Raw genomic sequence first — 60948 nt, 5'->3', positions numbered from 1 at the left:
TCTGACCTTGGGCTGAACCGTCATTCTCCCAATAAAAAGAAGACCGACAACAGAAATAGTCTTGAAGGATTGGAGGAACATCTCATTATAATGGGACAACCCCCTAATAACATGAGTACGATATCCTAAAAGCAAAAATCATAATCGTGTAAAGATCCTAAGAGCATGGCATTCAACATTCAGCCTTACATTGGAAAGGGTTCAACTATGATATGGAAAATATAAGATATCTGAAAAACAACTGACCAATAAACTGGAATCGTATATATGGTAAGGAATCAAGTGTTATTTATCAAAAATGATGGATGGATTTTGATTGGTCAAAACTCTTTCCATATCATATCTTTTCCGTATCATAGATTTTTCCCATTGGCGAAATGATCAAAATAACGATAATTTTGAAGATGTGAGTGAAACATAATTTTGAAATGATCAAAATAACGATATTTAAATCCCTTTTCATTATGATTTGGCACCATTGTTCTCTTAATGCCTTGACCTTTATGTCGGAGAAGCTACATAGAAAAACGTCAACTGAGAAGACAAGGACTTAGATTGTTGTTGTTGTTATCGTTTTTTCAGTTATTCAATTAAATCGCATATGTTATGATATGGTACAAATAATTGATGAATAGCTAACAATGGATATTAGATTTGCAATTTTTAATTTTTGTTTCAGAGTTCAAGTACTATAGTGTTATTTTAAAGCTTGGGTACTAAAATGAGGCTAGCCCCAAAGTGTAGATAATAGATTGCAATTTACCCTTAATAAAAATAACATGGAAAATCTAATTTAAAATAAGGATAAACCAATGGATAGGTTTTAGTTAGAATCCAATGGAACTGACTTTCAATTAACCCTATCCAATGTGTTATTGGATATTACAAATCATAAATTATAATAATAACTTTTAAATTATTTATAATATATTATGATAATTCATAAATTAAATTATTCAATTTAATCAATAAAAATAATATTAACTCTGTATCATATTATTATTGTTATTATTGTTATTAAAAATCGTTTTTTCAAAACAGACTGAACAAGATTAACTTCTACAAAATAAACCCTAGAACCAACCAAATAGGTTAGACGTTTCATCAACCAAATCGAACCGACTCGACCCATGCTAACCCCTCTATCGGAAACTACATTCGCTATCATGCGTGAAGCGTCGCGTCCTTTGCTCGTTCTAATAATCTAACTTGAGTTTTAACTCCAACTGACAATGGGAAACGCACGTGCCGTTTGACCCAAACTAAGAAAGTCCGGAAGCTCGTCTCGTCGTCGTCGTCTCTCTCTCTCCCCCCTCTCACCTGTCAGCGCACATCGGCGTTAACATACGCTAAGACAAACAACGATCGAAAGCCGAAATACCGGAAATAAGAAGGTGAAGACAAGCCAATCACGCACTCCGTCTGAACCAGGTCCGTCCTGCTTTCCCTCTTACTTAATCTTCTCTCTTCGTTAAAAGTCGGATTTAGCTTTGTGGGGTTAACTCTTTCTTCATATCTCAATAGGGTTTCCTTGCAATCCGAATTAATCTTCAAGACCCGGGGAAATTGCTCCTTCTCCATTGTTATTGTAAGTTCTTAACAGTTGGTTTGTGAATTGGAAATAGGGAAGGGAAATTTTATGTAGTGCTTCTACTTCTTTTTCATAGTTTAAGAAATTTAGGATTTTATGAGTTCAACGAACTTGATACACTGCGTTTTGAGATCAATTCTTATATGGGTTTTGTTCCTTTTCTTTCCAGAATTCGTTACCACAGCTAAATTCGTGAAGTATCGTTTACTTCCTCAATGCAATTTCCATACACGTTTGCGATAGAGATGGATTCCAGCGACTAGGGTTTCGCGTTCGGAATTAAGAGCGTAGCCTTTTTTTTTTTTTTTTTTTTAATTTGGATTGTTTCTAGGTTTTCTGCTTGTGCTCGAGGTCCGATATTGATGATTGTGCGGAACTCGGAGATGGAAATGTCGACATGTCGACATTCCCCCCGAATTGACACTCTAGAGTTGAAAGCTCAGATCGTCAAGAAGTTGGGGCATCAGAAGGCAGAGAAATATTTTAGTTACCTCAGCAGGTTATTAAGTTTCAAGCTTAGCAAAACCGAGTTTGATAAGCTCTGCATTAATACCATTGGGAGGAAGAATGTCTCTCTCCACAACCGGCTTATTAGAACAATTCTCAGAAATGCTTGTGTTGCCAAGTCTCCCCCATTGAGAAGAAGGGTAGAAAGTTCCCTTAATGTTAAAAATGGGTTCGGCTATCAAAGAAATAATCTTCAGATGCTCTCTGGAGAAGTCTTTACTACATCCCCACGCAAGGAGAAGTCTTCAGGCCTTCAAGATCGCAAGTCTGGGGATGGTCCAAGTCCACTTGGGCCTCATGGGAAGATACTGGGTACGGTATGTGATGAACGAGCTCCTGCCCAAGAGCAGCAAAGTGCTACGGAACTGTTTTCTCTTGGTAGCAGACCCCCTGCGGAAGTTGTCTCTGTAGAAGATGGGGAAGAGGTTGAACAAGTGGCTGCCAGCCCAAGCGTTCAAAGTAGAAGCCCTGTCAGAGCTCCTCTTGGTATCCCCATTAATATGAGTGGATCACGTAAAGCTCTTCGTAATGGACTCCTATCTGCTTTTCACCTTAAGACCTGTCATAACAGCTATGAGCTACCTGACACTAGGTCTTTGAGGAAACGGCTGGAGCAGAAGCTGGAGATGGAGGGCCTCGGAATTTCGGTGGACTGTGTTAATCTGTTAAACAATGGACTGGATGTGTATTTAAAGAGGTTGATTAAGCCCTGTATAGAACTTGCTGGGTTAAGATGTGGGCATCAATACCTAAGGGAAGTTAACAGGATTGCCAAACCTGGTTTGAACAAAATGCGGCCAGAGAGATCCATGCAAAGATCCACTAACTCTGTTTCTGCATCTTTATTGGACTTTCGGGTTGCAATGGAGTTAAATCCTCAGATGCTTGGAGAAGATTGGCCTATGGAACTTGAGAAGATTTGCTTCCGTGCATCCGAGGAATGAAGAAGAGACTACTAATTGGTACATACATCAGTATTTAACAGAATAGCAAATTCAAGTTCATCAAGCAGATTATGCAGACTAGATTAAGATACATTTTAATGTGTATCTAGACCTTCATCTGTCATGCAATTTTTAGAATCCACAGCAGGAAATAAGTTGTGTGCTACAAATAATTGAAGAATTGGGTCAGAATGAGTCTGTCGCATACAAGTATAATCACCAGTGTTTCCTGGGTTTGTGGGGCATGGTATACAGTATAATGTAAACATCCAGATACTACAAAGAACCTCAGAATTTAGAAAGTTCAATGACCTTCTTCAACTGATCTATTATTTTTTTTTATTAATCTCAACTGATATCTATTATTCTATATTGTATTAACTTGTTCTTGTAAATAAAGCTTTATTTTCCTAAAGAATCTGCATTTATTAGTAGAGAATTCGTTTGCAAATTGAAGCAGTGATATTGAATAAACTATTTTTTGTTACACATTTTTTCAATTATTCTTCTACTGCAATTGGCAAACTTACCTTGTTTCTGCCCTCTAAGCTATATGGGCTATGAATCAAATTGAACTCAATGTTTAAATGAATATAAGTCATACAAGACTTAACACCAAAATTCCTTTCTGTACTATCGGTGATAAGGGAAGATACAATTTAAACAATTCTTTTGCCTGACGTTTTTGTTCTTTTTGGTGTATTCCAACCAGTTACTGGTAGGACTTAGAATTCCTTTCAAGTATTTTACTCATACAGGACTTGAGCACCAAAATTCCTTTGTGTAGTATGAGTGACAAGGAAAGATACAGTCTATACTATTCTTTAGCTTGAGTTTTTCACTCTTTTTATTGTACTCTAACCAGTTTCTGGTTGGAATCAGAATTCCTTTGAACTATCTTACTCATATCAAGGATCTAAACCATTTTCTTTTCTCATGGTACTATTGGTCGGATACATTCTCTATTGAACTTATTTATCATATTGCTCTTCCAATTCTGAAACGTGTTCACAGTTTACTATAAGCTACAATGACACTTCTATGCCAATCGTTTTTTGTTACATACATCTATTGAAATCTTGTCTAATTTTACAGTTGTGCTTGCTTACAATTCTTTTTTTTTTTTTTAATTATGTACTCACACTAGCAGAGTAGTAGATCTAAGATGGATTAAATGAACTACATTGGAATCAGAACCCGATATATGTCTAGTAATCTGACTTGGAATGGCAAAAAAATGTATTGTTTACACATCTCTAGAGAAAAGTATATACTACTAAAACAGTAAGCAGTCTTTAGTCCTAACATTACCTACATAAAAAGTTCTAGAAGTTTATTTGTTATGTAGTTAAAATTCCATAGGAAAAATGGCAAGCATCATGCACACTCTCTATTAATTTATTAAAATAAGCAAGGATTAAAAGGAAAAAAAGGTTATCTAAAAGTGCCCCTCAATAATTCGTTGAGTGTTTGGAATCTGACCAATGTATCATGAGTCTTCTATTAAAGAATCTATGATCTGGTAGATATTATGTCTACTTCTCCCCCTTTTTTGATTATCTTTTCGTTGTCGGTGAAACATAAGACTTTCCAAGTATCGCCAGATCCTTGTAAATTCATGCTATCTATTTAACTTCATCCAATTGATCAAAAAAAAATATACATATTAGCTTTCATCCAATTGTTCCATTCTTCCAGATGGTCATGAGAAAACTTGTGATATGGACAGAAAGTGTCCTAATGGGATCTTCATCATTATCATTGGTGGATATATTAGAGGCCTCCTGGCCCCCATGTCTTTACTTATCAACAGTTGTTTGCACAACTACAGGTCAATCAGCATGAGATAATCTCTTCTCGGTGATCATCAACATGGATGCTACAAGAATTGCGACCAATGTCTTTGACATAGAGCTGGCCTTGCATTCTCATACAGTGAATGATCCTTCTCTGCAACAATTGCAGTAACAGATAAGGTGAACAAGTACCATATTGTTTTAGTTGCTAAATTTCAGATTCAAGAATACACAACAAAAAAAAAAATTGATTGACAAAAGAAAAAGTTCCATGTCCTTGACATAGAGCAGGAGAAATGACCTGTGTCTGGCTGTGTGAACTGTAGTACCTTAGATCCTGGTGAGGACAGCAGGAGGTGTTGTCCCTAGTACACTCTTCATTGTTTTCTGTTCTGTTTGTCAGTGCACTCACCCATTTGGGGATCAGTTTAACAATAGGGTTCATGTTGCAGGGGGATCTGCAGAGGATGCAGATCTTAAATCACAGCTCAGGAGGTTGTTTAATAGAGATCCAGATGGTTGCCAGATCATCAACATCATCATCTTCATCATCTAAGCCTTATCCCAACCATATGGGGTCAGCTAGAATCCTGTTTCTCCATTCCACCAGATGATTGCCAGATCATCCTCCCATATTATAAAGATTTACCACGATAAAGGTGCCTCGGTAAAGATTGCAATTGTCTGGATGTAAGAGGGATGAAAATAAAATTTTACAGCATTCTGCACTTACCAAAAAAAGGTCTAATATTTTGCCCTTCTACATACAAACATACTCGGCCCTTTTTGAAAATTATTTTCTTTTCTTAGTTGCTTAAACTTTGTACAAGAATCAGCAGCACAGCTCAGCCTCCCCGATCACCGCCTAATTAACAATTCCAATACTACTGAAAATGTTGGGGATCATCCCTCTACTCTCTGCTACTCTGGTGTCTGTCCTAGGTAATGGCAGAGCTAATAGTATAGATAGGCAAATTGTACTTAGAGACCTAAACCTAGCAATTGCACCATAAAAAATGCCATGAGTATTAATTGATTACCAAATACTTTGATGCTGTTTAACCATAGAGAAAATGGGGGTGTTGGTGGTAGTGACGATAATCATAATAGTGAGAAATTGTATGGGTGATCTCCATGACAACGGCAATGTGTGCTAATATAGCCAACTACTGTGATAACCAGTAAGAAAGAAGGATAAAGCCACAGGCCACAGCCGGTGCTTGGATTAAGGGCATTGCATCCCTGACCCTTTCAGATTTCAGCAGCTATTTCTTGTATACCTTGGTCTAACCAACTCTTTGATCAGGTAGGCCGCTCTCGGTTATCTGAAACGAAATAACCCACTTTCTCATGGAGTCGGACCTAGGGAAACAATATTACTGCAAATTCTGATGGTATATTCAACCATCAAGCAACTTCAAAATATCGATACATCCCCTGAACCGGTCAAACCTCCGATACACCCACTGTAGAGGTGTATCGGAAGGGTTCCGAAATGATAGTATCGACCGATAACAATACTTTAAACATCAAAGTTGTGAAAACATGTCTCTCAATCCTGTATTGCAGTGCCATCGAAGTTGATAAAATATGAATTGCGTTTGCTCTAATTAGCGACCCCGTACCGAGTATGGGAAACTATATGTATTTATTTTGTTTGAGAATCACCCACCATACGGGAGGCAAGTCTTCAGATCAAGTTTATTTATTTTATTTTATTCGGGACACTAAATTAGGCTTCTTTTGTGATTAATTAACCCACTTTATCAGTTTATCTAGAAGAACTAAGACCATACCAATATAACATTTTGAAGCTTTTATGGTATTTATTTTCCTTTTTCGATTAGGAAATTCAAATCAAATTTAATTTGTTAATAAATGATATGATCTGATTTTCTGATTTGAATCAGAAAACAACTTAAAAGCTAGTGAGAAGCCCAGCACATGGTAAAATTTATTTACCACCTTTTCTGGCCTACACCATCTCGTAGCTATGTTCTGTAATCTGTTGCATTGAATGCTTAGGTGGCATTCTGTAAATATCAAGTTTCCTCTAATAGCAAATTTTCTTTTTTAATTACAATTTTTGGTGGAGTCCGCTGTTACAATTGACAGTATGACCAAAGAGAGACCGAGAAAGTTCAAGTCCAGAGAGAGATGGGTTGTGGGATTTGGTGGATTAGAAAAACAGAGAATTGAGGGTATTGCCGAACCCACTGTCCCTAAATCCTAAGGTCTCGCAATGCCACCATCACAATCACTCTGCCACTGAAAGTGCCATTAGCCTCGTTGCCGTTTTCGATATTTTCGATCACCTACCTGAAGGAGGAGCCATATCTACATTCATTGTTGATCTTTCTGCACAAAAACTTCTATTCTCTGATTCACATCCAATAACCAACTTCGATTTGGAGCGTTTCTTCGCCGCTGGTGTTCAATCATCGAGTAAATAGACTTTCACTGACCTTTTAACACAACCACTGTCGATTTCGATTCACAAAGGAAGTGGTGGTGACTGGTGACGTTCCAATTCACAGGGTAATGGAAATGGTGTGAATTTCGATTCAGAAAGGCAAAGGCGGTGACTAGTGACGTTCCGATTCAGAGGATAATAGAGATGGTGCTGTCTTCTGTGAAAGATTTCAACGGCCATTAATTGATGCTACAAAAATTTATGTTGCAACTAGTTCAACAGGGAAGGGAGGACGAGACACGGGATACTCCGAGGGAGGGCAAAGAAGAAGAGGCGATGGGGGAGTTTCAGGTTTTTAAGGGACGTGGCCGAAAAAGTGAAAAACAATTTTTGTCTATTACCTCCTGCTGCTACCGCGTTTGGAGGTAGGCCGACTAACTACTATGAATCTTTCGGCATTCGGAGGTGCAAGGAACGACCGTAGTAGTATTCGGAGGCCGATTCAACACTATCAAACGGCCTCTTAGTGCATGCAAAATGTCATCAAACGACTGCTGCAGATTTATATTTACAAACGACTGACATACATATATTATATATATATATATATATATATATATAAATATAAAGAGAGAGAGAGAGAGAGAGAGTATCTGTGATGTGAAGAACTTTGACCAATGAACTGATACCGCCGGCTGGTTCCGGTATCATGCCTTTCCGACATCATGAAAGTCATCTGTTGTACTATTTACCACAAATGGATGGATACGGTCTGATTGATTGATAACAAACATATCTTTTTGTTTAGGGGTTTTTACTATACTAGATAGACTGGACTATATTGACGGGAAACTATTAGTAACATGTAATGTAAAAACCACACAACACAGATGACACAGAGTCAGAAGCCGCGGCACATGCAAGGAGCATGGCGGGCCCAGGCGACGATCTTCCAAAGGGGTCTCTTTCTTCGCTTCTTGGATGGGGAGCGACTAATCTCCGACGACTCGTTCCTATTCAGCATTTCCCACATCACTCTCACGTCCTCGTACTCGCACCTTCTCACATCGTGCCGCAGCTTCAATAGCCCTGCTTATTAAAAATAAATAAAATACAAAATCGTGTTAAAGCTACGGGATTTAAGCTGTGTTTGGTTCGGAAGAAAAGAAAACAAGAGTGAAACAGAAAGATGAGGAAAACATATTTTTCTTAACCAATTTCACAAAATCTCTTAAAAACTTTTCCTCAACTTCTGTTTTTCTCTTAGATTTTCAATCAAACCAAACTGAAATGTAAATTTTTGACTAAAATATAAAATCATAAATCATAAATCATATATGTATATATATATATATATATATATATATATATATATACTTCAGGGGGGTTTATTTGGAGGAAAAATCCTACTGTGACCGTCAGCAGATACCCAATTAGTTTGGAGAAGTTTCCAACTCCAATTCCTTTGCTTACTCTCATTTACAACCGATGAAACAACAAGGAATTAAAACATGACTGCGTAAAGCAACAAGGTAGGAAAATTTTGGACTAGAAATTGACAGCGAGGAGTGAACCTTATCGGCCATGCAACATTTCATGACTCAGGGTTCATACCAACCAGTTCCGGCCGGAAATCTCCGGTCAGATATCTTTTTCTTTCGAGTGGGTTAGGCCCTTAAGGGAACCGAACAATCAATCAATCAAATGAAACGTACCGCTTTTACGAATGCCGAGACGCGTAGCAACGCTGATCCAGACCTTGCGCAGGGGAAATGTGACCTTGTCCCACCACTCCATATACTCCTACTACAATCGGAATTAGGAAGGGAAAACCGACTTCTGCTTCAGCTCCGTCGAGAGGAGAGAGGTCGGAGGAGGATTTCAGATGTCGTTCTCGTTCCTGACCAAAATAAGAAATTCGATTTCTTCAAACAAAAAGAAATTCATAAAAAAATAACAGCTCAGCTCAACAGATTGATTAAGAGGAAACGAACAGGCCCCATGTGTGAAAAGGAACCATTCAACCCTAACAAAATAAACCCATATAGGTTGCAGAAACTAACTCTTTATGCCTCTTCCCTCTCTCCCTCCCTCCTTCGCTCCAGAAGAACAACTTCTCAAAGCTTCTCTCACCCGTCTTCAGTTGAATCAATTCTCCGATAAGACCCACTCTGACTCGATCGCATATCAAATATCTGCCACGCGTCCTTTTACCGTTGCAAACTTGTCCGAATCCTAAGCTGATGTCGCGTCAATTGTCACGGGATTATGGGAAATGGACATGTTAAGTCATTTCTACCGTACACGTGTGGGAGAGTGGATATCACTATGCTATAGGCGCGTGGAGATATTATGAAGAAGATTTATGATCGTTGTCAACCAGCCATGCCACGTCATCGATCTCTATGTGATTACTATTAATAATAGACGTGTTCTGCTATTAGTGGCCGAACGTAGACATCACCGTCCACAAGGATTGATACATAAACTCACGTGGTCATGCCACCCATGTCTTTTTTTTTTTTTTTTTCTTTTCTTTCCTTTTGTTTTTTTCGTTTTAATTTGGTGGAGGAATGTCATTCAAATTTTTTTATCTTCTCCGTATTTTTATTATTATGCAAATGCAGATTTTAGTTTAATTTTGCATTGAAATATTGATCATTTTGAATGTAAATGTTTAGATTTTTTTTAGGTAAATAAATTATATAAACATGCTAAAGATTGTAATGGAAGTATCTTCATCTCTCTCTATCTCCACCTGGACATGAGTGATGGAGATTGTACTCAAGCATCTTCATCTCTCTCCAACACCACCCAATTAGGGCCACTGTTCTTTCTTGCAACCAAAACAGAGCACCCAAGAGAGTTGTAATTTCGTCTCCTTTTACACTCTTCACTGCCGAGTAAAATGGGGGCATTGTGTATGTGTCTAGCTGAACCGATTTGTATTTTCGTGTGAACCGGTTTCTTTTGCATTCTCTACAAATATGCAGTTACATCGTTTTCAATAGGTTGTCCAAATTCGGTTAATAAATAAAAAATTGAACCGAATAAGTTAATTCAGCTATCGGTTCGGTAAGGTTTTTATATTTTTTTAAATCAGTTTTTGGTTTCGGTTTGGTTTGATTGAAAATTTCAATCGAGTCGAACCAAAAACTGAATTAATGATGTTATTTAATTGAGTATATTAAATATTAATGTTTTATTTAATATTTTATGCTAATTAATTATTATATTTTCCAATGAACGATTAATAATAGTTAATCAAAACTAGACCCATTACTAATTGTTTATTAGTCATTAATTATTCATTAATCATTAATTACTTTTGAAAATGCCCAATTCACCAATTCCCCATTAACATAGGGTTTTGGGTCTATTTTAGCTTCTAATTAAAATCATTGGGCTTTGAGGTCATTCTAATTTTTAATTAATTATAGTTAATAATTAAAACCATTAGGTTTTGGGGCCATTTTAACTGTTCATTAATAACACTTTTTAAATGCTTGTCATTTATGTGGAACCAGGGTCTAACTAAACCGAATTCAGTAAGGGTCGGTTTGGATCTAAGATATAATTCAGTTTGATTCGGTTAGAGGAAATGGTAAAACCGAATAGTCGGTTAGGCCCTTGGTTTGAACCAAACTAAACTGAATCAACCAATTGTAAACCCCTAGTCTTCAAACACAATGATTTTTCCTTCCTTTTAGTTTGGCAAGGAACTTGAAAATTATAAATTTTTTAAATTATTTTTTGTTTAGGCTGTGATTGTATTGAAAGAAAAAGATAGAAAAACCCAGACAAAACCAAATACAACATTAAAGATTGGAAAACCTATACAAAACCAGAACTTGTATAGATTTCCTTACCTTCCTTTCAAAACAAATATAGACTTAAAAGCCGTTAAAAAAGTAAAAAAAGAATAAAAATTAGGGCAAATTTCTTAAACTACCCATAAAGCTTAGGAAATTGACTAGCACTACCCCTACTGTTTCAGTATTGTCTTAAAGTACCCCTACTATTCTTGACAATTACCATAGTCATTAAATCGTAATGAAGGTGTACAAAAAATCCATTTTGCCCTTACATTACGGATGGATGCCAAATAGTAAATTACTATTTTTCCCATATACTTAAAAGAATATGCGTGGAGGAAAACCCCAAGCAGAGAACATTATCGTCACTAGTTGCAGTAGAGAAGTTCATCGTCGCTTGCAACGAACACCGCTGCAACTTCCGTTTGGTGGTTCGACCATGAGAAACCCTAAAACTAGTTTCCGTGATGTTATTTTCACCCTAAAACGAGCCTTTGTGAGGTTATTTAAACCCTAAAATGAGTTTCAATGACACTAAACCCTAAAACCAACTTAGTTAAATATGAGTTTTGTCTCTTTTTCTTTATCTTACATGGATTTTTATTTATATTTTTCTTGCATCGGAATCAACAGAAGTTAAAAATTGTATATATTTCTTTTCGTAATCCTCAAACAGTAAGGTATGTATAGAGATTCTTGTACATCCTTTTTCTAATATGTCTGGTTCTATCATTTAGTGTTAGGGGGACCACTTCATAGACATGGGGACCGACCAGTTCATCAATCTTTCATAGGGTTATTACATGTGGCAACCCATGTGTTTGCTACAATGGACATGTGGGTTCCACACGTGTGTAGCTTAAAGAAACACATGGGTTCATAGTGTTACACAGTACCAGGTGTTTGGTTTAATGCCTTAACCACCAAGGTTGCAATGATAATTTAGCTTTCAAACGACTGATTTTTCTGATATGTGAATGGGTTTTGATGTGTTTAAGTGATAATTTAGCTTTCAAATGGATGAATTTTCTGATACTTCTCTTTAATGGGTTTTGATGTGTTTTAAGTGTTAAATTAACTTTCAAATGGCTGAATTTTTTGATATGTGAATACTTCTTTTTAATGGGTTTTGATATGTAAATACTTCTATATATACATGGATGAATTTTCTGTTTCCCTGATGTAGAAAATGGATAGAGTACTTTTTCATTGTCAACTATGGTGGTTAGTGGAAGACCATTAATGGGAAAGTTGTTATATGTGAATGGTGAGGTGGGATATGTAGAAAACATTGATAGTTACCGGATATGCTTCCTAGACATTATTGATAACTTTTGCAAATTGGGTGGGGTACCTAATGGAAGTGTGGTGACTATTAATTATAAGATACCATGGTGTGAGTTAGAAGAACAACTCAGGTTATTGGGTTGTGAAAATGACATGTTGAAGATGTTTGTTGCTCATGGTGAGCTGCATGAGATATTGTTCTATGTTACACATCTTGAAGCAAAAAGTCTAAGTGTGGATGACAGGGGTAGTATGCAAAATGTAAATGCTGGTATCAGTGGAAAGGGAAAGGGAAAATTTGAAGGTGATGATGACTGTTGTGTTGTTTAGTCTCCTTCAGATGATGGTTCACATGGTGATGAATATGGGGAGGAGTGGCATGGTGATGTTGATGACTTGGAAGTTAAGGTGATGTAGATGTTGAGGGAGATGATGAGAGGTTTGAAAGTAAGTGTGATGAGTTGGGTGCTGAAGGGGATTTACCTGATGATGATGGTGGGAGTGTACATGGTGAAGGTGTATAATGTGGTACATCTATGGATGGAGAAGGAAACAAAGGTGGGAATGGAGATATAACTAACCTATCAGACTATGAACTAGCAACTGACTATGATAGTCCATGTGATGATGAATTTGGTTTCAAAAGGGGCAAGGACAACACACAAAGTCTGCATGAATTTGACTTCTTTAAGCCAAAATTCTTAGTCGGCATGGTATTTGCAAATGCCAATGAGTTTAGGGAGGCTTTGCGGCAATACTATGTGGTGTAGGACATTGAAATCCAAAGAAAGAAGAATGAGAAATGCAAGTTTACCGGTGTTTGTGCCAACAGTTCATGTAACTAGAGGATACATGCTTCCTTGAGTCATGATGGGGGTAGTTTCATAGTGAAAACAATAAATGACACACATACCTATTGAGGGTGACCACAAACAAGGAGGCAACAAATACTTGGCTGTCCACCAAGATAGAGGGTCTTTTAAGGGTTGACCCTAGAGACAATGTATTTAGGTATGAGATCAGATGGCTATATGGGATAAAATCTTCATGAAGGTTCATAGAGCCTGATGCAAGACTATTGACAAGATTAGGGGATCTTTGGCCGAATCATATGCAAAGCTGCCCAATATTGCATAGCATTATTCAACAGAAACCCTAGGTCAACTATTAAGTTGCATGCTTCAATGGATACAACAGATGATAGTTTTGGAACATTCAATAGAGTGTTCATATTCCTTGGAGGATCAAAACTTGGTTTCCTAGAGGGTTGTAGAAAACTTTTTGAATTGGATCGCTGTCACACGAAGACTGGTGCTATCGGAGGGTTGATACCATCAGCAATGGGACTTGATGGGAATAACGATATATTCCTAATTACTTATTTTATAGTTGAGGCTGAGAACAAGGAAAGCTAGATGTGTCTTTTGAGGAACTAAAAGATGCCTTGAGTATTAATGACCCACATATATGGACATTTATTTCTATCAGGCAGAAGGTGTGTATGGATGCTATAATTTGATTATATTTGTTATATTATTGGATTGTGTGTATATTGATTTTTGACAAACCAATTAATTGTTGGTAGGGTATGGTCGATGGTGTTTTAGTATGCATGCCCGAGACAAACCATCGATTCTGTCTATGACACATGTATAGCAACTTTAAGAAAATATACAAGGGAAAGACCTTAAAAGATGTTGTATGGGCTGCCCAGAAGTCCTACACACAAGTTGACTATAATTATTATATGGAAGTAGTGAAGAAAAGCTCCATAAATGCTTATGATTAGATATGTAGAGTCCCCCTTGACACATGGTCTAGACATGGGTTTGATCCCATTGTTAAGTCAAATGACATCACTAACAACTGGAGTGAGTCATTTAACTCATGGATAGGGGAGGCTAGAACAATGCCAATTGTTGACATGTTAGAAAATATAAGGAAGAGATGGATGCAGAAGATATACGAGAGATTTGACACAACCAAATCATAGGGGGGTGAGTTATTGCCGAATGTGCAATCCATCATTAACAGATGAAGGAAAGAAGCTAGGTAATGATGGCATGTTCTCCCATTCCATATTTCCTATGTTTTGTTGTATAACTCACTATACATGGTACTAATTGTATATTGTACTTGTAGATCAGTGAGAGTTTCTTGGTCTGGGTAATATGAGTACTAGACCGTAGGGAATGATTTAGCATAGAATGCCACAAAGATGGATGCCAAGACATGCATGTGTAGGGTTTGAGACATCAGTGGCATCCCATGTGCTCATGTCTTGTAGTGCCGACCTACACTAGGGGTAGAGTGGATCAACTATATGACAAAGCCTTTCACAAGGACATATGTGAAAGCATACAACCACTTTATACCACCCAATGCCACTAATGTAGAGGTAATGTTAAGTCACCCCCACTAATATTAATTCAAGTGTTTGAAAGTCCCTTAAGCATTTCCTTAGTAATGAGCTTTAATGTCTAAAGTTGAAATTGAAAGTGTAGAGGAGTAATCCTAACCAGCCTGGAAGTACCTAGTTTGTTAAGCGGAAATTGATGAATGACAGGAGGGGTGGTGCAGCTACTCATACTATTCAGAGCACACATGTGGTGATATCATATTCTATAGCAACCCCTATCCCACCAGCATATGTAGCAAGTTCTTCATCAAGTGGGAGAGATAGAGGAAGGTGGGCAGAGGGAGGTTGTACCATACTCACATTGGCCCATCAGTCCAATAGGTAACAATACCCATATGCACATTGCTCTCTGTTATATGTTGTGCCATGAATAAAAAAAAAAGACAAAATTTTCTAATGTGTGTAGGTTGAAGAACAAAGTAGCCAAGAGATCAAATATTCCTAGGTTGAAGAACAAAGTAGCCAGGAGATCAGATATTCCCATTTTTTATACAGACGGGAGAATGGAATGATCTATTATTTTTATATTATACTTGACACCGGTGCATTTGGGTACACATCTAATCATATTGCCCTAAATATTATTGTGCATGAACACATCCCACCCTTAGTGCAAGAACCATGTGGATGATCAACACAATATTTTGTGTGTGATGGTAATTTTTGGAATTTGTGGCTAACATCTGAGACAATACTCCTAGTGTAGGAACATGAACCATGTCAAGCTGAATATACTGACAATATAACACTTCTTTTTGTAAATGCTGATGCACAAACCATTTACTTGAGTAGTATTGTATGATGTTGAATGAATGACTATGGTTAACATCCTTTTTGACATTTTCTTGAGTAGTATTGTATGAGTTTTTTTTTTTTGCTTGTCTAACAAAATAAGTTAGTAGTTGCTGAATAAGGGGTGTTCAAGTCTAGAAAATTAGGAATTCCTATACCTTAGTTGTTGAATAAGCAATTAATAAATGCCATGTTTAATTTGGTACCTTATCATGCCATACATTTGAATTGTAGAAAGAAGACTATAGGAAGGTTTTCCTTTTTTTTTTCACCAAAAGCATTAATGGTTTTTCAAGCATTAAAAACAGAAGTACTAGTTTTGACCAAGTACTGATTAGGTGGTTCATCCAATATGACAGGAGTTCCTCCCATCTTGGGTCCCTGTTCTTCTTCCCAAAATGGATCCCACTTCATTTGGTACAATCTCATAGTGGGCTAACTGGCCCATTCCCTTCTTACCCACAACCCTTCTCTTTTCACCAATATTTCCCAAAACCCTTCCAAAAGTTGAAGTAGATTTCAGATTTCAACTATTCAGAGTCCATATCAACATTTGGTTTTACTAAACAACAAAACTACCTTAGTAATTAAGTATTTGAGTTTGTTGAAAGGGTTCATTTAAGAGATGAAGTGGATATGCAATTGATATGAAGTTGTATCTTGTAATATTTGTGTTGTATGTTATCCCTAATTTCTCTCAGCCTTACATGGCTACAACTTGCAAGGTAATGAGATTCTCTCTACCTTATATTATATGGCTCAAGGACTTATCTATTCATCTCTAGGCTAACAGGTTCTGTCAGGAAACACTTGGGCATCCAATTCTGTCTACCTAGAATGAATGGGCCAGTCTACCTTTCGGTTATCCTTGTTAGAGTAGCAGTGACTCCCTTTCGTTGATCATTAGTAGTGACATTTTTTTCATTTAGTGATTCTCTTTGTCTAGTAGAGTATGTTCTCAGTGACTCCACCTGTGCTCTCAAGGGTCGAACCATGGATTAATAATATAATATAAAGAAGAAAGAAAAAGGAAAAACCAAACCAAGTAATTAGACAAAAACAAAATTATCAGTTGCAGAAGTGAACCACATACCCAATTGCATCACTATAGTGCCATTTAATGATCGACAATTTCTCCTAAAATGGTTACATGTGATGATAGACATTGTCGATGAACAACGAAACAAGCGGTACCACTATTAATGTCTTTGATACCATGAAGGTTGACATTCCCAAATTCAAACCTCATGTGACCAAACTTGTGATAAGTGACAAGTATGGAACCAGAAAATGGATAAATGCTTCTAGGAACTTAGTAAAATCTGAAAGGATGGAAAAACTTACTTAGTTACTACAAATGGGTAAACTTTTTGCTTGCCTTCTAATATGTAGAACTACAGTTCCAATCTATATTTAAATCAAACCTATTGAAATGAAGAGACTCTAAGAAAGAGAACATAGTAGAACTATAGTACTATATTGTTCCAACATTACATACTAATGCATCAGAATATACATCTTTGATTCACATATTTTTAATACAACCTAACAATTTATCACAAAATTTAGACATTCTATCAAAGTTGTCCTTCTTTAATTGGATGACTGCTTCAACCTCATCTACTGGGTCTTTACATGACATTTTCCATACTTCTTGAAGCCCTTGCCCCATCTCTTTCGATGGTTATGTTCCCCGTGCTCTGTTGGACATTTGCTCCCCCTAGTATCCATGTAAAGAAACTACACCCACCAATTTCCTACAAAAAATAATGTGAATTCAGCGATTGAAGATTTAACCAAATTGTAAAAACAAATACATTTTACTTGGGGCTTTGTGGAAACCCAAAATCGTTTCCATTGTGTACCGGGTCATTTAGATGCGAAGATCCTGCAAACCCCACCCACTTCCACATGGACAGCACTAGGGGTGGATTCAAGTCGAAAAGCTAGCTATTTGAGCTTGGCTCTTCAAAGCAGTACGAGGCTCGAGCTCGAGCTAGAACCTTGAGCTCAAGCTTCGATCGGTTCAAACTCAACTTGAGAAAAATGTTTTATAAAAATAAAAAATTATATATAAAAATATTTTTTATTTGATATTTAAAAACTAAGAATTATAATAATTAGTTATTATTATATATTTAAATATTACGTATAATATTTGTTATAATTTATAATAATAATAATAATAATAATAATAATAATAATAATAATAATAATTAATTATTATTATTATTATTATTATTATTATTATTATTATTATTATTATTATTATTATTATTATTACTATTGTATGTATGTATGTATGTATGCATGTAGCTATTCGAGCTTGGCTCACAAGGCTCGAAGCTCGGTTTACAAAGTATTGTTTACAAAAAGAAAAGTATTGTTTATAAAGTATTGAAAATATAATATAAATTGAATCCATCAAATCCATTAATCTACATTTTATATAAAAAATCATTTTTTGCTTCAAATTTTATAAAAATAAAATATTAATAATAGAATAATTATTTTAGTAATTAAAATTTATGAATTTTCATATGATATGAATTTTCAAAATTTTAATAGATTTGATATATTTTAAGTTAATATTATATATTTTTAAAAATTATTAATTGATATTTTAATTTAAATTTTATAACAACATATTTATTGTTTACAAAAATATAAATAGTTTTTATCAAACATTTAAGAATTAAATTTTTAGTTGATTTTTTTGTTAATGTTAAAAAATAAGAATAGAAAATAGAAAAAAATATAATAGTTACATATGCTTTATGCCTTACGCTTTAATAGATAATAAAATAATATTGGCCTTTTGCATATATTAATTTGTAAAATATCCATATAACATTTTCCTTGGACTCTTGATTGATGCATTATTTATATTATTGTATAATATATATGTCCTGCTATATTAATTATAACATATTTCTTCCTATATATATATATATATATATATATAAGTTGTTTTGACATTAAACTTAATGCTATTAATATATTTATGGAATTTGTGTGCAATTTCTTAGCGTATCCATGTGTTTCCCAAGCGTATCTGTATCCGTATCCAAGTTATTTGATACGATACCCGATACCGATACTTTAATCATTGGTACAAGGGGCCCAAGAGAAGAGGCAAAAATCAGTTATCATGGGGCTCTAGTCCCCCACCTCTCAGAGCTATCCTTGGCTTCTTCAATCTCTATGGCAGAACTACCTTTGGCCTCCTCGGTAGTGGCACCCGGACTGTCCTCCACGGTTCCCTTGTCAATGCCGTCATCACTTTTCTCCTTGGGAGTCCGGGTCTATGTCAACTTCGAATACCATTTCCGTAGTGACTAACGGTGGTGATGGATTCGAGGTTAATCTTGGGGAATGCATGCCTAGCTAACTAACGACATGGCTTAAAGCCCTTTCGGAAGGCTGCTGTAGCAAGGTCCTGCCTAAGTTGATTAAACTCCAGTGAATCCTTGTAAGTCTTGATAACAAGGACCTCAACGCCCTTGATCCCTTGAGTAAGAGTGGCATCACGTTGAGAGAAAGCATCCCTTGCCTCCTCGGCCTCCTTCGTTAAACCTTCAATGCGCTCCTTCTTCGCCACCACCTCGGCCTCTAATTTTCTGATGGCATTGACGGCCTTCAGCAGCTTAGTTTGGCACACAGTCACTGACATGGTAGCTTGTACCTTCAACTCGATAGCTTGTATCCCTACCACTTGCTGCTCGGACTACTTTAGAAGCGAATGGATCATGGAGTTTGTCTGCAAGAGAAGAAAAAATTACCAAGTACAAAAAAATGCAAGTAAAAGCATGGTATTGAGATCAGAGGCATACCGCCATGAAGTGGCCCAAAGATTTGGTGCCCGGCTCAAGAGCCTGCAACTCGAAGTACTTGGAGACTTCCTTGGAAAAGACCGCCTCCTTGCTCTTGTTGAGGGCAACCTGGATATCCATGATGCTTCAGATCTCCTTGCGGACCGAACCTAAGGAGCCAGCCCCAGTATGACTGGACCGAAGCTTAGAAGTTTGGGCCACCTCGGGTTGGTGAGGTGGTGACTTCCTGTCTTGGTCCTCCTCAAATAAACTGATAGTAGGGCCCCCTCATCCCTAGCAGGTGTAGTGGGCTCGACTATCGGTTTCTTGGAAGAGTTGCCTCGAGATGCCTTCCTCTTCTTTCTCTTCTTCATGTCGGTGAATAGTTTGAATATCGGAGTGTCAACCATGATACCTGTGGAAGATGAGTAGAAGATTAGTTGAAGCAATACAAAGTAAACTAAGCAAGAAAGGATAAAGTACATGTGCTCGAAGTGATGACCTAACCGAGGGACTCAACCCGACCTTAATGAGGTTAACCTCGACAAAATAGTCCTTTAGCATCAGGCTAAGCTCTGCCATGGATCGCATCTTCTTCTTCATCTTCCTATCCAATCGATCCCAGGGTTAGAGATGCCCTTCCCCCAGCAAGTACCTAGTCTTCCAGGCTGAGACTTTTGAAGGATACTCATGAAGAAGTTTGTACCCAGGTCGATAGCTATAGAGTAACTACGTTTATGTATACCCATAGGACCGACCAGATTCTCTTTGATGGAGCAAAGCGATCTGAAATTATCAAGGTCCAAGGGGAGATCGAAGTCATGAAAGAGGGAGATGGCATACCGACCAAGGTGTGAACCGAGTTCCGGTGGAGTTGGTTTATTGTGATATTGAAATATTTGAGAACTTCAACAATAAAGGGGTAAAGAGGAAAGAGGAGCCCCACAATCAAGTGCTTAGCAAAGACAATGATCTCCTTGTCCTCATGTTCCCAAGGGAAACTCTCCAAAGGCAAGTAATAACTGTAGTGGTTGGAAAATTTATACCGAGCAGCTAGAGCACGAATCTGCTTGGGTGTCATAGTGGAAGGACCAAAGAGATCTAGACCTCGGGATGGATGTGCGTGACGTGATGATAGCGCTCTTCGAACCAGACTCTAGGTCTTGAGTCGAGGTGATCTCCTCGGCCCAACCAAACTCCCCACTCTCAAATGAACTATCACTACTAGACATGCTAGAAAGAAGACAAGAAGAAACTAGAGCGAAGATAGGAGGCTTACCTAAAAGGAAGACCGACCTCGAAGGCTGAAGACAGATGACCGACCTAGAAAACATTGAAGCTAACACGCGACCTCTAGAACGCGAAAACTCAAAATGGAACCCCAAGCCCCTATTTATAGCCGCTATAGTCTATCACGGACGTCCGTGCATCCCTAATATGTGGTCTAGTTTTGTGGTTGAGTCAATTGGGTCATTAAGTTCTGACCCCTAGACTAGACCTCGGCCAGGATGAAGGTCAGGCCAAATGCACCCATCATCAAGATCGAGATTTGAGCAGCTCGTGATGGCCCAACCTGCCGAGGTGACACATAGCCAACTTTCTAGAAGCTAGCCAACTATCTCCGAGCTCTTCGGGATCACACTGCATATTTGCAAGCCTTATCCATATCCCACCCGGATCGGATGGACTTAATGAGCCTTATTAGCTAACATGAAGTCCACCTCCTGGTATGGAACGGATTCCTAGTAGCACAGACCAGGGATCTCAGAGGTGTTTTGTAGGGCCTACGACAACACACATATATAAGGGCACTAACCCCAACATCACAAGGTACATATAATTAATTGCTTACTAGTTTACTTAAATCAAGCTTTCAGCTCTAATACCAAAAGTACTGACTTAAGCATCGGAGCACCCACGCCAGGTAAACCACCCCGGATTCTCTGAGTATTACTTCCTTGTAGTTCGACCAGCTAGCAAAATAGACTAACGTCTAAACTGCCCTCCAATTAGAAACTTCCAGATCGCACACTATCATTTACCTTTGGTGGGAAACATTTTTGAGGTATGTTGTATGTTTTTAAGCTTACCAATATCTTTATTTGATTCATTTTTTTAAATGAGATGTTTTCAGGATTGGCCTAGCAGCCACCTGACGATGAATATCATTGTTAGATCTTCTTAAATGTTTGCATGAGCATTGCTAGTTGCTATTCATTTAATTTACCCTAAAATAATCATCACTTCATTTTAAAATTAACTTTTCTTTTTCATGCATTAAAGTCATTGAAAGCGTAGGGAATGTTTAGCATTGTTTTAAGAGTAAAATTAGAGAAAAAAAAGTTGTAATCCAATTTTTTTAAACAAGCATCGTTACAACAATCCTCCATTAATAGGTCCTTCTAGTTTTTTTCTGGGTGTATTAATCCGACTTACACCTTTAACTTGTTCTTTTATATTTAGTTGTAGAAGTGTTTGTCTTTACTTGTTTGTTTTTTCTTTTTTTTGTTATTTTTCCATTAACCTATTTTTGTTTTTTTTTTGTTAGATTCTTGACTCTTCTTAATGTACTTCAGCTCATTACTTAGTTTTTTTTTCTTTTTTTTTCTCTCTTAGTTCAGCTCATCGCTTAATACTTCTCTAGCATTTTTTTTTTAATGCTATCTTGTCTTGATGTTTCATTTAATTTTGTGTTCCTTTTATTATGTTTATTGAATGTATGTTCATTTCAACAAATAATTCAGGCCCAAAATTGTTAAATTTTCTTTGAAATATTGGTGAAGTAGAGATCAGTTTAATCAAACGTGTGTGGGGTGTCTAACACCTTTATACTGTACCTTGATCTCCAAACCCTAAGAATTCCATCCTCATTGGGCAATGAGTCACCATTAAAAAACAATTTTTTTTCTTGAAAATACACAGGTTTTCCTAAATTCCCATTTTACAAAAATTTAGGTGGCGACTCTAAACTCCAACTCCATATTTTAAACCGTCATTCCTCTGGGTTGGATAGCCACACTCCTTTCCAGACCTCCTCCTTCCTCTTTCCTATCCCTTTACAAACATATTTCCACATTACACAAATCTCATTCCTCCTTCCTCCTTCCTCCTTTCTTGTATTCACAACCGTCAATAACCCTGATTTCAAACCACGATTGCTGTCAGTATACAACCAACCCAAAATGTTTGTTCACACGGATCCTTGATGTGTATGCTTACAAGTTCTGCACCAGACTAGTGTTTTTGTCAATGAATACCAAAAGGCATTACCATCATAACAATTTTTGGCCATTGAAGAGTACTTTGGGCATTTCCAACCGTTGAAGGGTATTTCAGGCATAATGTAACATTAAATCTAACACATGAAGTTACGTGTAAACGATTTGTGATAGAGAGTTAATAGGAAGGGAGTCATGTGACAATTGTCATGAATAAGAGGGGTACTTTAAGACAATACTGAAACAGTAGGGGTAGAGTTAAGGGTGAGCATTCAGTTTATTCGGTTAAAAGCTGAACCAAATAAATCAAAGTTTTAAAAAATGAAATAAAAAATGAAAATCAAACCAAAACCAAATTACAAGAAAATGAAATAATTGAAACCAAAATTTTCGGTTCGTTTTTCGATTAAAAACTGAATTTAATATATAAAATATTATATATTATAACCTTTAATATATATATATATATATATATATATATATATATATATATTATGAAATTGAATTTCATTATAATACATTATATATAATATATTAAAATATAAATATATAGAATATTATATATTGTATATTATATATCACATATTATATAATGAATTTTGGTTAATTTGGTTTTTTTGGATAATCAAATTTCTAACTCTAAAAACCGAACAAACCAAACTGAATCACTCAAAAACTGAGAAAACGAAAATCAAAATTTTCAATTCGATATTTCGATTTTAACCGAATAATGCTCACCCTTAAGTAAAGTTAGTCAAATTCCTAAACGTTAGAGGTAGTTAAGAAATTTGCCCTACAAATTATTGGATTTGTTTCCCTTTGTTGTGTAATATTTTTTTATTCTACCCCAGCCCCACCATTTAGTAGGTAAAAGAATTCACGGTTGGGTAAATTCATAAACCGGTGTCCACAACTAGAATTCCTCTTTTAGTTACTACAGACACCTTACCAAAAAAAGAAAGTGATTTGAACTTTGAAGAGTGGTAGTAAACAAACGTGGAATTGTTACCACGAATGACTTAATGAGCATAGAGCAAAGCAACAACTCAAGGCAACATTTTTTTGGGCGTTAGGTAGATACAATGTTGATTTATTGTTTAGAAGTGTCTTATCTGTTGAACATTTTGGTAATTTGGTATCATCAGATGACTACTCAAACAGGTGTGTGCTTTTTGGGCAACAATGCGTCACTCACCACGCTGTGGGATCTCAGCAAGGATGATCATTTATGGCCCGGCTGGCAACTTCCCAGTCAGGCCCATTGGTCAAGAAATTTTCTTATTCTTTAGAATTTTTTGTATTTTTTTTTATTTTACGTCATTTTTTAAACAATTAATGAGATGCACTTTCCCAATAACTTAAATAATTTCATCTCCTAAAATTTATTCAAAACTATCTCCACCACTTTCTCTAAAATTATCTCTAATTTCTATTTATCTTCACAATTATGTCTAACTTTGTAGAGAGCTTCTCTCCTAAATTATCTCTAATTTAGTAGAGAGTTTCTTTCCTAAATTATTTTTAATTCCTATTTATCCTCTCCCCTACTTTTTATCTATATCTATCTAAAGAAAGTTTGGATTAATAAAATTTAAGAATTATTTAAATATTCTAAAAAAATTACATAATAACATTAAAATATTTATTAAAAACACCAAAAAAAATTTTATATTTTTATAAAATATATCATGAAAATATGTACTAACAATTTAAAATATTTTTTTTCCAGATTATCAGTTTAAATGCTTTTAAAATATTTAAAAATATGTGATAGATTTAAATAAATAAAATTCAAATAAAAATAAATAAATATTTTAAAAAGTTAAAATAACGAAATTATGTAATAAATTAAAAAAAAATCTTTAAAGAAGAAAAATAATTATAACATAATATTGAAATAAATAATAATTTAATGTATTACAAAATTAATAATTAAATTATGTAATAATAGTATAAATTATTATTTTATGGATAATTAAATTCCATAAATAACTAATATTTTACATATTATTTAAGTATTTGAATAACTGGGTATTTTAAATAACAAAATATTTAACATAACTAGATTTTAAATAGTTAAAATAAAGAAATTATTTAATAAATATAAAAATTTTCTGAAAAGTAGAAAAGTAATTATAACATAACATTGAAATTAATAATAATTTAATATTTTTACTTAATATTGAAAATAAATAATTTCACTTATATCAAGTAAAAATTCGAGAAAATAACTTTCAAAAAAATTAATGTTTATTAATAATAATTTTAAACTCTTATTCTATATTATTATATAATTATATATACTAAAATTAATATTTATTGTACTTCAATAATTATTTATTGTTTTTGTGATAAATGTATTTCAATGATTATGTATAAATTTATTTTGTTTTGTTATTTAACAAAAAACTTTCAATAATTATTAGAGATTAAACTACTATTTGTAAAATTTTTAAATTTAATTTCTTGTACTTATTGTATTTTTGTTATAACTTATTGATTAATAGTTATTAGAGATTAGAATATTATTTGAGATTATACTATTTATTGACTAAGTTAATATATTTTTAGTACTTATTGTATTTTTCTAACTATTATGTTTTTTCATTATCAATATATTTTTAATAATTGTGTATTTTTGCTATAAATTTTCAATAATTATTGGAGATTAAACTATTGTTATTTATCAGAGATGAGACTATTAATTTAGTAGAATTTATGAGTGTTCATGAATTGGTTCGACTCGGTCGTAGGCTATTTGGCCAACCAAATTGACATGGTCAGGTTGGAGAGTTGGTTTGCTGAAACCGACTAACTTTTTGTGAAAACCGGCCCACTCAAATTGTATTGGTTTGGGTTGATTTTTTGGTTTGGTTAATTGGTTCAAAAGATTTAAACTTAAAAATTTAATTTAATTTTAAAAATTATATTGAAATTATTAAAAAATAAATTTAAAAATTAGATTTATGATATAAAACATTTTAGACTAAGAAATATGGAAAACTTACCACTTTTCCATATTAAAAATTATATTTAAAATATAAATTATTAATATATATCTATGGTTAGGTCATTCAATTTTGGTTGGTTTACAAATGGGCAAAGTGAAATTGATCCAACTTGATCAAATTAGAAAATTTTTGAACAAAATCCAACCTAAAATAGTAGAAAACTGACCAACTCGGGTTGAGTTGATCGGGCTGGTCGATTTCATCAATTCGACGAATAAACCTAACTAAAATTAACTATTATTATTTTTGTATTATAAAAAAATTATTAAAAGTAATATATACAATATGAATAATTATTAATTATTTAAAGAATTGAAAATATAAAAAAATTGTATACTCTCAAGTGATTCTATTAGGGTCATTTACTAGAACACATCTTATAGTTTTACATATTTACTTAAACCTACCTTATAGTATTCATTTATTAAAATATCCCATATATTTTACAACTTATTTACTTAATCAACCTTTCATTAAGGAGTGTTTGTTTTTCCATTAGGCCCATGATTTTTTTTGTTTCAAAAATACCCTTAACACTTTTTTTGTACAAAAAACAAAATTAACCAAACATAGACAATAGAGTGGTTGCCCATGTCTTATAAAGGGCAAAATTGGTATTTTTATTTTTATTTTATTTTGATTAAATTTATTTAAATGAACATTAGGGTCAACACTATCATTTTCCATTGTCAACTAATAGAAAATTGATTAAATCCATTGCAAATTATAAGTGGTGTTTTAGTAAAATTTATCTATAGGGTAAATTTTAGTAAATCCATGAAACTACAAGGGGTATTTTAACAAATGACAATTTCTATTATTTAGCTTTCGCTTAATAAATCCCGTGCATCACATGGGTCCCCGCTAGTATTATATTAATATATAAATAATAAATTTGTATACACTTTTTACAATTTAAATTATAAAATTAAATTAAAATTTTAATTTGTGAAAATCATAATTTTATTAATTAATATGGGCAATGCCGAATGCTCTGCTCGGGCTTGGGCCTATACATTTATTATCAAGCCTGGGTTGAAGGCCATGCAACACAAAATGGGGACGGGATCAGCTGCCAATGGAGTGCGCCCCACAGCCCATCCCATCCGTGCATTGGAAGTATTTCCCATGACAAACACGGGAGATGTTCCTAGTGGAGAGAGGAGATGGGCTGTGGGGAGCCGACCCCAACCACCCCAAAATGCTCTTATTACCTTGCTAAAAGAAACCCAGTTCAGACGGGATGCAGCCCATACTCATCCCTAGCATATATTTGAAGTAAAACTTAACCCTTAAAAATAAGGCTCCGTTTGCTTTTCTTATGCACCTGGGCAAGTGTTTGTCAGTAAAGAGTTAATAGGGTAAATACTTTTACTCATGTGATTTTTTTTTTTAATTTTCCATGTAAATAAGACAATAATTATTTTAGCCATAAAAATCCATTATTAAAAGTTGTATTTTTTGTCCCATTCAAGTGGTGGCAACCAGGTGAGAATTATTTACAAAATGGGTATCACTTATTTAGAAAAATAAACTTTAATTTCATTGATCCCCACATAAATTTAATAAAAAAATATGGATTTCTTGATCAATAAAAATCAAAATGCCATTGACGAACTTTCCCCTTCTCAAAATCTAAAAAATGAATGCCCCCTAAAAATAAATCTTCGTCAAATTGGAGCATATATAAATGTTGGATTAGACTCTTAAGTCGTAACTTCGATGGGACTCTTTTTCTTGTTCAGGACTGTGGATCAACTGTTGATGCGGGATCATCTTATTGGGTGATACGAGGAAAGAATCATAAGGCCTCTCAACCAAAGTGAATTCATAGTTGAGTTGAGCTTGAATGGTTTAATACTCCACTCAGCTCAGCTCAATTACACTCCTAATTACAATAATGTAGTCATGAATTTCTGGTGTAGTCATGGGGTTGTAACTGTGATTCATTCAATGAACCCTCCTGATTCTTGAGGGTTGAGACATGGAGCCGGTAGCAAGTTATGGAGCCTCGGACCACCATACCCATCCTGTGTTCACTGACCCAAGACGCTTGTTACAATATATATATATATATATATTATGTACTACCACTCGACCAGGTACTAGTTGGGCCTCAATATGTCTGGCCTAGCCCAGACTTTGATGGTGCCTACAGGTTGCAGAGTACAGGCAGGCCTGGGCTGGGTTTTATCTGTGGCCTAGACTACGGTGCCCATTGATGTCATAACCTTAAACTTCTTGCTGGGAGCTCTCAAGTTGCTCCTTGGCGTTGCTTGTTAGCATTCCACAACACATACATATTTTGGGAGCTCTCAATCAAGTTGCTCTTCCCAAACTAAGCCTTAATTTCAGCTTCGACTTAAAAGAATAACGTTATATGTTCCTGCTGGTAAAACATAAGAAATTGGCCAGACAAATCCGCTTATTTAATCCTGGGTCCTGGCTAGGTGAATTCAAAGGTGGTCTTCATGATGAAATAATGCACGCTGGTCGGTGCAAGCATGGACGACTAGCACGTAATTAATGTACACAGAAACAGAATTCTGTGAATGTGGTTCCATGCATGTTTTTCCTCTATTACATTAGTACTTGCCTTCACCTCTGATCTTGTTGACTTAATTCATGGAGGAGACGAGGAGTTGTAATTTATTTAATGGTAAACAATTAACGATCCATGAAAGCTAGTCGATAAGGCCACTTTCTCCTGGCGTAGTGAATGACTGAGAGAGTTCTCATCTGATTCTGATCATCTTTGATCTTTCTTTCTATGGCAACATTTTCAACGATGGATGCCAATTCTTATATGGAGCGGGTCGCATGCAGCCGAGGCCTGAGGGGGAGGGGTAACTCATTTATTTCCATTAGCTCATATGAGTTATGACTTATGAGATCGCTGCCAGCTGGTCTCTCTCGTCTTGAAACAACGCCAACACCCTCCTCATCCTTTTTTTTTTTTTTTTTTGTGGTGAGCTTTGATCAACCAATTTGACTCCATTTCGTCCACATATCTAGAGAGAATAGTAACTAGGAGGAGGAATTCATGCCAATATGACTTCAGTTTAGATTATCATGCCAGTTGATTCGGTTCGGTACAGGGATCACACCCAATTTATTAATTTATTGGTCAGACAACAAATAAAAACAATATCCAAAATACAAAAGTGGGGGAGGGGGGTCCAATTAATTGTCCAAAATCCAAAATAGAACTAATTTTCGTTTTATTCTTTCTCTGTTCCTCGAAGATCAGTAGTTCCTACAAAGAATCAAAGAGCAAACACTTTCTTTATTGGGTCCATCGGATCACAGCAGGCGTTTGATACTTTTTGTTCTGCCTAGATCTGTCTAATTGAATGCTGCACAATCGCTTCTGATGTTCCCTTGTGATCCGGTCTTGACACCAACCCGACCCAATTTGGTGATGGCCTTGATAAAGGCCTTTTGAAAAGCGGCCGAGTTGCTGGCCCAGGCATTCACGGTGGGCCTGGATCTAGCATCTGTGAAGAGGACCTGGTCCGAGGTAAAGAGTCCTATCCCCTGTTGGAGATTCTTGTAGTAGACGTTGTCGAATGTCCTGGGTGTGTTAGGATCCATGTTAATGGCTACGGATGGATCCACATTCTTAGGGCACATTCCTTGAAGCTGTGATGCATAGGCCTTGTTCAATGTAGGGTCCACCGGGTTCTGGGCGCTGAAGTTGTATATACGATTAGCGAATCTGCTACAATGAGAGAAGCCCACAGTGTGCGCCGCTGCAACATATATATACATATATACATAACTTATCCTTAATCGTTTACAATAATTTTTAATTTATAAATAAAGCCCAACTATTAATCAAACTAGCTAGTAGTTATGTAATTAATTTTAATGGTGTTTTTCTTTCTTGTTAAAATAAATAAATAATTGATGGACCACTCTTGGATTTGTAATAACAAGTAACAATTGGCTCCCGATAGCTAGGTTGATGATCCTTTTGAGTTTTGAGTGATTTTATTTGAAATTGTTGGTTTTCACTTTTCATCAAATCTATAACTATCATTTTATGTTTATCTTTCTAATGTATATCCTCCATAAAAATGTTACGTACCTGAGAGAGCTATCATGTCTATCTGAGTGAGGCCATTAGCAGCAAACAGGGAAGTGAGCTGCTTGAGATTGAATGTCGGTTGAGGCAGCTTCCCGTCGACACTTGCAGCGGTTGAGCTCAATCCGTCCAATCTTCCTAATTCGACTGCGTAAGACGGTCCCCCAGACTGTGTATTCCAATTAATTCAACCAACAAATTCAATATTAGAGAATACCTACACATGGTCTCCTGTCTAACAGCTGCTGAAATCTGAAGAAAAGTTTTAGAGCAAGACATGAACGATCAAACGTACGTACCAGAGCAATGACATCACGGGTGGCCATGGAAAGGATGTCCGCACAGGAGACCTTATTCTTGCAACTAGGGACGGCGTCCACAGCTGCCTTGGCCTTGATGACGGTGTCAAACCCGTCTCCGGCCAGCGACAGATTGTCCGGGTGGTCTTTCTCTGCCTGGTTGTTTTGCGTAGACGCAATAATAACAGAAGCATCACAACCCTGTAAATCAATATACCAAATTGAGGTTATTAGGAGATAATCATCAGAGATTGTAATTAAATATCGTATATCTCACTGACATGGCATAGATTTCTGCCTTAAAATTAAAAACAACAACAAATGTAATGTTTAGCGTTTGTTTGATGGTATTTATTGGGGACCTGAACAAAGCAATCATGGAAGAAGAGACGAAGAGTTGCAGGGACGGTGACGAAGGTCTGTTGGAACTTTTGGGTGACCACATTTCTAACGATGGTTTCGACGTTGGGGCAGGTATTTGCATAGTAGTCTCGTCTAAGTTGAGCCGATCCCAGTTGAGGAAACAGACAGACGTGAAGCACGAGTATCCACACCACGGTCCGAACGTTGAAGACACCCATGATCTAATTCAGACAAACAAGCAGCAGATGGAACAAATGGTGGCTCTGAAGTCCGCAGCTAGAGAAGATGCTTGGAAGAAAGAATATATATATATATATATAAAGGGAAGCTGAGTTTTGGTCATTTGCCAGTTGTCGAGAGTTGAAATCCTTTTAATATTCATAGATAGGAGTAGGTTTAATATAAAGCATGGAATAGGATTTAACTCGCGGACTTTGAAAGTGTCATCAGTGACAAGAAACAACGACAATTTTAGCATTAACCGCACCCCCATTGCCATGCTTTTGTTTCAGTTGATTACAGAAGCGTGTCATCGGTTCGGATTATTTTTCCGTTGACCACGTCCCTGCTTTACAATAACTCTACGTCAGGTAGGTAACCTGTAACCCTCACCAAGAGAGAGAGAGAGAGAGTAAACTTATAAAGAATAATAGGCAGCTGAGAACAGGATAAACACGTAAATATAATTGCGACTTCCAGAGGGCTTCCTCTTCAGAATTCCAGCTGGAATATTACTCAAATTATTGACTATGATGTGGACTAAATACATATATATTAAAACTCTTCGTAGAGAGAAAATTAATAAACACAAGATGTAAACATGCATCCAAATTCATCTGCACCGTTCCATTGAAGATCCACCCCCTTGATTGGGCAAACAATCAACGTCATGGCTCGATTTCAACTGAAGGGGTAGTGAGAAGAACGAGTCAGCACTCGGTGGTGACTTGGACATGATCGAAGAAGTCTTACCGGCGGCAACACAGATAAATGTGTTTTTATTGTTACGTTGTAATCACTAATCAGTGTGAAGAAGACTCGCAGTTCTCCCTCATTCGCTGACAGACAACGATAGAAGAATGGCCGTCGCCTCTCACCTTAATAAACACTCAATCATTTAAAAGAATAGATGGGGATGATAATCACGTAAAATCACCATTTATTTTTTCTTTTCTGGACCAATGATTTCACCACAGTTCAAGTTCATCTCAAGGGAAAAAAAATGGAAAAAATACTTTTATAAACGTGCGAGCTTGGTGTTTTCAATTGCATATGAGATTATATAAAAATGGAGATTTGGTTGGGCTAGTTCAACAATTAATAGTCTTAAAATCACAGTGATGATGATAAGAGTTTTCTTACAGGGAAACCAATATCGCCAAAGAACGAAAGCGGAAGATTCTTCCGTTCAACCTGTCTGCTCATAATAATCTTACATAAAAGAAAGAAATGTTTTTTCAAGTAAAAATAAAAATAGAAACATTTGCATATATACGCAAAGTGTATTAATGGAACGTACCTTGGCATTTCCCTTTCTTTAATTAAATAAAGGGCAGCAGTGTGCCTTTGAATTTTCGTTGGTGGTGGGATCCTCTTAGGGTTTTGATTTGGTCAAAAATTCAACAAGAGAGAAACAAATTCTTGGTTGCGTGAGCGCCCATCCCTCTTACAAACTCTTCTCTTCTTAACCTTTCTAAACATCATTTCAGAGGAGAAGGTGAGATATCAACATACAGCGATCGAGCTTTGAGTCTACTACTAGATCTATAACAAGTTAAGAACCAGTTAGGTACAAAAGAAGCTAGCGTTAAAAGGTTGGATCATGGATGTTAGGAAGAAGGAATAGAGTTCAGAGGGGACTCCACAGAAGACAGAACAACAACCTACCTACCTCTGTCCTGTATCCACTACAGTGCGTGTACAGTGCACATGCAAGCACACCGAATCAGTGATTTAACATCTAAGACTAATATGGATAAACTTTCCGAATTGATGGGCGACATACTACATTGGTTTTAGCCTACAAGTCACACAATTTGTCTGTGTATACTAAGAAAATGTGATCCATGATGTAAACTACTTAGATTACTTGATTACTTATTAAATAGTAAGGAGAGGGGAAGAGGGTCCAAGTCCAACATGGTGGTTTAGTAAAACAAATCGGCGTGGGATCCCGTAGCACACCTACCTGTTTTCTACTTTGCTTTGATTGGATAGATGGCTCCTTTTAATTTCTTGAGAGTAGACATACTGGAAGACGCCAACGACAACGACGACGAACGTCATATTTAAGATTTTTATTCACTTTGATATGCTGTTGCAGTTGATCAGTTTCAGCTGACAGAGATGTGTTCCACCTGATAATTCTACATGCCACATAAACTGGATCTTAATACAATTTTTGCTGCTTAAACTTAATTTAGTAAGTATTTGGCATCGATGCCGTTGCTTCAGTACAGCACTGGTTGTTACATCGGTGCCCTGTCACTGTAGCGTTGGCAGCAACGGGCTGGAATCAAACGTTGAATTCGACGTTCCCTTAAACCATGGGCAACATTTTCTTTTGAAAAAACGGAACCAAACATGAACCGTTTTCTAGGGCACTGCTTTTCCTGACATGGTGCCGATGTGGCATATTAGGAGTAATGATGCCATATCATCGATGGTTACCACATCATCAGATACATATCAAGACTCCAACAGATATAGTTAATCTCTCTTATATTTTATCTAGGATTCTCTTCTCCTATAGATAAACTAGATGGATAATTCTTAACTTTGTAATCAGTACTAGTTTGTGTTGTACTTGGAGTCTACTAACTCAGCTATATATTGATCATAGGGGTGGCAATTTTCCCCGTCCCTTATCGGGGAGGTACCTTGGCGGGGTTAGGGTTGGGGATGGGGACGAGGAATGCAATCCCCATCCCGACCCATCCTCGATTAATATTATATATTATATAAGTATAATAATTATTAATTTATTTATAAAACAGTAAAAACTATAAGTCTAAAACATAATTCGAAGAAATCAAGAAAACTTGAAAAGTTGGAAAACCCTTAACCCTCGACTAAACCAATTACCAGTCTTCATTCTTTTGTCTTTGACAGAGAAGACTCAAAAGAGGCGACTAAACCACAAAACCAATAAACCCTAGCTTCGTCTTCGTCGCCGATTCGTCAACCACCGACTACCAACCGCCATTGCTGACTGTTGCCACTGCCCACTCGCCCGTCGGACATCGAACAGAGGAGAGGCCAGAGAACTGAGGAAGAGACTTCGTCTTTGTCGCCAATTCACAGACCGCCGACCTTCGTCGCAGTCATCATCGCCGTCACTGTCACCCTTTGGACTCTCTCTCATCAGTCATCATCGACATAAACTCTCCCAAGTCCCAATGGTCCTCTCTCCCTTTCTTAGTTTCTGGGATTCGGGGATGGAAGGGGGATTCCTTTCCTCGTCGGGGTCAGGGATGGGGAATGTACTCTCTGCCTCAAACCCGCCCTGTTGCCATTCCTAATTGATCATGGTTCTAGTGAGAGTCATCAGCCAAACTATTCTTGAAGTTCTTCTCTCTTCATAATGTTTATTTCATACTTGGCATCAGATCCGATATCAACATGTTATCGATCAACATTCCATCCAAAGGAGGTAGCAACAATCTTAGATCATTGGGTTCAGCTATAACTCCAAGAGCTGCAACAACAATGCTAACATCATGCATAACTCACCTATCAGGTTGAACATCGACAACTGTCTCTTATGGCATGCACAACTTCTACCCATTCTCAGGACCCATAAATTAATAGGAATGGTTGAAGGAAAAACGCGCTCCTCTTGAAGAGGTTGATGACCCAGAGGATCCATCAAGGAAGATTCTCAACCCAGCATTCAATCATTAGTAATAATTAGATCAATTGTTGCTAAGTTGGATAACTTTATCACTTATTGAAGGTGTTCTCAGCTAGGTTGTAGGTATGTCATCCTCAACTGAAGTTTGGAGTGCTTTAGAAGACTCCTTTGCTTCACACTCCAGGTCCAGAATTCTCCAACTACAGAGACAACTTTAGAGTCTCAAGAAAGGTACACTTTCTATTTCAAAATTTGTTAAAAAAGCGAAGGGTATTGCTAATAATCTCTTTGTTGTTGTTGAACATGTTTCAAAACAACATCTTGTTTTATATATTTTATCCAGGTTTGGATTGAGTATGAATTGATTATTACTACCATTACTAATTGATTTGATCTTGATAAATTAGGAATTTCTGATGTTATTGGTCAATTACATGATCATGAATCTTTGCTCTGTGATAAAAATCAATCTACCAAAACAGATGATCATGCCTCTGCTAATCTTGCTTTGTCCGGCAACAAGGACAACTCTCAGTAGCCATGCAATAATTTCTAGCATCGCCGAGGTAGAGGCAGTCGTGGTGGTTACACTAATGGTCCTGGCCATGGTAGAGGATGTAACACCATTATCTGTTAGTTGTGCAACATCCCAAGCCATGGCGTATGGAAGTGTCATCGCCGATTTGATATTTCTTTTCTTGGTGGTGATCGCCCCACTGCTCCAAATCCTATCACTTCTTAACAAGCTGTGTTTCACACCGACAACTCTTCATAGTTCAATCCAGTGTTGTATCCTAACTCGGGACCAATGCATCACATCACCTCCGAGCTCGATAACCTTCAATTTCAATCAGACTATGGTGGGTCTAATCAGGTGAAATTCGGTAATGGAGCAGGTTTTCAAATTGAAAACATTGGTTCTTCTGTTATTTCTCATGGTGACAATCAATTTTATTTTCAAGATATTTATCATGTTCCATCTATTACAAAAAAATTGTTATCTGTCAGCAAATTTACAAGAGATAACAATGTTATTTTTTAATTTCATCCCTCATTTTTTCTCTTAAAGGACCATATGGGAAGAGTTCTACTTCGAGGACCTAGTAAAGGTGGACTCTATCAATTTCCTACTATAGCAAAAATTGATATGTCTTCACAATCTAGTATCCGACAACAAATTTACAAGAGATAACAATGTTATTTTTGAATTTCATCCCTCATTTTTTCTCTTAAAGGACCATATGGGAAGAGTTCTACTTCGAGGACCCAGTAAAGATGGGCTCCTACTTCAGCAGAAATTGATCTGTCTTCTCAGTCTAGTAATGTCATTGTGTTTATTGGAGAGAAAGCTTTAGTTTGAGTTTGGCGTCATCGACCTGGACATACTTCTATCAAAATTGTTCAACGTGTCCTTCACAATTTGGTCTTCCCTACAGTGGTTCATGTAGTTCACAAGTGTGTGGTTCGTGTCAGCTAGGCAAAAGCCAACGTTCTCCATTTTCAACATCTTCTACTTCTTGTAGTCGTCCATTAGAATTAGTCTATTTTGATGTATGGGGGCCTTCCTCGATAACTTCTAATAGTGGATTTAGATGTTATGTTTTATTCGTAGATGCTTTTTCTAAATTTTCTTGAATTTTCCCATGCATCAGAAATTTTATATATTTGATATTTTTCTCAAGTTTAAGAGGCATGTTGAAAATTTATTTAATATAAAAATTAAGCTCTTTCAATCTAAATGTGGAGAAGAATACAGATGGCTCGCACAATACCTCGACTCGCAAGGCATTGGACATTGGCTTGCCTGCCTACACACTCATGAACAGAATGATACAATTGAATGCAAACACTAGTGAGTGATAGAGTCCACCCTCTCTTTACTGACATCATCATCTCTTCCTCAGAATTTTTAGTCCGATGCACTGAGATTGCAGTTTCCCTAATCAATCGAATCCCAACACCTTCTCTCATCGGAAAGTCTCCATATGAAGTTCTATTCAACCAACCACCTGATTACTCTCTTCTTCGTACTTTTGGTTGTGCCTACTATTCGTTTTTGCGGCCACATAATCGTTACAAGATGGAATTCAAATTCTCACTTTGCATCTTCTTGGGGTATAGTTCTTCTCACAAAGGGTATCGTTGCTATGATGTAAAACCTAGTCGGATATATATATATATTGTCATCATGTTGTCATCAACGAGTAGTCATTCCTGGGGACTCCATCGCCAGCAACATCTTCTTTCTCTAGCACCGGGGTTGTTTCACTCCTTCTAGTTTGTACAACTCCCTTATTGAATCCTGCTTCTTCACTAGCCACCGATCAACGATCTTCCTCACCATTGATGTTGCCATCCTCACCGGCATCAGATACTTCTTCTGTAGCGCCTGTTGACAACCCTGATAGTGTTGACTCTTCGCCTCAGGCTCGTCTCCGTACTTGACCAGTTCAAGAAATTTTAGATACCACTCACCCAGTTCCTGCTCCTCAAGTTTGCACCCGTTCTATGGTAACTCTGGTCCATGAGCTCTAGTGATCCTCCGGTTGCTTCTATCGCCACTCGATATCTCCTACCCCTTTGCTTTAACTTTAAGGTGGCGGCTGCTAAAATTGCACCTACTTCTTACTCCCAAACTTCCAAACATAAACATTGGCTTGATGCCTCCTTGGCTACAGAGTTCCATGCTATCGTAGAAAATGGAACGTGGGAGCTTGTACCATGTCACTCCTCCATGAATATGGTCGGATCTAAGTGGGTATATAAAATAAAAAGAAAATGAGATGGATCTTTGGATCGGTACAAAGCCCGCTTAGTGGCTCAGGTTTTCACACAAATACTAGGCATTGATTTTTCAAACACTTTCAATCCGGTTATTAAACTAGCCACCATTCAGACTATCTTGTCTCTTGTATTCTCTCAGCAGTGGGATGTCCACCAATTGGATTTCGGCAATGCCTTCCTTAATGGACTTGTCACAAAAAACATTTACATGCGGTAGCCAAGGGGCTTTGAAGATGCCGATCACCCATCTCATGTTTGCAAATTAACCAAAGCCCTTTATGGGCTTCGTCAGGCCCCACGAGCATGGTTTTCTCATCTCAGTACCAAATTTACTGAGTTGGGATTTCGAGCTTCACATTGTGATCCATCATTATTCATTTATTCCCGAAGGGATTATCGTGTCTACTTATTATTATATGTCGATAACGTATTACTCACTAGAACTTCACCATCTCTCACTCAGTCTCTGATTTATGGCCTGACCCGCGCCTTCAAACTAAAGGACCTTGGACCTTTACATTACTTTTTGGGGATTGAAGCTCATAGAAATACTATTGGTCTTTATCTTAGCCAGCAACAATATATCATTGATCTTCTTCACCATGTTGGCCTTGAAGGAGTCATGCCTCTTTCAACTCCAATGCCTACTTCTGCCAAGATATCTAAACTCCATGGCTCACCTCTCTCTGATCCCTCTTAGTATCGGAGTATTGTTGGTGGCTCCAGTATCTCACTCTCACTCAGCCTAACATCAGCTTTGCAATAAACAAGGCCTGCCAATTTTTGCATAATCCCACTAATGAACATTGGACGACTATCAAATGCATTCTTCAATATCTCAAACATACTCTGGACCATGCATTGTTTTTCTCCTCAAAGTTGTCCATACATCTTATTGCATTCTCTGATGCAGACTAGTTTGGCTGTCTAGATTATCGACGATCCGCTAGAGGTTATTGCATTTTTCTTGGACCTCATCTTGTTAGCTAGAGTGCTAAGAAATAGCAAACTATTGCACGCTCTAGTACTGAGGCTGAATTTCATTCTCTCACCAACACTACCACTAAGTTGCTTTGGCTTTAGTCTCTCTTGAAAGATCTCGCAGTTTGCTTATCTTCAACATTAACTCTTCATTGCGATAATGTAGGTGCCTGCTACCTTGCTTCACATCCAATTTTTCACGCCCGCACCTCCCATATTGAGGTTGATTTCCATTTTCTACGGGATCTCCTTCTTAAGCGTGCTCTTCACATCTAGTATATCCCCTCCATTAATCAGCTTGCTGACATTTTCATGAAGCCCTTGCCGACACCACAGTTCACATCGTTAGTTGACAAGCAACATGTGCTTCCCATGCCCATTTGCTTGAGGGGGCGCATTAGGAGTAATGATGCCATGTCATCGATGTTACCACATCATCAAATAAAGATCAAGACTCCAACAAATCTAATTAATCTCTCTTATAGTTTGTCTAGGATTCTCTTCTTCTCTAGATAAACTAGATGGATAATTCTTATCTTGTTGTACTTGGAGTCTACTAACTCAGCTATATATTGATCATGGTTCTAGTGAGAATCAATAGTTGAACCATTCTTGAAGTTCTTCTCTTCATATTATTGATTTCAAACTTGGCACTGTTTTTTGGGGCAATGGCATCGATGCCAAACACGGCCTTAGTCATTGTAAAGGGAAACCAACAAATGAATACCGAGGTGAATTTTATAGAACATTATATTGGGGGAATAAAACCCTTAAAGTTGTGGAGCGTAAGTAAACTAGAAAGAAGGAACTCGACATCATGGAAGGGTGCCCCAAATTGCAGCACCTAATCAACCTGGAGTTGTTGAGCTTATCGCCATGTATTTAAATTGTTGCAATTCAATTTTTAAACGGTTATTCATTCCATTTTATGTTGGGATTTATAGCGTTCCATTAGCTACCTCCCTGGTAATCATAGAATTTATGTTGAAAGGTTTCTTGAAATCATCGTGTTGATGTAACTACCGTTGTGCAAACATCCTAACTTAAGATAAAAAGAAACGTCAATCATAGCGATTTTTTGTTTCACATGATCCATATTTATATGGATTGCATCAATTAAGGCCATGCTTATTCGTTCTAGGCAAAAAAAAAAAAGGCAAGAATGAATAATATATTAATATTAGAGCGTTTGGTTATAAAATTCTTGCCATAGGCCTCATTCTTTTTGTAATGAAGAATCAGTTCATAGCATAAAATTTGAGGTAATCTTCAGCATGAAAAATAACCATGCCTCATCTAGGTCATTTTCTGACTTTAAAGAAACTATATGCCAGTGGTCATAAACCGCTGGCTTAACTCTACAAAACCACTAACGTAAATGTTTATTGGCAGACTGCCATGGAAACTTATGTCAATAGGCATTGAACACCGACCATCCAGTGGTAAACATATGCCAACAATTTAAGAGACCTAGGCCAATTATTTGACTATTAACATATTTTTTTTTTAAGAATGAAAATGAGCAACATAAGGCACTTGCAAGTTTGAAAAGATTTTTTTTTTTAAGATACAGCGTTTGGTTCAGAGAAAGGTTTTGAAAACTAATCTGGAAGTAGAACCAGTCAGGGGACTATTTTTCAAGTCAAAAGGTTCGACTCGTTATGTCATAAATTAATTAAAAATAAAAAACATTTATAAATAATAAAAAAAATCATAAAAACTAAAGAAAATATAGAAAAAATACAGAAAAAAACATCATATGGAAAAGTAAAACTATCTAAATAAAAAAATAATAAAATACAGAAAACATAGAAAAAATGCAAAAAAAAATCCAAAAAGTATAGAAAAAAATAAAGGAAGTATGATGTATTTAGTCATATGTCTTATAAAATACAGAAAAAAACACAGAATTTTTCAAAAAAGTACAGAAAAAAAACAGAAGTTAGGATGTGTTTAGTCATACTCATACATGTTCCGAAAATACAACAAAATCCAAAAAATACAGAAAAACATAGAAAATTGTAAAAAACAGAAAAAAAAAACACAGAAACAAATATATAAAAAAACAGAAGTAGTATGTTTTAGTCATATGCTTGCAGAAAATACAAAAAATACAAAAAAAAAAAGAAATTTGTAAAAATACAGAAAAATAAACACAAAAAATTGCAAAAAAAAAAAAAGAAAATACACAAAATAAACAAAAATGTTGAGTTCATATAAACATAGTGTTCACTAAACTTATAATATTTTCCTAAACTTCAAACAATTTGTTTATCTAGTTTATATAAACATAGAGTTCACTAAGGTTACAATGTTCTTCTTAAATTTCAAACAATTTGCTTATCTAGTTCATACGAATATAGAGTTCACTAAACTTCAAACAATGTTTTCCTAAACATTCATGCTATTATAATTTGTCATACTGAAGAAAATGAGGGAAAAATTCAAGTACCTTTGAGTATCTTGAAGATCAAATTTCTCTGCTTTAACCAAGCCACTTTTATTCATAGCAATTTCAATTAGTTGTACATCAAAAATTGCAACTCAATGAATTTGCTTTAAAAATGCCCTTACCTTTACAAATGGAAATGAATCCCTTTATATAGTTAACTTTCTCAATGTTTGCCCTCTAGGCTTCTTATTCAAAAACACTAAGAAGACAAGAGAAGAAAATTTGCCATAAAATCATGCATTCCTAATTCATTAATCACATTACTTATGTACTCAAAAATAAAAAAGATCACAAACCAAGTTCAACAAGTATTAAACACAAATCAAAATTTTAAGCACAACGTATAAATTGTACTGATCCAATCATCCAAATTCTCAAGATATGCTAGCTTCATTTCTCAATGGTACCAACTACTAACTAAAGCCAAGTAGTATTTCATCATCATCTTCATCTTAGGGAGGTTGTGTTTCATCTACATCTCCAAGCTAGGTGTTGGATGTACTTTCCTTCAAGATTCCCCATACCTCAAAGAAAAAATCATAGTCACAATCTAAAGAATGAAAACAAAAAATTAGAACTCAAGAAATAACCAAAAGACTCAGGTATGGAAATGTATATGAGATAATATCAATAATAGATACCATCAGTCCTAGCTCTTTTTTGTTAATGGTTCTTCCATAACTGGAATTGTTGTCTCATTAGTTTTAAACATATCATACTTCTTATAACCATCAAGTAATAGAGGATTTTCATCATAATGCACTATCCAATCTTCCACAACATCAACATGTTCATGCCTAATTGGATCAAGACTTTCAATTTTTCTACTATAAAGTAACAAATGATAAAATTAGATGCAATGAAAGCATAAAAGATAAACAATTATGAAACATAAAATACTTACCCATCCATTATATGCAAGTTGCAATGAACATATACTAGGTTATTGACCCTTTAGTGCTCCAACCTATTCCTTCCCTTCTTCTGTATACATTCAAAAACACTCCAATTATGTTTACATCCAAATGAGCTACATGTTTGGCTAAGGATCTGTGCAGAAATTCTTTTCAAATTTGGAGTGACACCACCAAATCTCGACCACCATTCACCTAAACACAATGAAATGGAGTTGATTTAATTTATAAAATAAAATTGAAACAACAAACATGTTATAGGGAAAAACATATTTATTACCTTGAGGCATTGTCTTAAATGTCTTAATTGAGAAAGGTCTTTCAAAATCACCACCACAAGTTTCAAAAATAATAAGCTCTTTGTTTAGCTTTATCTCCACATAATCTGATTTGATTGTAAGCTTTTCAATGACATAAAATACTCCCGGCATAATGATAGGGGATGTGACTTTTGATTTTACATCATATTGGAAGGTCGGGTTAAAATAATACCTCGCAATATGAAGCCTTTGACCCATTTGTCTATTCCATCTTCTATCAATAATCTACATGATTGGGCTATATTCAACTTTGTTATCATTGAAATACTTTTTGAATGATTCATTTTCCTTTAACATAACATGATACATATACCCCATTCCAGGCCTAAACTCGGAATTAGCAAGTCACAATGCACTAATAAGAGGTGATGTAAAACCCACAATCATTTTGCATTGTTTCCAAAATTCAAAGTCTAGCACTATTTTTATCACTTCATTCCCCTTTGCATCTTTTGCATACCTAGAGTCATTAAAACTCCAATTAGTCACCAAATTTTGCAAATCATGCATGTGTTTCAAAATGTTATCTAATGCAATGATATTAGTTGCAAAGCAAGTGGCTCCAGGGCATACTATCTCAGTCCAACCAGGTCTCTTCCTTAGTATTGATAGTACAAAAAAATATGATTTCAAACAAACTTTGTAATTTTAGATGCACGTTGAACCACATTAACATAATCCACTTCCCTAATTTCCTTCAACATCAAGTTCAAACTATGTGCTGCACAAAGTGACCAATAAATCCATGGAAATTCTTCTTCCAACAATCTTCTTGCAGATACATAATTTGCAGCATTGTTAGTGGCTAATTGAACAACATTTTTTAATTTTACCCAATCAGTAACTTCTTTAAACAAAAGAAACAAATTCTCTACACTCTTCACTATTTTAGAAGCGTATATAGACTTCACAAATGTAGTTCTTGTAGGATAATACACTAAAAACTTAATAAATGTCTGGTCACATGTATTTGTCCAACCATCAACCATTATAGTGCAACCAAATGTAGCCCATTGCTCACGGAGTTTATCAACAAACATTTGAACTTCCTAAAACAAACCCTTCAACAAATTGGTCCTATGATATGAATGAGCTTTGTACCTTGACCAATAGTAGCAAGTGCATCGAGCATAGGTTGAAAATATCTTGAATGCAAAGCATTCAAAGGAATACAAGCATCTTACAACCACTTCATAACAGTACAATCCACAAAATTAATTGCTCTCTTAGATGCCAATACACTCTTAATACTAGGTTTTGCACTTGGAGTGGTCCGTGGAGCAATATGGCTAGTTATTAGCCCTAAAGGTGCTTTCCCCTTTCCCGATATAGTTGGTTTCTTCCCTTGATAAGTATCATGTGTACTAGGTGGATCTATTTCCCTAATCTCAACATCATCATCATCATTAATTTTTACATTGTGTTCTAGTGTCATCAACAAAATGAATAGATTGTTTTTCACTTCTTTTCTTTCATTGATTTCACTCAACAACGGCTTCATTTTGTATTTCACATCATATGGTACTTTGCGACAAACTGCAATATCACCTTTCCTTTGGGCAAGATGTTGTTTCATCCTATTAACCCCTCCCCCTTTAAAAGTCTCTTGACAATAAAGATATGTCATTGACATTACTCCATTGAGAGGGTCAACTTTAAGGGAAACATGTTCCCATGCAGGACCAATTTTTGCTCTAGCATTTGATGAAATAGACTCTTGTGATGGAATTGAATTGAATAAGATTGACTAGTATTCAGAGTTTGGGGTTCAACCATTTTAATTCAACCAAAGAAACCCAACTCAAAAACAAATCAGAATAACACATTTATTGACTAAAAGAACCAAATAAAATATAAAATCCCTTCATACAAGCACACTCATTTACACAAAATATATGCAATGAAATCTTGCTTCAATGAATCCATGCATGAATCAAGAAGGATTTGAATAAAAATCATAACAAGAATCAAGAAGCAATAACTAATAAAAATGAGCAAGGAATTGAAAAAAATAATAATACAAAAATCAAACATAGAAAATAAGCAAGGAATTGAAAAGAATTAATAATACAAAAATGATTTGATTTAAATAAGCAAGAAATAGAAATTTTAAGTGGTGTGATGGAGTTGGGCTCACAGAGAGGGGAAAATCACCACTGATGGATTGTAGTTTAGTCATCGATGATTGTTGTTGCAACTCTGATTGAGGAGCAGAAATCAAGAAACTGTCACCACTGCAAACTACTATAAATCAATGATGAAATTGATTAAACTACATTCTAAGAATTGATTGGAATTAATTTAAGCATTTTATACCTTCACAGTTTTATCGACCCCGGTAATGGTGGTGTGATGGTGTTGGGCTCATAAAGAGGGGAAATCACTGCTAGTGGATTGTAGTTTGGTCACCGATGATTGCTACTACAATTCTAACTAAAGAGCAAAAAACCAAAAAATGCCACTACAAACTGCTACAAACCAATGATGAAACTAATTAAACCGTTGGTCATTGCAATTTTTGGTTTATAATTAATGGTCGCCATTGATTGAAATGCTAGTTGCCACTGCAAATCCTTGCACTCGATGGCTTAGGCTCAGATTGAGAAATACATCAACTTGTCATCGTAGGTTGCTGTAGATGAAGTCTCAATCGCCGTTGTTGGTTAACATGAGTTGCCGTACTTCACCTTAGGTCATGGCCACCACAAGTCACCGAAGGTTACTGAACAGCTGAGAGCTGGAAAGGGAAGAACGAAAATGACTTTCGTTTGAACCCTAGCCATTATGAATTCGATAGGGAGTTAGGACATGGTTAGATGTTTTTGTTTTTGTTTTTTTAAATATAGGAAAAATAAAAAAGAACCTATAAACTATTGTCAAGGTTGAATGGTTTAGTAGTTCGACCCCCTAGGTCAGTGGTTCTCTAACCTTATCAATGGGTTTTTCAAGATTTCTAGCTTATAGTATAACCAAAACCGAAAACTTAACCAATTCCCAATTTTTTCCGGTCTGGTTTTGAAAGCATTGGTTCATAGCAATCTCTTCTCATTCTACCTATTTTCACTCATTCTTGTCCATTTTAGAATTTCATCTTGAATAAGAATGAGAGAATGAAAAGTTGGACCAAAGATCGCCTAAAACTCTAACATCATTTTGAAGTATTTTCTTCACCTTCTATAGAATGGGGGGTTAAGCTAGGTTGGGGAGCGGTCTCTTTGAAGGTGAAGAGAATCCTTAAGAGTGAAGGAAGGTAAAGGTACTCGAGAGTATCAGTAACAAATGATTAGGATCCGATGAGTTCTAATGTGAGAAGGACCTCTATTTATGGAGGATGTCCCTAGATCCTAAAAAGTAGGAGATGAAGATATTCGCTCCGTACAGCGGAAGGGAATATTTGATTCATTGTTAATTATTGGATGTGCATACTGGGGTATCACCACGTGTGTCATGAGAATATTCTCAAGAATTAGCTTTCCTTATCCTTGAGATCCCTCATTACTCACATGTGCTACTACCTTTCCATGCATCATGACTAATCCTATGTGGCAACAATGATGCCACCATTTGGTAGTCGGTACTTCGTTAGTTCCATGTGGTGGTTCGCAAAGTCCTTTGTTGTCATGGGTTCGCATGTGTCCAGTCACACGCAGGCCTTGCCATGGGCTCGGTCTACTGTCCTTTCTAACCCGTCATCTAGAGCGGGCTCGCGGGTTGTGAGTTCATTGCACGTCATAGCAAGTTTGGCTTTATTGCACACTTAGGTGTGCTTGGGTCTCTTGGACGGGTCTTTCTGAAGTTTATTTAGGTTCGGACAATGGCTAGAGTTGGTGGATCACGCATTTATCACGATTTTGCTTAATGTGTTGTGGGTTCATCGCAAAGGTGGCGATGTATTACAAGTTCATCGCAGTGTGGGGGTTGATTGCAAGCTACTCGTAAGTGCTTCTATGGTGTTACTCTTGGTGTCTGAGTGTTCTTTGAGGGTTTAGGTGAGTTGTATATACCTACATTACATTAGCCCCTTGCTTTTCATCTTCAGGTTTTGCGGTAGTTTCACATGTGTGCATTGGGTCTGGTGTTTCTGCCTGCTTTGTGGTTTTGTGTTGATCCCATGCACCCTGCGTTCGTGTTTGTTTTCTGGCAACAGCCAATGTTGCTCATTGATTGTGTGCTCTAGTCCCCTTTAACTGTTGATAGGAAGAAAATCATCAAAAGACAAAGCAAACTATGGTAATGAGTGCAGCATTTTGATAGTGGGCATGAGAGGTGGTTGATGACAAAGCTGTGGCCGTAGTCATCATTTCGTTGATTCTAGTATAAGAGGTGCCACGTGTGTCAATTGGGTTTCTAGTGTTTAAGTGACAGTGCTAGGTGCATCATTACATCTAGGTAAGTGTTTCACAGTGTTCCATTTTCTTGGGGGCATATTTATGAGTTGTGTTATATTGCCTTTCGCGATGATTCGTCTGGGTGTTCGTTGGAGTGATAGGTTTGTAGTGACGGGGGCAGTAGTGAGATTTGCAAAGGCGATTATTCGCTTTGGCTAGCTGCTACCATTCGAACTTCCCTCCATCATCGTTGGTCTGGCACTAAATACTCTTGCAACGATGATGTCCAAGATTATGAACCTCCCTCTCGACCAAATGTCGTGGTTTGTCCTTGCTCAGTGGTTGAGGACTTGTGAACAATCGGCTTCCACATTGCAAATATTGAAGAACATGTCATTCTACTGGCGCATGTATTTTGGAGGGATGGCCTTAGGAAGTCACCGTTAGTTTATGGACGGTCTCTGAGGGGCGTGCGCCATCGTGTGGAAGCAGCAAAAGCAAGGTTGGCCGAAGCTGCTAGGAGGGTTGCAGACCTTGTCGCGCATTGTGCTAGCCAACGCCAACTAGTGGCAGAGTATGAAGCAAAGGTGGGTGAGCTGACAGCGTATGAAGCTCGGAGACCTCTGCTTGAGAATATAGACGCAATGAGGCAGTCATCGTTAGAGTCACGAAGAAGCTCGAGGATCTAAGGGAAGAATGTATGCGGCAGGAGTAGATCCTCGAAGACTACTAGGCGAAGTTAGAAAACTTGAAGAAGTTTGAAGAAACTAGCGGGGTATTGGACACCATATCCGCCATATGGAAAGAGTGGGCCAAGTGATTATGAATTTTGTTGTGGTGTAATGGACTATTCCGGGGTTGTCCCGTTATTGTATAATTTTTGTTAAATAGTGCAAAAGTTTATCATGTTTAGTATAAATTTTGTCATATATCGTGAAGTATTCGATTGTGTTTAACTTTGTCAATCTTATTATGTGTTTCTTATCCTACGCGGTAGCATTTATGGCAATGTGTAAGGAAATTGAATGGGGTTACTAGTGTTCTTATACGGGTTATTAAGTGTGTTGTTTGTTATTACTTAGTCTTCTGGCTGGACTTTTTGAGTGATAATCCATGGTTTTAATAAGTAGAAAACTTGATCACGGTAAACTGCTCTTGTGTTTGTGCTTGTCATAAAATAAAGGTGCAACAGTAGGCATAAATTAACGAAGTCCCTAGTCGGTTTTATCGTAACTGAAGGTGAGCATAATGTCACTTTATCGCGGGTTATTTAGAGAAGACAAGTGGTGTGGGCTGTCGCCTTATCGCAAACTATTGATGAGTTGTGCGGTGGACGCTAAGCCTGTCACGCTCATTAGTGCAAGTGGCATATTATTGTCAATGTTGTGTGGATGAAATTTGGTCTCCCAGATTTTGTTGTGGGAGTGGGTATCTGTTGTTTGTGAATTTTGGTGGGGGGTCATGCGTTCTGTCAATAGAGCCTCCGATGATTTAGTGGACGTGTGTTGTCCTTGTGCAAGAGTCGTGCCGACCCTCCTTGTATCGTTCTAGTTATATCGTGAGCTGGGCTCGATCTTGATATAAGTAGGTAGCATAGGTTGGACTTTCATCGCAACTATGTTTGGAGGAACAAAGTACCATTTGCTAGCGAAGTTTTATTGTTAATGTTGAGATAGATGGGGTTTATTTTCTATTAATTCATCGTGATTTGCTAGAGTGTTTGTATGAATTGAGTAGAAATCACTTTTGTCATCGATGAAGCCCCCCAATGGTTACATGGAGGTGTGGGTGTGCCTGGAATTTCCAAGGCTTTGGCGGTGCATGGGGTTGCCAAAGCTTTGTTTGTGCCTGGGTTTGCCAAGGCTTTCTCTGTGCTTGGGTTTGCCAGGGCTTTCTCTGTGCCTAGGGTTGTCAGGGCTTTGTTTGTTCCTGGGGTTGCTAGGGATTTGTATGTACCTAGGGTGCCGGGGCTTATTATGTGCTTAGGGTGTCCAGGGCTTTGTCTGTGCCTGGGGTTCCGGGGCTTACTAAATTGCCTGGGGTGTTCAGGGCTTTGTCTGTGCCTGGGGTTCTTAGGATTTCTGAGGTGCCTGGGGTGTCTAGTGCTTTGTATGTGTGCCCAAAGTGCCAGGGATTAATAGATTGCCTGGGGTGTCCGGGGCTTTGTATGTGTGCCTGGGGGGGGGGGGGGGGTGCTAGGGCTTACTGAGGTGTCTGGGGTGTCCAAGGCTTTGTATGTGTGCCTACGGTGTCAGGGCTTACTAAGGTGCCCAGGGTGTCCAGGGCTTTGTCTGTGCCTGGGGTATCAAGGCTTACTGAGGTGCCCAAGGTTTCTAGGGCTTTGTATGTGTGCTCGGGGTGGTAGGACTTAGTAGAGTGCTTGGGGTGTTTGGGGCTTTGTATGTGTGCCTAGGGTACCGGGGCTTACTGAGGTGCCGGGGGTGTCTAGGGTTTTTTATGTGCACCCTGGGTGCTAGGGCTTATTGAGGTTCCCAAGGTGTCCAAGGATTTGAATTTATGCCTAGGGTGCCAGGGCTTACTGAAGTGTTCGGGGTGTCCAGGGCTTTTTATGTGTGCTTGGGGTGTCGGGGCTTATTAACGTGAACGGGGTGTCCAAGGCTTTGTATGTGTGCCTAGGGTGCGGGGGCTTACTATTACTGAGGTGCCCGAGGTGTCCAAGGCTTTGTAAGTATAAAGGAACAACTTGTATGTCTATAAGTAAGATATGTATGTAAGCAAATAAAAGATTGATCATTCATTTTTGTCACAAATCATGGTTAAGAACAAGACATGTATATGAGCAAATAAAAGAATAATTCATTTTATCATAGATGCATATATTCTTAATTGAAGGGTAGGGCGACTTTATCGTAATGATAATGCTAGACTTCATCGCAAGCAAAAAACAAAAAAAAGATCATGTAAAACATAGTAGATTTATTCATAAAATATGTGCATTGGCTTGTGTGGTTACAAAAGTACGTAGCTAATCAAAATAAGGTTTCAACCAGTAACCATTTATGGTTTCATCATCTTCACCTATATCTACAGTTTTTAGTACATAGTAGCCCAAGCGGTGGGCTTCTTTTATCAAGTAGGGACCTTCCCATGTTGGTGTGAACTTTCTTGTGGATTTGCCTTGTCTTAAATTGAGAGTTGTCTTTAATACATTATCCCCTTCTTTGAAGCTTCTAGGCCTTAAGTGCCTATTGAAATTGTTATCTAGGGCCTGTTTGTATTGGCTTTGCTTTTGCGAGGCTGCATCTCTAATTTCATCTACCACCTCAAATTTGTCTACAAGTAAGGCATCTAAGTCTTCTGGCCTGACCTTCTTACCCATTGCCAAGGCTATCCTAGCGGATACAGCTTTTATCTCTGCTAGGAGTACTGCTTCTTGACCATAGACTAAGGAGTAGGGTGTTGCCTGTGTGCGATAAGCCCAAAGTGTTTTCTATAGTTTATCTGCCCAATCACTTTGATTATCGATCATTGTTTTGCTCAACATTCTTAATAGTGTCTTGTTTGTAGCCTTTGTCTGACCGTTTCCCTTGGGGTAATATGTTGTAGACATTCCTAATCTCGCCCCATATTGCCCTAGGAGGTCATAGACTTCTTGGTTTTTTATGGACAGGCTGTTATCAATTTGTATCCACATTGGTACTCTGAATCTGCGGACTATGTTTTGTCTTAGGAAGTTTGTGATGTTGGCTGCACAACCGTCGTAGGGGAATGGCTTCTACCCACTTGGTGAAGTAGTGTGGCTACGATGATGAAACACTACCCCCTAGAGGGTGGGTGTGTCTTTCCTATGAGGTCTACCCCGCAAGTGTGAAAGAGCTAGGGTACGACTAGATGCAGGTTGTTGGTAGGCTTGTGGATTCTTTTGCCATGGATTTGGCACTTGGGACATCGGTGCACATGCCATTGCGTGTCTTCCATCATAGTCGGCTAATAAAAACCAAGGTGTAGGATGTGGCTATGTAAGGCTAGCTGGCCTTGATGGGCTACAGGTTCAAAGCTATGGGCTACTTCTAATATGTCATCAATCTCCTCACCAGCTAAGCATTGAAGAGGTTTTCCTACATGTGATTTCCTATACAACATTCCATCTTAGAGGTATAACCTCTTGACCTTAGATAATAGCTTCCTTCGCAATTGGAAATCGATGGGGACTGTGTGTTCCTGCAGGTACTCTATGTACATCTTCCTCCAGTACTCATCGCAAACTACTAAACATTCTCTGCTATCTGTCTGTAGGATGCATTTATCGCATTTTCTTTGTACCTTAGTAGAGTCCCACTTCATCGTAGGCTAGTAATACTCTAACCGTTGTAGTTTACGGAATAGGGTACTTGTGGCATCCCCGCAATTGGCCTTGTGAATTTCGTCAGCAGTGCTTCCGCCTTTGGTTTGCCTAAGCACCTTGTCCTTACATCATCTAATTCTCTATGATATAACACCCCATTTACCAGTTGGAACTTTGCAATTAGCCTAATGTTTTGCCTACCTACGAACTAGCTTTTGGATCAGGGTCTTATATGGTAGGATGGTTAGCTCCTTTACCGTCGTGCTTCCGTCAAGCTGTTCAATCACCAACTTGGCGTCACCAATTTCCTTTATCTTTTATGCGTCAGCTTCTATGGCTTTTATCAAGCTGAGGACCAATGCTTCGTACTCTGCTATATTGTGGGAACGGGGGAATTGAAGCTTAAATGAGTAAGTAGAGGTTTGCCCGTCAGGGGAAGTTAAGGTTACTCCAACACCAGCCGAGGTGTTCGTGCTTCTCCCATCGAAGGTTAGGATCCACTCTCTACTTACGGCTAGGGCGATCATGGGTTTGTCTCCGGGAACCTCTCCTGATATGGGAAAGTCAGAGCTCGACAGGAAGGTGGCCAATAGGTTTTCTACTGCCTGACACTTAATAGCTTTAGGTTGTGTGTACTCTATTGCATACTCATTGAGTTGCATCATCCACTTGACGACTCTGCCAAAGAGAGGAGGTCTATCCATGAAGAACTTTATTGGGTCATTTCATGCGATAAGCCTCACCTTTTGCCCTAGGATGTAGTGCATAAATTTTTGTGTAGCAAAAACCAGGGCCAGGCACTGTTGCTCCATGTGGAATAGTTCCTTTCCGCTAATTTAAGGGTTGTACTGGCGTAGTAGATGGGGAGTTCCACTTTGCCCTCATCCTCTTGTGCTAGCATGCATCCTATAACTTTTGTTCCTGTTGCAATGTATATTCTGAATTCTCGCTCGTCTTTGGGCATTGACACCATCGGTGCCTTAGACAATGTTGCCTTTAGTTGCTCAAAAGTAATTTGATGCTCCTGTTCCATCTGAATTCATTAGATTTCTTGACTAATTTCGTAAACGACAAAGCCACGTGTACGAGGCCGGGGATAAACCTTCTTAAATATGAAACTTTTCCTAGAAATGTTTTTAACCAGGACTCATTCGCTGGTGGCAGAAGATCTAAGATGGCTTTAACCTTGCTTTCATCAGGATGTATCCCAGCCTGATCTACCCGGTATCCTAGGAAATTTTTGGATTGTACCCCAAATGCGCACTTTAGTGGGTTCAATCTTAACTTGAATTCTTTGCATCTTGCGAACACCTTTCTCAAAACTTCTAAATGTTGCTCTCTTCTTCTTGCCTTAACAATTATGTCGTCCATGCAACACTCTATTTCCTTGTGAATCATGTCATGGAAAACACTAGTCATCGCTCTCTAGTATGTGGCTCCAACAATCTTCAATCCGAAGGTTATCATCTTGTAATAGAAGTTCCCTATGGCCATGGGTGTCCTGAAGGCTGTGTGGGGTGCATATGCGCGGTTCATGAAAATTTGGTTGTACCCACTGTATGCATCTAGGAAGGAGAAAAGCTCATGTCCCATAGTTGAGTCTATCAACACTTCCATGTTGGGAAGGGAGAACTCGTCTTTTGGACAGGCCCTGTTCAAGTCTCTAAAATCGACACAACATCTACGATAAGGTGAAGTTAGTATTTGGGTGTTTTATTATTGTTAAGGGACTAGATGGGAAAGGTACTAACCTCGGTTGCCCATTCTTCTTTATTGGAACTACATTAGCGAGCCACTGAGGGTGAGCTATAGGTTTGATGAAGCCTACTTTCAAAAGCTGCTCTACTTCCTCCTTGATTTTTAGAGTTATTTTCAGCTTAAAGATCATTTGCGGCTACTTCACTAGCCGGAATTTTGGATCGATGCATAGAGAATGGCAGACAAGCTCTAAATTGAGTGTTGGCATCTGGTCGTATGACTAGGCAAATACATCATGAAATTCTATGAGAGAGACATGGGTTAGATTGGTTTTGGGCTCTAAAAATTTCTGCAATAAGGATGTTTTCTTACCTTTTAGAAGTGCGATGAGTTTTCCTCTATCTTCGGCTGCTAGCTTGGCAGATATGTATAAAGGTCTTTTATCTATTCCGTCAGTTGCTAGATTAATCTCCTCAAATGGTTCCTTGACCGTGTCAATGGAATTTGTCATGCACCTCGGAGGCACTCTGACTTCATCGTAGTATTCCAATGCATTTTTGTTTCAATTCTTGAAGTTGTCCGAGTTGTTATTTGTTTCGAATTTTGGGAAATTCATTCTATATAGGATTGAGGTTTAAATATTGTACCTTTGTGCCATGTCCAATGGTTGGATTATTGCCTAATGGTAACACCGTAGTGACATCGATTTGTGATGTGGTGAAACAATACTGGTTGAGACATTATTTAGAGTCTCCTGCTAGAGAAATGCAATTTTTTTGAAAGAAAAGGATATATTTGATTTGGGAAATATAAATTAAGGTTGAATCTCTTTTGGAAAATAAACTTCATTTTCTTTTTTTTTTTTAATATGTATTGCAATAAGGCTACGTTAAACAAATTGCAAAATCATACCTCAGGAACCGTTTTCTTAGCTACAGGTGGTTCGCCATCCTCATTGTCTTTGACGATGGTGTAGTATTCCTTCCTATCATCCCCTATCATTTGGATGCATCTGCTTCTCTTCCGACATTCTGTCATTCTTGTAGGTTCGCTCTCATGTGGGTGCGGCTGTTAATTCTGTGAAGTGGATGGTGTCTTAGAGGTGCATCTCGGACTTGTCAAACGGGGCCCTGGTGGCTGGGATCCTTATTGATCTCCCTCGATATCTAGCTTTGATGCATTAGTGGTACGTCAAAGAAACAAGGTGAGATCGTGGATCAGTGGATGCCCCAAGAGGGTATGATAGCAAGTCCTTCCCGAGATTACTTGGAACTCTTGCATTATTGTAAATGGCCCTATCGCAACCTACAATTCAGTGGACCATTCGGTGACAAACAGGTTCCCATTGAAGTCTGTTACCTCTAAAGGCAATCCTTTGATATCCACTTTTCAAACATTCATTAATTCTAGTGTATGGAATTAACAGAGCTTCCCGGGTCGACCATCGATCTTCTCATGTCAAAACCCCCTATCTTTGCCATGATGTATAGGAGTTTGTTGTGATGAGGGTCGGGGGCCAACATTTCCTTAGTTGTGAACTCAACGCTGCTACGGTCGCGACTGTATAGTTGCAAGGGGTACCGGAATACTCCGGCCAACGCCCTGATGGCCAACTTTTGTTTTGTTGTGTTGGCCCCCTGTTTGGTGAAGAATTGCCATAGCTCTTCGCTTTGTTCCAGCTTTTCTATCTGAGCGTTAGCCTAGTATAGTTCAGATGCCCCTACCATGTTTATGCTGCCTCCTTGGGTATGGACCAGGAGGGGGTCAACTTCCACACGATCCGGATCTTTCTTTACAAACTTCTCTAACTCTACTTTCTATGCAAATATCCCCCTCAAGGTGAAATAGTCCATTAGGTTGTGGTAAGGCATCTGATGGTAGTTGCACCACCTTCCTCCGTGCTTGTCTTTCTCTGGGTTTACTCTTGGCGTTGGCGGCGGAAAGCTAATGACCCTATCCTCCACCAGCTTATTCATAATCATGATCACCTCCTCCCTTGTGCAAGGGAAAGGAGGGGGTGGCAGTGAGATTCTCTTCCCCTGAGCAATGTCTCGCTGATACGGCCCTTGTATGTTCCTCCATTACTCTTGGGCCTCCTGTCAACCGCGTACGCCTTGGTTCTGTTGTAAGGGGAAGTGTCTTTAACGGTTCATTTCGTTCTCTCTGCGCATCTCCAGAGCTGGCTGAAGGTTTCAACTTTGATATTTTTTATGTCGATTCTATAGGTAGGGTGCATACCTTGGACATACTACTCAACGAAACTTCTTTCGGTGGCATGCTCATCGAAAACAAAATGTAAGTTTTTGGAACCTCATGACATATACCAAGAGGTTCTCTCCCGATCCTTTCTCTATGTTCTACAGATCGGCCATTGTCAACTTCCTTTTTAAGGTGAATCATTTGGATAAGAACTTCTTGGCTAGCTCACCCCATGAATCAATGCTCCTAGGGGTGAGATTTACGAACCATGTATACATTGGGCTGGTCAACAACTTCGAAAACTCTTGCACCTTCAAGTCCCCATCGAGAGTGAAGGAGCCAAGGGTGTCCTCAGACTTGCTGATGTGCTCCTATGGGCAACCTCTTTCTTCATCGTATTGCGGCCACTCATGAGGAGGGGTGTATCCGACAGGGTAAGATTTGTATAGAATACGGTCGGAATAAGGTTTCTCTGTAAGACTGCCGAAACCTAGATCCGACTGCGACTTTCAACCACCAGTCCCTGAACGTACTCCCTCAATTCATCTCTGCTAAGAGGGGTCTTCAATACCAGGTTAGCACAAGGGAAAGCAGAAAACTAGTGAGCAGGTATGGAGCCTGCTTGGGCTGGGGTTGAATTGGCCCTATGGGGCTGTTCTGGGACGGCGGGCATGGTGTTGGAGGCATGGCGACTAGGGTTAGGGTTGGAATTCGAGACACCAGGGATAGTAGCGGTGGGGTCTATTCAGCTTGGGCTGAACGGTTGAGTAGGATCTGGAGGGCGCTCCTTATTTCTTCCATGTTCTACTCAAGTTTCCTAAATTGTTCTTCAAAGAGCACCTCGAACCCATAGACCTTGTTTAACAAGATCTCGATATCAGCCTGGATGGGTGTTTCCATCTCCTGCTGGTTTTCGACTGCAGGGCTGGTGTTTTCCTAGATGTTGCTATGCTCCTCAGGGATGGTGATAAGGTTGATCTTTCTTGAGACCATTCTTCATAATCAAAGACGAACCAGAGATTCTACTATAGGATGGGGGGTAAGGCTAGGTTGGGGAGCGGTCTCTTTGAAAGAAGAAGAGAAAACTCGAAAGTGAAGGAAGGTGAAGGTCTTTAAGTAAAGGGTTTAGAAAATGAGAGAGTTGTGGGTACTCGAAAGTATCAGTAACAAATGTTTAGGATCCGATGAGTTCTAATGTGAGGAGGACCTCTATTTATGGAGGAGGTCCTTAGATCCTAAAAGGTAGGAGATGGAGATATTCACTCCGTATCGAGAAAGGGAATATTTGATTCTGTGTCAATTATTGGATGCGCTACTGGGGTATCACCATGTGTCTCATGAGGATCTTCTCAAGGATTGGATTTCCTTATCCTTGAGATCGTTCATTACTCACATGCGCTACTACCTTTTTGCGCGTCATAACTACTCCTATGTGGCAACAGTGATGCCACTGTTTGGTGGTCGGTACTTCGTCAATTCCACGTGGCGGTTTGCAAAGTCCTTTGCTATCGTTCATTGGATGCGCTACTGGATTATCACCATGTGTCTCATGAGGATCTTCTCAAGGATTGGATTTCCTTATCCTTGAGATCGTTCATTACTCACATGCGCTACTACCTTTTTGCGCGTCATAACTACTCCTATGTGGCAACAGTGATGCCACTATTTGGTGGTCGGTACTTCATCAATTCCACGTGGCGGTTTGCAAAGTCCTTTGCTATCGTGGGTTCACATATGTCCGGGCACACACGGGCCTCACCGTGAGCTCGGCCTACTATCCTTTCTAACACATCTTCTAGAGCGGGCTCGCAGGTTGTGAGTTCATCGCACGTCATAGCAAGTGTGGCTTCATCGCACACTCAAGTGTGCTTGGGTTTCTTGGACGGGTCTTTCTGAAGTTTATTTAGGTTCAGGCATTGGCTGGACTTGGTGGACCATGCTTTTATCACAATTTTGCTTAATGTGTTGCAAATTCATTACAAAGGTGGCAGTGTACCGCAAATTCATCGCAATATGGGAATTGATTGCAAGCTGCTTATAAGTGTTTTTGTAGTGTTACTCTTGGTGTCTGAGTGTTCTTTGAGGGTCTGAGTGAGTTGTAGATACCTACACCTTCTTACTAATCTAGTAAGAGAATATGCTTGTAAGAGAATATTCATTTTCTTTTCATTAAATTGGTTCAATCGGTTATCAAGGTTAAAACTCTCATTTCCACTTCCATTGACGGGAACTTCCATTAAATTGGTTGCAAATTAGAGGAAGTGTTTTAGTGAATGATGGTATGTTTATCCACTCATCAATTAGAGGTATCAACATTTCGAATCTCAATTGGGTGTGTGTATGGTGTACCCAGACAACAATTCCAATATAGAAAGAAAGTTGGGTCTAGGCCCAATAACTTGTTACGTATACCATGGAAACAAGATCCTATAAGCAAACAACCCTATTAATGTTACCAAAGATATCAACAAGGGTATATTATCACTTTTGTGGTGATGAGGCTGAGTGTCCCATTTGCAAACAGTCAAAAGACGTCAAAGGCCATAAGATGTTGCCCTAGGGGCAAGGAGTTCGACGATCAAATTAGCCGAGGGCTCAAGAAGGCCAAGGTCCTAGGAAAGCACAACCAGTTAAGTGCAAAGGAGTGCGTAAAAGAAGTATATGAGGCCATGAGTTACTTTTTATAGTTGAAGTTGCCCTGGGGTAAGCATGGTGGACGCTTGGTAATGGCTCTACACATTAGGCGCTATTAAGTAGGAGGCAATTAAGGCACAGACTAGTGTTACCCTGCCATAAATGCACTAGGGGGCTTAGTTGAGGTCATAACATCTATCATTAAAGCCCTGCATCAATTTAGGTAGGAAAGGACAATGTTGGCCCCCGAGGTCTTATGAGATGATGAGAATACCCACTGAGGTGTGCCACGTTGTGACGGTTTGACACAGGCTTAGTCTTGCCTACGCTTGGTAGGCTTACATTAGGGACATGCCTGTCATTTTCGCCTATAAGATTTTTGGGAGAACTGATGTCATCTTCAGGCAGACCACCAAAAGCTTAACGTACTCTTTGAGGAGGGGTGGTCGACCTCCTTGGGTGCCTAACCTTGGTATTCCTAGACCTTCATCCCCTTGCGGGGCGGCCCTGATTAACGGCTAGCATGGCTACTAGGGTTCCTCATGGGCGCACACTTGCTCATGGGGACAGTGCTGGACCGGCGCTGAGCTACCGATACTCAAGGGAGGCTTGGAATGCGGGCTTGGCTCAAGCATGACCCTTCACCACGCCAGTCCCTTGCCCAAGCTGAGTGAGCTATCCCATTGCCTCTAGCGCACGGGTGTGTTCTGGCCCAAGCGGTTGCCTATCATCATGGCACACAGGTGCCTATCATCATCGGCATTCAGGAGACCCATCACATTGGTGCCAAGTCACCTCATCGGCGCATGGTCGCCTTGCATTATGGTTGTCCCCCTTTAACACGTAAGCGGTGCCTCCCATGGACTGGTTTGAGCCAGGAGAGTGCCCCGACCATTGGACTTGAGGTCATGATCCAGTGCTACTGACTTTGGTGGAGCCATCCCATCGGGCAACTCCTAGCCTCTATGCATATAAAGGCTTGCCCTGGCCTGCCTTGGCCAGGACGCCACATGGGTTTCTTCCACTGTAGAACTACCCCCGTGACAACATGTCACCTACTGTTGGCGTGGTCAATGTTGGCTATATCACTTGCCCCCACTTCCAAGGCCGAAGCTGAGGTCGAGGTCGATGTTTACTAAGCACACTAACCTTGGCTTTGAGCGAAGGAAGTAGAGAGAGATGAATGTCTGTCAGTTTTTTTGATGCCACACATTGTTTTCATCTGCTAGTAAAAGGTTGTGGTTTGATGCGCATCGAAGTTGTAGTTCAGAAGTGTTTGACAAGGTGGGTGGTGACGAACTAGGGTCGTTATGCATGACATCGTTTTGGTTCTTGAGGCCAACACCACGTGGTGGCGTCGATGTGGGGAGTTGAGTTAAGGTGATAGCAGCTATTGGATGCAAAAGATCTTAGCCGTCAAGTTTCCCATAAAAGGAGAGGTCGTGGGGTTGGAGATCTGTCATTTGCATTTGGGTTGTTGCTTGGAAACCTCTAAACCACCTTGGTTAAATTTTCACATTCATCTTCTTGAAGTCTTCGTTCTTTCGTTGCATTAGGTAAGACCTCGTCCCCATCATGTCTTTGATTCAGGTAGGGAAGTTACAATTTCCCACAGTAGTTTACACCTAGTGAGACCTTTTCAACTTCTCGTAGGTCCGACTTGGATTTTGAGAACTCACATTGGCCTTCAAAGGTGGAAGTCTTGCAGAGGAAGGTCGTTGTTTGTAGGGTTAAGTGTGGCCAAATTGCCAACTCCTTGCTGGAGGAGAGCACTAGGTCAATGAGGTCGAGGGCTCAGCGCAATGGTGGTCCCATTGACATTATAGACTTGGAGGGTGATGAAAGAAAAGAGGGATCGAATGAGGCTAAGAGCCACCAAGCTAATGAGGCCAACATTGAGGGGGGAGGTGAGGCAATGCCAAGGTAGTAGTGTTAAATCTGGATTATACCCTTCGCCTTATAGACATAGAGAGACATTTTCAAAAGTACCATATTCACAATGGCTATAGCGTTAGGGTCCCTCGCATTGGCTGTTGGATTTTAATCTCATAAGAAATTAAATTTAATGGGTTTGATTGGTCAATTACATGAGAAATTGCACCTGCACACTTGATTGAAAAATTAGATTTTCTCTTATAAAACCCAGTTTTGAACTTGTCCCACATTGGAAAATTATAAGCTTTGTTTTTCAATATTTCAATAGGAGCTGATTTACACTCCTTAGAAATAGTAGAGAGTATGGGGGTTTGATACTGTGCAACACGCGCGCACGCGTGTATGCAGCGCAAAGAGGCACTTTAGAGGCGCACTTTGCTCGCACCCGCTTGGCTCGATCTGCTACAATATCACATAAGGTTTCTTTGGAGATTCTTCAACTTTGCTCGTTGCAGATTCTCGCCCAAAGCTCTGTTGTATACTGGGAACGGATTTTCCTGTAACCCAACAGCAAACTCAGTGAAACTGGGTGGGGGCAAATAACATTCTAAAGACAGTGTCTTCAGACACGCCTCAGATCTTCTCCTCCAAAATTATAGTGACCCCATTTTCCAACATTGGCGATAGGTTCTAGTTGGCAAAGAAGAGCAAGGTGTGTGTTTATGAACACTATCTATCCTTTGCATCCCTTCATCCTAGACCTCCTGAACTAGTACCAAATCACTTTGAGCCAATTTCTCCCAACACCATTAGGACAATTGTCGGCACCCTCGTACTAGTTCATCACCTTGGAAGTGACGAACATACCCTTATTGTTGTCTTCGGTAGCGTCACCTGTACTATTCCAACTAAAGTACCAATAGTCTAATATTCATATTCGTATTGGAACCATAGTCCCATGTATGAGAGAAAGGTCACCTTTGGTGAGATCATAATTGTTGCAATTATTAAACATCGAAATATTGACGTCAACCTTTTACTTTTAATTTCTATAAGTTGGGTAAGGCTTGGGCGTAAGTGGTCTCTTTGAAAGACAGAGAAATGTTGGCAAGTAGGGAAATAAGCTTTTGGGGCCAAGGATACTGGGGCCAGGAATCAAAGTGAGAGAAAGTGCTTAAGTACTACCGAATGCTACGTGTTGAATGATGAATTTCAATACGAGGAGGATCTCTATTTATGGGGGAGATCTCAGGATCCTATAAGGTAGGAGATAAAGGTGATTGTCTCTTATCGAGAAAGGGAATATTAGATTTGCTATCAATCATTAAGTGCGCCACTAGGGTTTTGCCATGTGTCTCATGAGGATTTTCCTAAGGATCGGCTTTCCTTCTCTTTAGAATCCCTCATTACTCATATGTGCTACTACCTTTTGTGCACTTTATTTTAATTGATGTGATGTTTAATGACATCATCGCCCAATGGTCTATTTCTTGTTGATTGCACATGGCATTCTGTCACGTCCTCTTGATGGGTTGTGGGTCTGTTGTGCATTTAGGCACGCGAGGGCCTCGCCATAGGCTCAGCCTGAGTCATGAATGGGCTCGTAGACACACGGCGAACCACGGGTTTGTCGTGGTTCTACAATGTGCTTTGTGAGTACATCACAGATCATGTGCTACATTGCGGGTTTATTACGGTTTTGGTCACGAGCTGGCTTGTAGGCCGTGGGTTCACCGCACGCTTTAGGGGATTGTCAGTTTATCGCATGTTCGAATAGGCGTGGGGTCCTATTCTAGGTTCAGCCACGGTTTCCTTTGGTTCAAGCGCCATGTGAGCTCGATGAACCGCGAGTTTATCGTGATTTTGCGGTGCACATTGTAAGTTCATTGCAGAACCTGCGATGTGTTGTAGGTTCATCACAGTGGGAAAGTTGATTGTGGGTTGTTCACATACAACCTTGTGGTGTTGATTTTGGTGTTCGACGTCCATTGAGGGTCTGAGCGAACACTGCATACCTACAATTTCCATTGCTTGTATGTCCATATTTAATTGAAGGTTCACAAGGAAGGATGAAAAGGGCCTAGTTCAAATCTAAAAAAGTCATTACTTAATGATGGTTTCGGTTATTTGGAGTGTTGGGAGGGGTGGATTGGATATGATTTGAAGGGATGTTTGGTATAGATGGCATTTATGCAATAAACATTTTGTATGATTTTGTCTAAAAAATATAGACAAAATTTGCTTTAAACA

General features: G+C 38.2%; 2 protein-coding genes across 2 annotated transcripts; one reads left to right on the top strand and one right to left on the bottom strand.

The window, feature by feature from the left end:
* Positions 1-1201: 1201 nt before the first annotated feature.
* LOC148877353 (uncharacterized) lies at positions 1202-3457 on the top strand. Its single transcript, XM_088985477.1, has 3 exons — positions 1202-1431; positions 1525-1588; positions 1761-3457. The coding sequence occupies exon 3, from the start codon at positions 1954-1956 to the stop codon at positions 3040-3042; it is 1089 nt and encodes a 362-aa protein (XP_088841603.1). The 5' UTR covers positions 1202-1431; positions 1525-1588; positions 1761-1953; the 3' UTR covers positions 3043-3457.
* A 25236-nt stretch (positions 3458-28693) lies between these two features.
* On the bottom strand, positions 28694-31427 carry LOC148877352 (peroxidase 51-like). Its single transcript, XM_088985428.1, has 4 exons — positions 30354-31427; positions 29992-30192; positions 29696-29861; positions 28694-29357 (listed from the first exon to the last, which is right to left on the bottom strand). The coding sequence occupies exons 1-4, from the start codon at positions 30570-30572 to the stop codon at positions 28951-28953; spliced, it is 993 nt and encodes a 330-aa protein (XP_088841554.1). The 5' UTR covers positions 30573-31427; the 3' UTR covers positions 28694-28950.
* Positions 31428-60948: the final 29521 nt, after the last annotated feature.

This window comes from Nelumbo lutea, chromosome 1 (genome assembly GCF_056320005.1).
Source record: "Nelumbo lutea isolate HS-2025 chromosome 1, American lotus-T2T, whole genome shotgun sequence".
Taxonomy (NCBI): Eukaryota; Viridiplantae; Streptophyta; class Magnoliopsida; order Proteales; family Nelumbonaceae; genus Nelumbo; species Nelumbo lutea.
This window is presented reverse-complemented; position numbering and strand designations above follow the sequence as displayed.

Coding starts and splice junctions, on each gene's coding strand:
- LOC148877353 (XM_088985477.1), top strand. CDS start 1,954: ATGATTGTGCGGAACTCGGAGATGGAAATGTCGACATGTCGACATTCC.
- LOC148877352 (XM_088985428.1), bottom strand. CDS start 30,572: ATGGGTGTCTTCAACGTTCGGACCGTGGTGTGGATACTCGTGCTTCAC. Junction 29,862..29,991: donor CCCGTGATGTCATTGCTCTG/GTACGTACGTTT, acceptor TGGAATACACAG/TCTGGGGGACCGTCTTACGC. Junction 29,358..29,695: donor AGACATGATAGCTCTCTCAG/GTACGTAACATT, acceptor TATATGTTGCAG/CGGCGCACACTGTGGGCTTC.